Raw genomic sequence first — 72,000 nt, 5'->3', positions numbered from 1 at the left:
TTGTGCTTTAATATATAGACTACAGACCATGTCGCAATTTGATTTATTGTACAGCTTTACTTTCATGTGTTTTACGTGATCTGCGTTACTGTAGGCTAAATTCCATTTTCATGATAATGAAACTCCGGGATTCCCTCTGCATCACAGAAATCCTTCGACCTTAAATTATAAACGGGACATATCTTAATCTGCACGGAGGGATGGTGTTCCCGAACACGTTCTATGTGTTTCCTTCTTTTGCAGCCAATTTGCGTCCACAATTTTTGCAAAATGAATAGGCTATGCTCGAGCCTCGAGGACAACCACGCGTTCGTTTTTCTATATCCAAAGTATCCCCATACTTACCAGGGGTTCGCCTCACGTGTGTGTGTAAAGAATCTGTGTTGTCCGTCTCCATATTTTTTGTGTTTTTTTGCGTGTCTGTTCTCCCGCCCTTCAATCAATCAATGCTGAGCACGAGCGCGCGCGCTGTTTTACCCATAGTAGGCTAGTTCATTTTTTTAATGTTTTTTTTTTTTTTTTACTCAGTAACGGATATGTTTTTAAATGTAGCGAATTACAATACTTTAAACAAAACATACTTAAGTAAAAGTAAAATTACAGATTTTAAAAACTACTTAAAAAAGTAGAAATACACAAAAAAACTACTCAATTACAGTAACGCGAGTAAATGTAATTCGTTACTTTCCACCTCTGGAAAAAGGATACATATCTTTGAATAAAAGTTTGAATTTGGATCTGTTCCTGGTATACTGTATCTTGAGAGAGATAGGTGTGATAATTAAATATTGATCTTTTACTGAATTCAACAGCAATCAGTTCAATCAAGCGCATCACATGTGGATCCACAGGCACAAACGGCAGCTTCTTTAGGGTTATTAAAGGGTATTTTACCCTGCATTAGGGCATTTACACGACAACAACGTTTTGGGAGTCTGAAAACGCAAGATTTTGAAAACGGGTTTCAAAGTGCAAGGTTTTGAAAACTTTGCATTTACCATCTCCTTCCCAGCGGGCACCTTGACGTCAATTTAACATCAATATGACATCAACATTGATGTCAAAATTACGTCACGAAATAGGTCAAAAATGAAAGTCATATTGACGTCAGTGTAACAGAGGCCAGCTAGTAGTTGCTGTGCGAGTAAACCTCACTCCTCTGATCTCATAAGGCGCTCTAGCGACAGACGCTAGAGGCTGCAGTCTTTAGCCTCCTTGTTAGAGCGTCTGACTCTCATGCCAGAGACCCGGGTTCGAGACCCGCACGGAGCGGGGTGTGAAGGACCCGGGTGAGAGGGGTTACATTGGTGCCGTGACCCGGATGGGAGTGAGGTTTAGGGGGGTGAGTGTAACAGAGGCCAGCTAGTAGTTGCTGTGTGAGTAAACCTCACTCCTCTGATCTCATAAGGCGCTCTAGCGACAGACGCTAGAGGCTGCAGTCTTTAGCCTCCTTGTTAGAGCGTCTGACTCTCATGCCGGAGACCCGGGTTCGAGACCCGCACGGAGCGGGGTGTGAAGGACCCGGGTGAGAGGGGTTACATCAGAGTGTCGATGTCAATTTGATGTCAAGATTTTGACCTCTGCTGATGTCATTTTGCCAAACAAAAAGGTGAAATGCATGGCCGTACACTTATTACCAGCTTCACTTAAAACTAACCATATTTACTTTATTTAATTTCCCGTTTAATGAAATCATATTTTGGATTTTAAAGTCACCATGATGGTGGTTAGCGTTTGCTTTAGTTTTGCTCTTGACCCTTAACACTTAATTATAAAATTTTCTCTGTCTGCTCTAACTGTGTGTTTATAAAGCACATGTGTTGTAGCTAAAAAAGCCATGAGAAAATGAGATCAGGTGATGGCTTTTTATTTATGATGATGATATCATCATGTAAATGCCTGAATCTCTGATCTTATTCAGTGTTTAATGTTGTGATTATATAGGGCTTAATATTTAAAATTGTTTAATTCATAATAGAAGTCATTTGATTCCTCAGCATGTCTACAGTTCTCTTACGAGAGGTTCTCTCGTATTGCGTAAGCTTGCTTACGCTGCGGGAAAGTCTTCTTTTCTCGAGATACTGAAGCCAAAAATTATCCTTAATTTCATTTTTTGTCAACGCAGTGCAGCTGCGGGCAGCTGAGCTAGAGCGGCATACTGCGCGCTCATTGGCTGCCGCGCGGCAACTGCTTAAGCCTACCAGTGAGCCTGGCGTGACGTCACGCCCAATGAGGGCGCGCGCGCCCTAGCGCGTCACAGCCCGCCAGAATGGGCGGCGTCAGAGCATATATAAGGAAGGCTCGTAGGCTATATTCTCTGATTTCTGTCTTTTCAGCGAAGCACTCGCATCGCTGATCTCGGAGAGGAAGCCGTCGCCGTTGTCCTTCAAGGCCCAGCTAACGAGCCAGCTTAGGTCAGCCTGAGGAAGCCGGACGATCTTCGCCGCCTTCAGCCTGCCGTGCCAGCTCAGCTATCCGGCGAATATCCTTTGCAAGCTCTTTTGTGTGTGTTCTTGCTTCCGCAGCACTTTCTAAAAGAGCAGAGGCGTTGTTGCAAATGCCTCGCACCACGTGCGGCTCATGCCGCTCCGCGCTCAGCGACGGAGACCGCCATCTTCTCTGCGCTCTCTGCCTGGGCCGGGACCACGCAGCCGTCGCGCTTTCCACGGGCGGCTGCGCTTTCTGTGAAGAGCTGCCGATGTCGACCCTGCGGGCTCGACTCGCCCTCTTCGCGGAACCTGCTCCAACTGTCCTCGGGCCGCGTAAGAAGAAACGCCGCTCGCAGCGACCACCGGAGCCCGAGACTCGAGCCAAGGCCTCGCCGGAGCCTCTCCCGCGAGCCTCGCTCTCTCCTTCTCCGCCCCCGCTTCCCGACGCGCAGCCGACGGCTCACGCCCTCGATGCCGTCGCCTCAGGGGATGAAGCGGATGATGACGCGCTACTGGACACGTGCTCACTAATGGCGTCGGACAGCGAGGAATGGTCCGGTTCTGTCCGCTCCGCCTCCTCCACCAGAGCGTCCAGCAGGACTCACGCCAGTGTGGACGCCGAGCTTCTCCGCCTCCTCACGGCAGCAGTCGAACACCTGGGCCTCGAATGGTCCCCGCCAGCGGTGACTCCGCCCAACAGACTCGACGGGTGCTTCTTGCCCGCCAGTCGACGAGCTCCAGTGTCCAGGCCAGCGCCTTTTCTGCCGGAGCTTCACGAGGAGCTTACCAAATCCTGGGACGCTCCAGTTTCGGCCAGACTCCGTTCTCCGGCCTCATCTACTCTCTCTCGCGTAGACGGAGCCAAGGAGAAAGGGTATGACCGGATCCCACCGGTCGAACCAGCGGTTGCAGCGCATCTTTGCCCCCCATCCGCGAGATGGCGCTCAAAGACTGCCCTCCCGTCCAAGGCCTGCAGGACTACTTCGGCGTTTGCCAGCCGCGCTTTCTCCGCCGCTGGGCAAGCCGCCTCAGCCCTGCACACAATGGCGGTTTTACAAGTTTTTCAAGCCGACCTCCTCAGCCAGCTCGACGAGGGAAAACTTGATAAATCTGCTTTGACCGACCTGCGCAGTGCGACGGATCTCTCTCTTCGCACGACGAAAACAGCAGCCCAAGCGATCGGACGATCTATGGCTTCGCTGACTGTCATTGAGCGCCACCTCTGGCTAACGCTAGCCGACATGGGAGAGCAAGAGCGGTCCGTTTTTCTCAACGCCCCGCTCTCACCCGCCGGCCTCTTCGGCCCCGCGGTAAGTGGCCTCGTGGACAGCTTCTCGGAAGTTCAGAAGGCGTCACAGGCCATGAACCTCTTCCTGCCCCGCCGCTCGAGCTCCGCTGCAGGCCGCTCTAAAACTCAGCCTCCTGCACGCAGCCCCACGCGGCGCCCCTCCCGACCTCCAGCATCGCAGCAGCGTCAGCGCGGCCGACCCAGGTCCCGCTCCACCAGCCAACACAGGCCGCCACCCCCGCGGGGTCCCCGGCCTAGAGTTTCGCTGAAAACCGAGCCTGCGAAATCCTCCTAGCACTCGCAAGGAGGAAAAGACGGTTGAGTCCCGCCGCGGCCGGACCGCCGTCGAAGCTAACCTGTATCCCTCTGCCAGTCCCCTTGACAAAGGCTACTGCAGTAGTGTCCACCGCAGCCAACGAGCCAGTTTCTCAACTCTCTCGCCTGCACACAAACGCCGTTTTTACGGCGACCCAGATAAATCGAATAAAGAGTGTAAAATCTGGTCATCCGGCTCACGCCGTCAGTGCTATGAGTGTAGTAAACATGCCCACACCCCAGTGCTCATCACTACACACAAGCACAATCCCCCCTGTGTACCCCACAGAGTGCACTCACATAAAGCGCGCTACGGCCGCTCGAGTGTTAGCTGTAGGTCACGTGCCCACAACCCAGTGCTCACACCTACACAGTGCCCGCTCTGCCTCACACATTCGGGGACGAAAGCACTCCACCGCCGGCTGTGCGTTAATAAAGAGTCCTGTGCCCGCTATACAGCACGCACGCTCTCATGTACACACTCACGAGCCCGCCCCGCTTCCGCGCCGCGAGCCGTTGCTCAAAACGCTCTCTCACAGCGTCATTCAGCCGGCTGCCGCTATCAGCGAGCCCCCGTCTCCCCTCACTGTCACTGCGCGACTCGCGCACATACCGCCACAGGCTCCCCGTCCCGCGCTGTGCGGCGGGCGGGACCCGGAGGCTATCCGACCCCTAGCTATGAGTGCGAATGCATGGAAAGCTATTCCGGGAATGTCGGAATGGGTATTAAACACAGTGATAAAGGGCTATTCGCTTCAATTCGCTCGCCGCCCCCCGCGTTTTCGCGCCCGGGTCGAGACACAAGTGAAAGCAGATGCAGCCCATCTGCTTCACACAGAGATAGCGAATTTACTGCACAAAGGTGCCATAGAACGGGTTCACCCTCTGGCTGCCGAGGCAGGCTTATACAGCCGCTATTTCCTCGTACCCAAGAAGGGCGGAGCGCTCAGACCTATACTAGATCTGAGATATTTGAACAAAGCGCTCGTGAAACGACCGTTCAAAATGCTCACGACCGGTCAAATCCTCGCGCAGATTCGCCCGGGGGACTGGTTCATCTCTCTCGATCTGAAAGACGCGTATTTTCAGATTCAGATTATTCCCCGTCACAGGCCATTCTTGAGATTCGCCTTCGACGGTCAGGCATATCAGTACACCGTCCTGCCGTTCGGCTTGTCCCTGGCACCCCGTACTTTTACGAAGTGCATGGACGCGGCCCTCGCACCCCTGAGATCGAAAGGGATGCGAATTCTGAACTATCTGGACGATTGGCTCATTATAGCGCAGTCAACAGAGGAACTAGTTTCTCACAAGAAAGCGCTTCTCGGTCATTTGGAAAGCCTGGGTCTTTCCGTGAACTGGGACAAGAGCTCTCTAACCCCCAGCCAGTCTATCACTTTCCTGGGTATAGATCTGGATTCGGCGGCGATGACGGCCAGACTGTCAACACAGCGCGCGCGCCGTGTTCGGCACCTCGCCGCTTCCGTTCAGGTGGGAAAAGTTTTTCCCCTAAAAACCTTTCAGAGGCTTTTGGGCCATATGGCGTCAGCCGCAGCGGTCCTGCAGCTGGGTTTACTTCGAATGCGCCCGCTTCAGTGCTGGCTAAAGTCGGAAGTGTCCCGCAAAGCATGGATTTCGGGCCGTGCACCAGTCAGAGTGACTCAGCGCTGCGTCTCAGCCCTGCAGCCCTGGCTGGCGGCCGAATGGTTTCAGCGGGGAGTGTCGATGGGGGTCATCGCACACCGCAAAGTGGTCTCGACAGATGCGTCCAACATGGGTTGGGGAGCGACTCACGAGGGCAGTCCGATTTGCGGCCGGTGGTCGAATACGGAGAAAAGCCTTCACATAAACTGTCTAGAGATGCTGGCGGTCGAGAAAGCGCTGAAGCATTTTCTACCACTCCTACGGGGACACCATGTGCTAGTCCGCTCGGACAACATGTCAGTAGTGTCTTACGTGAACCGCCAGGGCGGAATCAGATCCAGAGCCCTGCGCGCTCTCACAGAGCGCCTCCTATCCTGGGCTCAGGGCCCGCTGCGCTCCCTAAGGGCAGCTCATGTACCCGGTCGCCTCAACGACGGCCCGGACAGACTGTCCAGGGACAACGTTCCCCCAGGGGAATGGTCTCTGCACCGCCAGACGGTCCAAGCGCTTTGGCATCGCTTTGGCAAAGCGGAGATCGACCTCTTCGCCGCGAGCGAGAACGCTCAGTGCCAGAGGTTTTTCTCGAAACACGAGGACGCGCTGGCCCAGACATGGCCCAGCGTTCCGCTGTATGCGTTCCCCCCGATCTCGATGCTGCCTCAAGTGCTAGCGAGGATCAGGGAGACGAACTGCGCAGCGCTCCTCATAGCCCCGCGCTGGGAAAACCAACCATGGTTTTCCGAGCTAATGAGGCTGACAGACACAGCCCCATGGCCGATCCCGGTGAGGAGAGATCTTCTCTCTCAAGCTCGAGGATCGATTCTGCATCCCCATCCAGAGCACTGGTCTCTGCATGCGTGGGAAATCAACGGATATTCGTTGATCTGCCAGAAGGGGTAATTAACACGATCACGCAGTCCAGAGCCCCCTCGACGAGGCGGCTCTATGCGTCTAAATGGTCAGTGTTTAACAAATGGTGTGTGGAAATGGGTTCTAATGCTCAGTCCTGTGGAGTCCCACAGGTATTGAACTTTCTCCAAGAGATGTTGGACGCGGGCAGGTCCCCCTCCACGCTCAAGGTTTACGTCGCGGCCATAGCAGCGTTCGCCGATTCGGCGCGCGGCCGCTCACTGGGCAGGGATGAACTCATCACCCGCTTTCTGCGAGGGGCCAGGAGGATGAACCCTCCCCGGCCCCCGTCAGTCCCTATTTGGGACCTGTCCCTGGTCCTAGAGTCCCTGAAAGTGCATCTGTTCGAGCCTTTGGACTCTGTGGAGTTGAAATACTTGACGCTTAAAACCGTTTTTCTGCTAGCTCTGGCTTCAGTCAAACGAGTGGGCGATTTGCATGCGCTGTCTGTCAGCGCGTCGTGCCTCGAGTTTGGACCTAACGACTCGTTAGCCATTCTCAAACCGAAGCACGGCTATGTCCCCAAAGTGTTAGGTACTCCCTTTAGGGCTCAAGTCATTACCCTATCGGCCCTGCCGTCATCCGGCAGTGAGGAGGGTGTCAACCGCCTTTGCCCGGTCAGGGCGTTAAGGTGTTATGTCACGCGCTCTGCAGCCTTCAGGCTCTCAGAGCAGCTTTTCGTTTCGTTTGGAGGGCGCGCTAAGGGTCGCGCCGCCTCGAAACAGACGCTATCCAGATGGATAGTGGACGCTATTGCGGCAGCATATGCGTCAAAAGACCTGCAATGTCCGTTGGGCATACGGGCTCATTCCACCAGAGGCATGGCCTCATCGTGGGCATGGTCCAGCGGGATTTCCATTCATGACATTTGTATGGCGGCGGGCTGGGCGTCCCCCTCCACTTTTGTTAGGTTTTATAACCTGGAAGTTCCCGCTCTGCAGGCAAAACTTCTGTCAGTCTAGTCGTGTTCATGTCCTGCCCATATGCGCAGGTTGTACTATTGACTAGCTTGTCTGTTGAGCTGCACGCTCAGGGTCAGTATACATAGACCGGCCTTGCCGTTCTTGCGTTCCCTAGATGTGCTTATGAACATGTGTTGGCCCGCACCGCTGGCCACCTGTTTTTCACCTCTATGCTCTTCATAGAGTCATATGTGATTGTTAGGCTCGCACGGCGTGGACAAGGGGTTCCCGCAGCGTAAGCAAGCTTACGCAATACGAGAGAACCTCTCGTAAGAGAACGATACTCGGTTACTCACGTAACCTCGGTTCTCTCTAGAGAGGGAACGAGTATTGCGTTCCCTGCCGTGCTTGAAGCCTGTAGCTCGTGTCGCTTCATTCGACAGAAAACAGAGAATATAGCCTACGAGCCTTCCTTATATATGCTCTGACGCCGCCCATTCTGGCGGGCTGTGACGCGCTAGGGCGCGCGCGCCCTCATTGGGCGTGACGTCACGCCAGGCTCACTGGTAGGCTTAAGCAGTTGCCGCGCGGCAGCCAATGAGCGCGCAGTATGCCGCTCTAGCTCAGCTGCCCGCAGCTGCACTGCGTTGACAAAAAATGAAATTAAGGATAATTTTTGGCTTCAGTATCTCGAGAAAAGAAGACTTTCCCGCAGCGTAAGCAAGCTTACGCAATACTCGTTCCCTCTCTAGAGAGAACCGAGGTTACGTGAGTAACCGAGTATCGTTTTATCAAACAATATACTTGTTTTTTTTTTTTTTTACTATTTAGTGCACAAAACCCTTTAGTCTATGGCAGTACTTAGACACACACAGACATCAAGAAATAGCATATGAATCTCAACAATGGTGACAATCAAACAAAATAACCAGATAATCAGATCAACTCCAGCTGCATAATTTATTAAAGCCGCAATGCATGCTGGGAGATATGGGTGAGTTTTGATTGGTGGTACCCAGCATGCACTGCAGCATGAAGCATTTCATTGATTGTCACCATTGTTGAGAGTCATACACTGATTCTTGATAGCTGAGTAATAATGTAGAGGAAAAAGTTTAATGGACTAAATATCTCTAAAATCATTAATATTATTTGATAAACAACATTGCTCACATACTGTCAAATTAAATGGCTTCTATTATAAACCTTCAAAAACACAAGTCCTATATAATTAGACTGTGAATTAGGTCAAGGATTCAGGCCACAACATGATGATATCATCATCCTCATCAATAAACAGAATACACCACCTGATCTCATGGCTTTTTTAGCTATAACAATTGTGCTTTATAAACACACAATTATAGCAGTCAGAGAAAATTTTATATTACCAAGGCATGGGTCAAGAGCACAACTAAAGCAAACGCTAACCACCATCATGGTGACTTTAAAATACAAAAATATTTATCTTTATTTATTTATTTATCTACCGGAAGTTAAATACAGTAAATCTGGTTAGTTTTAAGTGAAGCTGGTAATAAGTGTACGGCCATGCATTTCACATTTTTGTTTGGCAAAATGACATCAGCAGAGGTCAAAATCTTGACATCAAATTGACATCGATACTTTGACGTCAATATGACTTTCATTTTTGACCTATTTTTTGACGTCATTTTGACATCAAGGTGCCCGCTGGGTTATAAACAACAAAAACGTAAATTTGTGAAAACGGCATGCATATTAAGTGTTTGCGTAGTGTTTGTTTACAAAGTGACATCGCCAACTACTGAACCTGGCATGCATAATACAACCTTTTTAGTCATTATCACAAATCAGTGTGAACAGGGATCGTTTCGACATTGTTGTTGTCTGTTTTTTGTACAATGTTTTTGTGTAAACATACCCTTAGATTTCCCCCATTAGAATGTCTTATATATTCACATAGGCCTACAACTTTCAAATCTCACTCTACAACAGTTCCTCAATAAACCCAGCCAGCAATGCAACGCATTCTCATCCTTGGGTGTCATATACTGACTCTTTTGACATTTCGTCGACATCGAACGCACATGGCACCCTTTAGCGTCAATATGACACGCACAGAGCTTTGTTCGGTTATGGGTAGGTTTAGGTCTGGTGTAGGGTTACGGTTAGACCGCTAGGAGGCGCCTTCTGGCCCGTTTCTATCTGCGTCTCATATTAACGCTAAAGGGTGCCATGTGCGTTCGATGTCGACGAAATGTCAAAAGCGTCAATATATGATGCCCTAGGATGAGAATGGGCTGAGCAATGACATGTGGGGCCCAGATGAGGGCTTCATGGGCGGCAAATGTGGGCCCCATTATGGGCTTGCACCCGGGATCCACACTGGGGCAAGCCGTGGAAGCCCAGACGTACTAAAAGTGGGACCTATAAGGGTACTGCATGGGTCTTAATTGGGCAATTCATGTCAGACCCATTTGGGCCCCACATGTCATTGCTGGCTGGGAAAGCATCACATCCCGAAGATTTCATTTACAGTACATAAACTGTTGTTTGCTGTGATCATGATGTGCCATCATTGCCACACATGACCCAGCTCTGGCTGACAGGAGGCCAGCAGTGCCATCTTGAGGACACATTCGGGCCAAGATCACTTGTTATGTATAACACATCAGTGAACATCACAGGTTTAAGTGATTATAAAAAAAAATAAAAAAATAAAAAAAAAACTTCTGTCAGAAAATACTAGTAATCCACAGGCCCTTCACAAGTGTTGCATTATCAGATGAGATGAACAAAGACAGCTGGAAGACGATGAGAAGATTTGTTCTCTCAAAAGGAAACTGAGCGATAACAGTGGAAGAGATGTTATCTGTGAGAGTTTTGTATGCATCACCAGTTTAAGACCATCCCATTTCTTCATGATTGAATAACTCGAATATATGAAGTGATTATGTTTATGTAGGCTATGACCATTTTCAATAGGATAAATAACAAATGACCTAGGCTACTACTGCTTAACCAAATATTTTGCATCTGGCTGTCCCAGAAGAAAGATGACCAATCAATGTGATTTTCTGTGGTCGTGGTACCACCGAACTGGTAGTTCTACGTCGTACAGTGAGAGAGGTTCAAAGACAGTTTTTGTAATGGTCTTGCGACCTAAGGTGCGATCATTTACTGACAGTGTCAGAGATTTAGGATGATCATCTCAAAGTGTGTTCTACTGACTAGCCACATGAAATGGCGTACTGATCAATGCGACATGGCCCTAAAACTATTTACCTCAAGCTCCATTTGCAAATTTGGCCTATTTTCCCCAAGCAATGACCGCGCCAATATTCTCCTCTTTCACTTCCTCTTTTTTTCAGCGCACATAAAAAACATTCATCTGGCTCTAAGATGCATCTACTGATTTACAAATCAATTAGTTTTGCCCTAAATATGAAGGACCTGAATGAAGCACATTTCCTTGATCATGTTAACTCTGTTTTATGCTGGCACTGACATGACGAGTTTGTCCTATGTGAAACCACACATTTCTTAATTTATACTTGCATTTACTTGCATCTTTTAGCATCCGATTACTGAACATTTGAAGTGCTTTCTGTCTAATTGTCTGCAATATCATACTGACTGAATGAGAGCAATGCAGCAATATTTTCAATAAATGCTAAAGTGTTTTTGCGTCTTGTTGAATTTAATTTATTTCAATGAACTTTGAAAATGAACATTTTTATATATTGTTGTTGATAAAAATTCAAAATTCAAAAAATATTAGGCTTGTTTGATTTGACTCAATCTATTCTTCTTATATACTTAAAAAGGGTGGGAAGTTTTCCTCTATTTAATTAAGTTCACAAAATTATTTTTTTTAAATCAGCTTGTGAAATGTATGCAAGATTATGACTCATCTTAAGCAGAGAGAAACTCAGAGTTTGTCCTGCATGAAACCACAGGTCTTCAAAAGTGTTGCATTATCAGATGAGCCTGATGCTTCATGATTATTTTATCTCTGTATTGATCTCACAGTGACTCAAATATATTTCTGAATGTGAAAAATGTACTTTGTTGTCCCACCACAACTCTAAAGTAGAAGAAGGTTTTGGAAATGTTCCTTAATTGTGACTAATAAAATATTTCTTGAAGCCTTCCTGAAAAGTGCTGATTCCATGAGAGATGTTTATTATAGAAATAAATCAGAGAAATAAGACTGGGCCAAACTGTGAATTATCATTCATTGCATTTCAAATTGTAGTTGCTTCAATTTAACAAGTTTTTTTTAACAATTCTTTACAAGTTTTAACTCAGATGTTCAAACTGCAGAGAGAGAAAAACAATGTTTTCATTACCACTTTTGTCTGTGAAGCATTGTAATGATACACCTTACTAATATTTATCACTTTTATGGTATCTCAGGGGTCATTGACTGGTTACAGAGGACAGGACCTCTTTTTAAACTCAGTTTCAGGGTTCTGTCACTCCTGTTTATTCTTGGTTTTGGTGACAGAACTCTGCTATCGTCTCATCATGGTGAGTGTGCGGTTTCGAGCTCGCTCGGGCTGTGCGTTATTCTGTCCAATGAGTAATTTAGAGTGTGGAGCGGGGTGTTCAGATCCCGTCACTTCAGTCTAGTTTGGTTACGGCTTATGAGTGTTCTCATTGGCTGCGTGTTCGTAACTTGTTTTGTTTGAGCACATGACTTGTGATTGTTGTGATTAATTTTTTCTTTGTTCTGTTTAGTGCAGGGGTCTCCAAACTCGTTCCTGGAGGGCCTCTGTCCTGCAGAGTTAAGCTCCAAACCTGATAAACTCTCATGCCTGTATCTCTCTAGTAATCCTGAATTGATTGGTTGAGATGTGTTTGATTAGGGTCCCAGATAGCAAGCAACCATCGAAACAATGCTAAATCAGTGATACTGTGTCAATGTTAAATGCATTGAATTAACATCACTTTTGCACCTGCAATTAATGTTGAATTTTTATTTTTATTTTTAAAATTCATCCAAAATCAATGGTGATGGCATTGAATGTGATGCTGGTTCAACATCATGTTTGCACTCTCAGAAAATGAAACACAACAACTATAACATGAAATCAACTGGAAATAAAAGAAGACCATAAATCTCTCAAGATCTCAGCAGAAGGTCTTTTTGAGAATTAACAGAGGTCTAGATGTTGATGTTTTATAAAAAAAATGTTTGGTCGCCATTATGGTGATCAGTGTTTATTTTAGTTGGCCAGTTTGGCTCTTGGCTTTTTAAGTGAGTTTGTAGTCTTTGCAACAAAGATGATCAGGGGTCTATACCATGATGAACAAACACACCCAGGGTTACAAGATTAGTTTTGAGTTGACAAAACCAAACCAGTCCAACCAGGCTTTGTTGGTACTGTGATGCTGATCATCAACTTTCTCTGTCAACTCAGGCTTTGATTTTGAGGTGTGACATCAGCAGCGCGATTCACTACAGAATGTTACGAGATTGAAAAATCACAGCAAGAAGAAAATAGCTGTCTATGAAAGAGGACAACTAAAATAAAAAGCCTTGCTATATCAGTGCAAGTAAAAGTTGTGAAGTTATTTGATAAAGGTAGAGAAAATGTAACATTTAACCTCACATATAGTCATTTATAGCTTTATCTATTGGTTCTAAAGCGTATTTATGTGTCATTTTTAACTTTTGAAAAGTTTTGGACAATCTCACACAAATTTCTTTAGTTACAAATGATTTTTATCACATCAGTGGAGTTCATTACCTTCTTTTCTTATTACTTTTAAGTTCCAAAAGTGAATCAATTAATTCAAATTACAATGAATGCAATTGTTTAACTGCAGTCTTTGTCTGATATTAAAGCAGACAAATTGATCTGCTTTATCAATGCAGAAATGTCCTCCATGAACACCTGCAATTACTGATAAAGCACAAACCTAATAAAAGTCAAGGGTCAAGAGCCCAACTAAAGCAAACACTGATCTCCATGATGGTGACCTCAAACGAAACATTTTCAATAAGACATCAACATCTTAAGGGTATAGGCCGGGGACAATTGTAGGGGGTCAATCGGACACACCCTTGTGTTTATACTGTGCGAGTTTGTCATCAAATGTTCCAGTCTTGAGTTGCCCAGTCAAACTGCTGCTCATGTTTTCTCTCATGGGGTAGTTTTTTTTTTTTTTTTCATGTTATTATTAATAAAAAGCCCATCTTGAGTCTTCGCCTCATCCCTTTACCTCAACCCACACTCAGGGAAAGGTCTAGGATTTGGATTAGGGATGGATGGTATGTTTTCATTAACTATTCCAGGCAAATTCACCATCATGTACCATTATTACACATTCTGAACAGATCAGGTTGAAAAACATCTAAGACAAGTTTGACCAGTGTAAAACCACACATATAGACCAGATCTTCACAAGTGATAATCAGAAGATGTTAATCAGATGACCTAGATGCATAAAATTCACGCTATTAACACACACCATCAACAATATAAATAAGGCACCCTCCTCATCTCTTATTGTCTTCTGACTGTGGGACTGAATTTTCTGATCTTCTCCTCTCATCATTGCTGAACTTCTGAAAAATAACGCAAAGAAAACAGAATCTGACAAAAGAGACAACAGAATTGTCAGGTAAGTTTAGGGTTAAAGTAAAATGTCAATATAACACTTCCACCAGTGTAATAATAATCAGATTTAAGTGATTTTGTAAAAAAAAAAAAAAAAAACGTTGAATTTAAAACCATATTCTGAACAATTTTATTGTACATATTCCTTTCCATTATATTTCATGTCATAGATTCAGTATTTGTGAGACGCTGTTGTGTTTCTGTTTGTCTTTCATCATCTGTTCTTCACTAGATCTACTAGATCATCAGAGGGATTTGACTGAATCAAGATGCTGCTGATCATTGAAGCTCTTCTTCTCATTTTAGCTGCTCTAGGACAGGTAAGCTTGTGTTCTAGTATGAATATTACAGACATGAATACTGATCATGTGATCATTATGATTTCTGTTTCTGCAGGATCACAGAGCTGCTGCTGTTGAAGGACAGATATTTCCACTGGATATGGCACTGGATTCTGTTGATGATCAATATAACGGTTGTAGAGATAAAATGGCAGAACGTGTGGAGACAAAACTTCTAAAAAATGACCTCAATAACTTGAATATTTTTAAAACGGCTTGGGAAAAAGGAAAAGAGTTTGTCAAGACCCCCAAAAAAGGTTTGAATAAGACTCATGAAATTGCCATTTATGTGTACAGTGATGCTCTTGTATATAATCCCTTCAATCTTGACACTCGTCGTGATAAAAAACAGTACAAACAGAAGACATACAAATGGTATTCACTTTACTTTCTGTTAACAGATGCAGTACAGATTCTGAACAATTTAAACAAACAAACAAACAAACAAAACAAATGCTATACAACTTATCGTGGCACTACAGTTGAGTTTGATAAGAAAGTTCTGAACAAAGAGGTTCGTTTCGGCTCCTTTTCATCCTCCTCTCTTGATCGTAAGAAAGCAAAAGGTTTTGGAAAAGTATCTTGTTTTGAAATCTTCACTTGTGAAGGCGCTGATGTGTCAGAATATTCGAAACTTCGTCATGAGAAAGAGGTGCTGATTCCTCCATATGAGAAGTTTAAAGTCACTGCTGTCAGAACAAGAAGAGATCAGAAAGATCTCTGGTGTGAAAATGTGTTTGTGTTGAAAAGCTCTGGAATAAGAAGTGACTTGGACTGTGCTCTATTTAAGAAAAGAACCAAGACCAAAACAAAGTACTGAGAGTCATACTGAAATTACTGAACAAACTGATTTGAATTTATGATATATTCATGTACATCATCTCCAACATTATTTCCTCTTGGTTTAGTTCAATAATAATTTGTTAGAAAACACAATTTGTTTAATTTCAACTAAACTAAATAAAGTTATTTTAAGTGACCCAATTCAGTGTCCTCAGACTGATTTTATATGCATCTAATTTCTTAATTTATATTTATATATAATTATATATATATATATATATATATATATATATATATATATATATATATATATATATATATATATATATATATATATACATATATATATATATATATATATATATATATATATATTTGCATCATATTACTGAACAATTTTAGTGCTTTCTATCTAACAAACGTTCAGCGATAGCATATTGACTGCTAAATGATCTTCTGAGTGCAATGCATTTATGAAATGAGCAATAGCTGCTAAAACCTGTGAAATGACGAGTCTCTTCTTAAGTGTTCATCCCTTTACATTCAGTCTAAACTAATGTTGCTAGTACGTAAATAAAATAAAATAATTGAAAACTTTGATTAATTAAATTAGTGTAACAAAATGTCCATTTGTTTAAAGTCTTCTTATATGAACTTTAATTGTGTGGAAAAGCTTTCCTCAATTGAATAAACCCTTGTGCATCAATTCAAAACAGTTACTCAGAGGGCCTTATAAAGGGGAAACATGTCTGTGTCAAAACATGTCATGAAAGTTTGAAGTTTGTGAGTACAGACTTAAGTCTGGTCTCATTTTAAAGAAGACCCTGGATAAAATATTGTTGAAGATATTTTTTTATATAAAACATGAAACAAAACAAGTTATAGAGGTTTAAGTTATGAAAATAACTTATGAATATTATTTTACATAAAATATATTTTATAAAGCTCCTAGAAAAAAAGATTTTGTTTGAGCGCAATACCAGATTTTCCCCATTAGATGCCAGCAAAGCTGCAAAGCTTCCCTGTCCGTTTGTTAATTGTATTATCAAGGTAAATAAAGCCAGTGAATGTGCCTCATGCGTCCCTCCTGTATCTTCACCTGATACAATGATGACAATAAAGTACTTTAAATTGAGTGAAAAAATGAAGTACGGAGAAAAGTCATGCAGCTCACCTTACTGTCTGCATGCATAATAATAATTCTATTTTAACTATCTTTAGCCATTATTTCATTAATGATAATTGTTGGGCACCGTGTGCTGCTATGGATTTCACAGTTTTTCTTTTTTTCTTTTTCTACAGTGTATTTTAAAGGTGTTGTGTGTGATTTTTAGTGGCATTGTGGTGAGGTGACGAATTGCAACCAACAAAAGTTAGTCTGCGTCTCTTTTTCTGTTCTCTTCTTTCCTTCAGTGATTCTGCTTGTTAACAGGCTTATTAAAGGGTAAGTATTTTACACTTAAAGCCCTGTTTACAGATCGTTTCTGATTAAATAGAACGCTTAAGATTAAAATTTGGACACATGCTGCACAGCAAAAACTCCAGTGTTAAATTAACACTCCTGGGAGTGTATATGAGTCCACACTCAAAAGTGTAAAGTGTTAAAATATGAGTGTTAAATTAACACTCAAGAGTGTTAAAGTTAATGAGATAATTAAGTGATTAGTTTAGTGATGATTGAGCATTATTGAAGACACCTGATGTTAACAAGCAGAATCACTGAAGGAGGAAATCACTATTTGTAAGTTACCATTAAGGTGATGGGTGTTTGCTTTAGTTGGGCTCTTGACACTTATATGTTTACTTTAAATTTTGCTTGTCTGCTGTTATTGATTTATAACAGTCAGATGAACAAAGTGACAATGTGATCTGATGGTGTTGGTTATGTTTTGACATAATCATGTTGTGATCCGTATAATAAAACTTATTGAGATGGCTTAAATTGTTAATTACAGCAGCTCTGTGATTCTACAGCACATGATTTTCAGTATTTTTCATATAATACAAAAATATTTCTTAACCATTGTTCTGATCAAAAGACTTTCAAATGAATTTATTTAGAAACACAGACATCAATAATCAGCCTGTGAATCTCAACAATGGTGACAATAATAAAGCATGTTGCAGTGGCTGCCACCAATCACAACTCATTAATGGCTCCCATCATGCATTGCGGTATGAATAAATTATGATCTGAATTGTCTGTGTAATTTACTTTTCCTAATTGAATATTCTGCTCGTCACCATTGTTGAGATGCATAGACTGAATCTTGACGTCTGTGTGTGCCTAAAAGAAAGATTTTTGTTTGTTTTCAAAACAACTTTTAAGAAATCCTTTGTATTATATCTAAAATTCTGGATATTTATGCAGATTCACAGTTATGCTGTAATCAACAACATAAATCTAAGTCAGAAAAAAGGATCTTAATGAGTTCAGTGATCAATTTCAAATGATGATTGTCATAATATAACCAACACCATCAAATCCCTTTTTCTCTTTGTTCATCTGGCAGTTATAAGATACAACAGCCAAACAAAATCTAAAGTAAACATATAAGGGTCAAGAGCCCGACTAAAGCAAACACCCATCACCATAACGGTGGCTTACAATTTGTGATTTTCTCCTTCAGTGATTCGGCTTGTTAACATCAGGTGTCTTCAATAATGCTCAATCATCACTAAACTAATCACTTAATTATCTCATTAACTTTAACACTCTTGAGTGTTAATTTAACACTCATATTTTAACACTTTACACTCTTGAGTGTGGACTCATATACACTCCCAGGAGTGTTAATTTAACACTGGAGTTTTTGCTGTGTGCTGTCCCGAGAATTTTAGGTTTATTTCGCTTTCCCCAAAACCTCTAGAATATAGGTGCACTGGAACACTCCTTCCTAAAACACATTAAACTTTCGTTTACAAAGACGTGAAACTCACCGAGTGGTCAGGGGTGTCCACTGATATGCTCAACCAAAAATCGCTGCAAAAGATGCTTTCCAACAGGTGTTTTACCATTCGTTGTAAAACTGTGGATCTATTTTTCCAAACGTCTCACACCCGTAGATTCTTTCATTGAGAGCTTGAATAATAGACACTCCAGCCCAGTTGGTGGCGATAATGCACCTTTGCCGATTGCAAGCAAACCGCTGGCATTTCATTGAATACACAGAAGAAGCAGAAGAAGAAGCAGCGGAGTAATACCTTACCTCACACAGCACATTCAATACAAATCAATGGAGTTGGACAAAAACTACGATAAAACCTGTTGGAAAGCATCTTTTGCAGTGGAAGGTGCGAGCGCTAGAGAATAAATAAATAAATAAATAAAGAGCGCACGGATGGCACCCTAACAGGCTAGCAAATTACTAGCATGTTGTGTTTGCAATAACGATTTAGATTGAAGCTAGCGATGTCAGATCAATGTGTGATATTGATTAAGTTATATTTAGCAGTATAAATAATAAGAAACGACAGTAAATAAAGATTAAAACAGAAAAATACGAAGGTTACAGACGCAAACCAATGCAACGCAGCAGCAGCAGGGCAGACAATAGCAGTCTGTGTATCAACCTCATTCAGTGTATGAATCTCAACAATGGTGACAAACAGAATATTCAATTAGGTAAAGGAAATTACTAAGACAATTCTGATGATAATTTATTCATACTGCAATGCATGATGGGAGTCATTAATGAGTTTTGATTGGTGGCATCCAGAATGCACTGCAACATGCTTTATTATTGTCACCATTGTTGAGATTCACAGGCTGATTATTGATGTCAGTGTGTCTAAATAGAGTATTTAAAAAAAAAATTTGATCAGCTTAACTTTTAAGAAATATTTTGAATTATATTGAAAGTCATTTGCTGTAGAATTCCATGTTACTATATCAACAAGTTAGACATAACTTTTTAAATGGAAGTTGTGATTCAGATCAAAAAATGCTTGTCAAATCATAACCAACACCACCTGATCATCTTTTCTCTTTGTTCATCTGAGAGTTATCACTCAGATAGAACAGTCAAACTAAATCTAAAGTTGATGATTTAAGGGTCAAGAGCCCAACTAAAGCAAACACTGATCATCATAATGGTGTCTTAAAATATTTTCTCCTTCAGTGATTCTGCTTGTTAACATCAGGTGTCTTCAATAATGATCAATCATCACTCATTGAATCACGTAATTATCTCATTAACTTTAACTCTTGAGTGTTAATTTAACACTCATATTTTAACACTTTAACACTCTTGAGTCTGGAGCCATATAACTCCCAGGAATGTTCATTCAAAAATGGAGTTTTTTTTTTTTTTTTTTTTTTGCTGTGTACCACGATAAGTTTGACTACAGACATGATCCTGGATTCTTTTGAGAGGTAACACTTCACTAGCCTGACTACGTCAGACCTCTTACTTCCGCTCAATTTCATTTTGCTTCTGTACTCAGTCTGAGACAGCGTCATAGCTTTCCGTTTTCCTCCGGCCTCAAAACAGCCGGCCAATCAACGAACAGAGGGCGGGCTGAGAGCCGTGACGTAGACACGGATTGTACCGTTGATGCGTAGATTTACTTCACATCTGCAAAAGTCGTTCACAGCCATGTTCACTCCGGTATTTCGCTCGATGGTTTTGTTTTCGCATCATACATGTGTTTACAGTGGAAGTTAGATGCGGCTGAGCATGCGCATAACACACACCATAACCAAACGTTATGTGATTGGCTTACAGGTAACCAATGATTTTAAACTTCAGACAACCCCCCCCCCCCCCCCCCCCCCGCGGGAAAGAAAACGCTTTTCAATTATGCCATGCCACCCTCTGTCTACGAAGCAAAGCGAAGTAGCAGAGTTTGGTATTACCAGGCTAACACTTCACTCCTCAAGCCTCAGGAAATTTCACTTTTGTAATGTTGGCCAGACAGAATGTCTGTTACAGTTTATTGCACTGCACTGTTCAGGTCAGGTCTTTTCCCTCCAATGTCAGATAAAAGAGAAGATACAAATTAACCTTAACAAACAACCTTATATCATACAACTTTTAATCCATAATCTTTTCATTTGCATTTCCATTGGCTTTAATGTTCTTGTTACACTTCTGTGTCTGGTGGAATATAATTAATTCCCTGTGCCACAAATATCTTTGAAAATGTTTCGATACCCATATGCTTTTCGAAAAAGGGTCACACTTGGGCTGTTTGCATCAAAAGTGTGTTAAATAGATTTTAAATATTTTATTATAAACACTGTGCTATACTATAACAAGAGGTCAAGCATTGTTGTGGTAATCAGATACTTTTTAAAACACTTTGTGCACAAAACATTTTGAACTACTGCCATATTTAGAAACACTCAGAGACATCAAGAATCAGCATATGAATCTCACATATGAGATGCATCTGACACACACTGATCAGTGATAAACCTTGGGATGAGTTCTGTGACCCGCAAGCTATTTAATGATGGAGGTTATGTCATCGTCAATAAATAATCAACAGATCACCCCCAGCATTTCTCTCTGCTCTCTGCCTCTGGGGTGAGGGGGGAGTGGGGAGTGACAAAATGGTTGCATCTGTGGTTCTCTTACGAGAGTTCTCTCGTACTGCGTTTTGCTAAAAACGCTATGGGAAAAGTCTCTTTTCACGAAAACACTGAAGCAAAAAATTATCCTTTAATTTTCATATATGTAAAACGCGTTGCGGCAGCAGCAGACAGCTGAAGCAAGACGGCTTGTCTGCTCATTGGCTGCTCTGCGGCAACTGCATAAGCCTATCGAGCGCAGGCTGATGCAACATCAGGCCAATGAGGGCGCTTCGCGCCCTCCTCGCCACTTCCCGCCGAAACGGGCGTGGCTTATCCCTATAAAAGGAGCTCGAAAAGGCTGATTCACTCAATTTTGATCTCTTCAGCGGAGCGCACGCATCGCTGGATCACGGAAGCAAGCGTCGTCGAAGCAAGCACCTCAGCGGGACGAGCCCTCGAAGCTGCTGGCCAACGCCGCCTTCTACAGCCGTACCTACTGCGCTTTCCGACGCATTATATCCTTTACTGCTATTGCTCTGTTTTTCTGTGTGTGCGTGTGGTATTTCAGTAACACTCACCCCCTAAAAGAGCGGCGTCTTTCTCAAGATGCCTTCCTGCGGCTCGTGCAGAGCCCCACTCGCCGAGGGAGACAACCACCTCATCTGTGTTTCCTGCCTCGGTGAGGACCATGCAGCGCTCGCGCTCGCTGACGGCGGCTGCCCTCACTGCGAGCTTTTGCCGATGGTGGCTCTGAGGACCCGCCTGGCATCCTTCGCGAAGCCTGCATTCACCGCCGCGATGCCGCGCCGAAAGAAACGGCGCTCGCAGCGGATCCCGGAACCCGCTCCAGCCCGACTAAGCTCGCCGGTTCGCCCGCTAGCTTCACCGGCCTCGCTCGAATCACTCCCCGATGCTCAGCGCCCGCAGTCTGCCGCCGCTTCATCTGAGGGGGTCGTTTCAGAGGCCGCGTCGGGGGATAAGGATTCCTGTTCTCTCCTGGCTTCGGACAGCGAGGATTGGGCGGTCTCTGAGGATCCCGCGCCTCCTGCCCAAAAGCCCTCGGTGAGAGCCAGCATCGAGACGGAGCTCATGCGGATACTCGCGCTGGCCGCGGCGAGCCTCGGCCTCGAGTGGTCTGCACCGGAGCCCCCCTCTCGCACCCGGCTAGATGGTAGCTTCCTCCCCGGTGAGCGCTCTTCTCCGGAATCAAAGCCCGCTCCTTTTCTTCCTGAGTTACATGAAGAAGTTGCGAAGGCCTGGAACGCTCCCTACTCTGCGCGGACGCGCTCATCTGTGTCGCCTGCATTTTCCTCGCTGGATAATGCCAAAGACCGAGGCTACCTCTCTCTGCCGCCGGTGGAACAGGCGATAGCGACCCATCTTTGCCCGCCCTCTGCTGGACGGCGGACTAAACCGGTGTTGCCTTCGAAAGCCTGCCGCATGACGTCATCACTGCTCGTGAGAATATTCTCCTCCGCTGGGCAAGCAGCGTCAGCGCTACACACCATGGCTACCTTACAGATTTTCCAGGGAGATCTCCTCCGTAAGTTGGATGAGATGGGACCTGATGCTATCTGTTTGGCGGATCTAAGGAGTGCTTCGGATCTGGCGCTCCGAGCTACCAAGGCTGCCGCGCAAGCAATGGAACGGTGTATGGCTTCCGCCACTGTCGCTGAAAGGCACTTGTGGCTGACGCTCACGGAGATGGCCGATTCCGAGCGCACAGCGTTTCTCGACGCCCCGCTGTCTTCCGCTGGCCTCTTTGGTTCTTCTCTCTCCGAGTTCGTGGAGAGATTTACCGAAGCCCAGAAAGCGTCCCAAGCCTTCAAGCACTTCCTACCGAAGCGCTCTGGTTCTGCGGCGAGTCGTGGAAAACGGACCCCGCGGAGCTCTCAGCCTCAGCCCCCGCCTTCGGCCTCATCTTCGCAGCAGCCGCAACAGCGCAGCGCGAGACCCCGCTCTCGATCAACCGCCCGGCGCCCTACGCACGGGCCCCGACCGAGGATTGTGGTGAAGCCTGAGGTTCCGAAGAAGTCCTAGCACTGCTAGGAAAGCGCAGGTGTGTGAGTCCCGTTGCGGCCGGCCTCTCACCCAAGCGCCTCGCTGTTTCAGTCCCAAGATTCGCGGCTGTTCCAGTGTTATCTGCAAAGCGCAAGCCTGTTCTTCTGCCCGCTTGCCTGCACACAAAAGCCGTTTTTACGGCTACCCAGATATATCCCAAAATGAGTGTGATTTCTGGTGTCCCGGCCACGGCCGATGGTGCTATAAATGTATAAAATGCCCATCGTTACACACAAGCACAGCCCTACACTTAGGGCTCGCGCGAATAAAATCGACTCAGATCGATTGCGCTTCCAACATAGTAAAAGTGCCCACTGCCCAGTGCCCACAAACACTATGTCTATCAGATCACAGGCTCTCCGTAAAAGCGAGACCTGTGAGTGCGCGCGCTGCTCACACAGGCAGCACGCCCAAATCAGTAAATGTGCCCGCTCTCAGCCCACATCTACTTGCACACATGAGTCCCACGGGACTCTCGCAGCCCTCCCTCACTCAGCTAAGCACTGTTGTGGGGTCGAGGGTGAGCGTTCCGTCCGCTGTATCAAGCGCGCCCCCTGCCTCAAATGCCACAGGCGAATCGCCTACGTTTGCGAGTCCCGTAGCACCTCTGTCGCACGGCGAACAGAGCGAGCTCTGTATCCGGCCCTTAGCCAACCATGCAGAAGCATGGGCAGCGCTTCCAGGGGTTTCGGACTGGGTCTTAGGCATTATAAAGAGAGGCTTCTCGCTACAGTTTTTTCGACGCCCTCCACGCTTTACAGCGCGCGTCGAAACTTCGGTGCCGTTGAAAGTAGCACACCTACTTCGCGCCGAAATATCAAAACTGATAAGCAAAGGGGCGATAGAACGTGTTCCCCGTGCGCAAAGCGAACAGGGGATGTACAGCAGATACTTTCTAGTCCCCAAAAAGGACGGCGGTATCAGACCCATTCTGGATCTAAGACGGCTGAACAGAGTGTTAGTGAAACGCAGTTTCAAAATGCTCTCGACCAGCAAAATTCTCACGCAGGTTCGCCGAGAAGACTGGTTCATGTCGATAGATCTGAAGGACGCATATTTTCAAATACAAATAACGTCGCATCACAGGCGATACTTGAGATTCGCCTTCGAGGGTCGACAGCGCGCGTCGAAACTTCGGTGCCGTTGAAAGTAGCACACCTACTTCGCGCCGAAATATCAAAACTGATAAGCAAAGGGGCGATAGAACGTGTTCCCCGTGCGCAAAGCGAACAGGGGATGTACAGCAGATACTTTCTAGTCCCCAAAAAGGACGGCGGTATCAGACCCATTCTGGATCTAAGACGGCTGAACAGAGTGTTAGTGAAACGCAGTTTCAAAATGCTCTCGACCAGCAAAATTCTCACGCAGGTTCGCCGAGAAGACTGGTTCATGTCGATAGATCTGAAGGACGCATATTTTCAAATACAAATAACGTCGCATCACAGGCGATACTTGAGATTCGCCTTCGAGGGTCAGACATACCAGTATACAGTCCTGCCTTTCGGCTTGTCCCTGGCACCTCGTACGTTTACGAAGTGCATGGACGCAGCGCTCGCTCCTCTCAGAAACAGAGGCATGAGAGTGCTGAAATATTTGGACGACTGGTTAATCCTAGCCCAATCACGATCTCAGCTCATAGAGCACAGAGCCATTTTACTCGATCACCTCGAGAATCTTGGTATCACGGTCAATTGGGTGAAGAGTTCACTGATCCCCAGTCAAACGATTTCGTTTCTGGGGGTAGTTCTGGACTCACAATCTATGACAGCACAGCTGTCGCCGCAGCGCGTGCTGAGCATTCAGAGCGCGGCGAAGTCTTTCCGCTGCGGCGCTTTAACCCCGCTCAGGAAGTTTCAAAGGATGCTGGGTCTTATGGCCTCAGCATCATCAGTTCTCCGGCTGGGCTTGCTCCGCATGCGCCCGCTGCAGTTCTGGTTGAAAGCGCGGGTACCGCGCGGAGCATGGGTAACCGGTCGATTGCGCCTCAAGGTCAATCAGGACTGTGTCACAGCCCTGGTACCTTGGTTGGCGAACGACTGGTACCGGTCAGGTGTAAGCCTGGGGACTTCCTCGAAGGTGACGATGGTGTCGACAGACGCATCCACCTCGGGATGGGGAGCGCTGCTCGAGGGCAGACCGTGCTTCGGCCTATGGTCGGAACGAGAAACACATAAACTGCCTGGAAATGGTGGCAGTACACAACGCGCTGACGCGTTTTTGTCCCCACATCAAGGACCAACATGTCATAGTCCGTTCGGACAATGTGGCCGTGGTGTCCTATATAAATCGCCTAGGCGGTCTGAAATCAGCGTCCCTGTACAGGCTGGCGAAACGCCTCCTAATATGGGCTCAGCACAACTTACGCTCGCTGAGAGCAGTGCATGTGCCCGGACTTCTGAATGTGGGCCCGGACAGACTGTCCAGGAACAACATTCCCCCAGGAGAGTGGTCTCTACACCCACAAACAGTCCGGCTGTTGTGGGAGAGATTTGGCAGAGCGGAGGTGGACCTATTCGCGTCACACGAAAACGCTCACTGCCCCGTGTTCTTTTCAAAGACCAGCAGCGCGCTGTCCCGAACGTGGCCGCGCTGCCCGCTATACGCGTTTCCCCCCGTCTCACTCCTGCCACAGGTGCTGGAACGGATCAGGGAAACAAAATGCCCAATACTGCTTGTGGCACCGTTCTGGGAAAACCAGGCGTGGTTTCCGGCTCTGATGCAGTTAGCAGACATCGCTCCATGGCCAGTGCCGGTGAGGAGAGACCTCCTCTCGCAAGCCTTGGGCTCGATTTGGCACCCACACCCGGAGCTGTGGTCCCTTCATGTGTGGGCACTCAACGGATACCCGTTGGTCTCACAGGGGGAGTCTTGAATACCATCACTGAGGCTAGAGCGCCGTCGACCCGGCGGCTCTATGCTTCGAAGTGGTCGGTTTTCTCCAGCTGGTGTACGGCTCGGAGCTTTTCACCCCTCGAATGTGAGGTAACGGAGGTTCTCTCCTTCTTGCAAGAGCTGTTGGATAAGGGCAGATCCCCTTCCACGCTTAAAGTGTATGTGGCGGCTATCTCAGCGTTCTCTGGTTCAGCGCTAGGTCAGTCACTGGGAAGGAATGATTTAGTCATCCGCTTCCTCAGGGGAGCCAGGAGACTGAATCCGCCCAGACCTCCTTCAGTCCCTATTTGGGACCTTTCTACAGTCCTGGCGGCTATGAAAAGTGCCCCTTTTGAGCCTATTCAGTCTATCAGCCTCAAACACTTATCTTTTAAAACAGTGTTTTTGATGGCTCTCGCTTCAGTGAAGCCGTAGGCGACCTGCACGCGCTCTCTGTGAGCTCGACGTGCTTGGAGTTTGGTCCTAACGACTCTAAGGTCATACTCAAGCCTAAGCACGGCTATGTGCCGAAATCCCTCAACACGCCTTTTCGGGCTCAGGTTATTTCCCTGGCTGCCCTGCCGGCGTCGAGTGAGGAGGGGGACTCGAGTTTTCTTTGCCCAGTTAGGGCTTTAAGAACTTATATGTCCCGCTCTGCTGCCTTCAGACAGACAGAGCAGCTCTTTGTCTCGTTCAGCGGACGTTCCAAAGGGATGGCTGTTTCGAAACAGAGTCTATCCAGATGGATAGTTGACGCCATAGCGCTGGCTTATACTGCCAAAGGCATTCAATGCCCGTTGGGAGTTAGAGCGCACTCCACGAGAGGCGTTGCTTCCTCGTGGGCTTGGTCTAGCGGGATTCCCTTACAAGACATATGTATGGCGGCGGGCTGGGCCTCTCCGTCTACATTTATTAGGTTTTATAACCTGGAGGTTCCCGCCTTGCAGGCTAAGCTTTTGTCGGTGTAATCTACTTACAGGCGCTATGCGCTACCGACTTTACTGGGCAAAACTACGTAAGACCCACGTTTTCCCGCATTAGTGCAGGCTCCCTGCCCTGGCTATGTGATGTCGTATTCGTGTCTGTGGACATGTCTATATTAGGACGGAGGGAACCCCTTCCGTCTTTAGACTCTCCCCGTGAGGTAATGTAAGCCCACGGACGCTACAGTTTAGGGAATTTAGGCTTCCTCCCTTATTCCCTGACTCTGTGTGAGTCTATCCGGTGATTATGCACTGTATGCCTGAAGTAGCTTCCGGTGATCGGTGTTTTTTATCCCGGCACGCACGGCGTTTTGCAAGGGGTTCCCATAGCGTTTTTAGCAAAACGCAGTACGAGAGAACTCTCGTAAGAGAACGTACTCGGTTACTAACGTAACCTCGGTTCTCTCTAGAAGAGGGAACGAGTACTGCGTTCCCTGCCGTGCGTTTGGTTTGCTCTGGTTCGCTTCGGCGATCAAAATTGAGTGAATCAGCCTTTTCGAGCTCCTTTTACAGGGATAAGCCACGCCCGTTTCGGCGGGAAGTGGCGAGGAGGGCGCAAAGCGCCCTCATTGGCCTGATGTTGCATCAGCCTGCGCTCGATAGGCTTATGCAGTTGCCGCAGAGCAGCCAATGAGCAGACAAGCCGTCTTGCTTCAGCTGTCTGCTGCTGCCGCAACGCGTTTTACATATATGAAAATTAAAGGATAATTTTTTGCTTCAGTGTTTTCGTGAAAAGAGACTTTTCCCATAGCGTTTTTAGCAAAACGCAGTACTCGTTCCCTCTTCTAGAGAGAACCGAGGTTACGTTAGTAACCGAGTACGTTGCATCTGTTAACAAAATTGTCTGGTCTGAGTAGTTTTGTTAAGCATTATGAACAGCCATATAAACATTGTTTTATACGCTAGTTCTTGAACTCCTTTGACTAAAGACATGATCTTGGGTTCTTTTGAGAGGCACTTCACTCCTCAAGCCTCAGGAAAATTTATATTTTGTAATGTTGGCCAGACAGAATATCTGCTATGGTTTATTGCACTGCACTGTTCAGGTCAGGTCTTTTCCCTACAAGTGTCAGATAAGAGAGAATATACAAATGAACCTAAACGAACAACCTTATATCATACACTCTCAGAAAATAAAGTGCATAATTGTACCTTTATGGGTACAATGGCTTGTCACTGGGGCTGAACCCTCAAGGGTACAGCTTTTGTACCCTTAGCATAGAGTACATATTTGTACCCTTGTGATTTTTACCTTAAGAGACCAGTCTTGTACCTGTGGTGACAATTTTGTACCTTTATTTAACAGTACAAAAATGGACACTTCAAAAAGGGTACAAAATTAGCTTTGACAGGGCACACTCATTGACTAAAATTATATATATATATATATATATATATATATATATATATATATATATATATATATATATATATATATATATATATATATATAACACACGCTGAAGTAAAATCAGAATTTATTAAATCCTCTTCTTTTCCACATTTTACAACATTTCATTTTAAACACAATGTCTAACTGTGACATATAAATTATCATCAACAGTGTAAGTGTTATTTGCCTGAAAGTCCATTTCATGTCTTTTCATCTCGACGCCGGTTACTTCTATGCCTGCTTCTGATATTTTCTGAAGGACCTCCTTGGTTGAAAGCCCTGTAAGAACCATGAGTAACCGTGCTATGACTTCTTCTCCACCGATGGCCAAAAGAAGGAAAGACCGCAAACTGGACGTTCTTTTAAATGGAGATTCAAGCAGCCAATCAGGGCTGGCTCTACATACACTCTCAGAAAATAAAGTACATAATTGTACCTTTAGGGGTACAATGGCTTATCACGGGGGCTGTATCCTCAAGGGTACAATATTGTACCTTAACCTTTAAAAGAAATGGTATTTGACACATCTTTCCACCAATCAAAAGTAGTGAGCTGGCAGTCTTTGTTCCCGCTCTCCAGTAAATTAAGGATAATGTACTCAGGCAGGCTATGCAATTCAAAAATGTTTTTGATGAAATACACTATATAGTGAGAATCAGCCATTTGTGTGTTTATGTGTGTTGTTTTTCATTCACATAATCAATATAATAATCATAATTTCATCAGCTGGATAATTGTATTAATACCTGTTAATATATTAATGTATCAGCCCTGGCTGCTTTTAGGGCCTTTTTATAACTTGACATACTGTCTTTCCACGCGAGTCTAAAGACCTCTAAATTAGTTTGTTTCCATTTACGCTCTAAATTATGGGTTTCTCTCTTGATAACATGCGTAGCACTGTTGTACCATGGTGCTTTAGTTTTCTCTCTAACCTTTTTTAATCTAATGGGTGCAACAATATCTAATGTATAAGAGAAAATACATTAGAAAATGATGAACAGAGAAAATGGTGCTCATAGTGCTAGTCATTTCCTCTAGTTCATCTGTTTGTTTGGGTTCACTGAGCAGCTGAGACAGATCAGGTAAGCTATTTGAAAAATTATCTATGGTGGATGGAAGAATTGTTTTGCCTAATTGATAACGCGGCGCAGCATGATATTCTACAGGAGTACGTAATATGCAAGTTACCATGTAATGGTCAGTGACATCATCACTTTGCGGTATAATATCTATATCGGTTGGATTGGTTCCATGTGATATAATTAAATCTAGTGTATAGATAGATAATTTATTGTCCCTTAACGGGAAATTTGTTCCCACAGATTATCATACAGCACACGCAACTGGCATGTAACAGCAACAACAAAACACATGTAACAGCAACAACAAAAACACAAAAAGGGGAATGTTCAACTTTGTAGCCTATTAAGGATTGAAATTGCAGATGGTACAAAGCTCTTTTTGAAACGAGCCCTTCTCCATGTTAGGGTCCTGTATCTTCGCCCAGAGGGTAAGAGAGTGAAGTGGAAGTTGAGGGGGTAATCTGGGTCTGTTATTATTGTCCGGGCAAGGCAGGCTATTGCTCTGTCATTGAGTTCTGAGATGTTGGGTGTAGGGGAGTGTATTATTTTTGAAGCTATGTGTGTGATTTTATTCAGTTGTTTTTTGTTGGTGACTGACAGCATGGTGTAAAAACTGGTGGAGCAGTATAACAGAATGGGCTGGATAATACTTGTGTACAGTAGTAACAGAAGATGAGGGGCAATGTAAAGGGAACTTAGTTTTCGTAGAATATGCAGATGCTGTTGGGAGCATTTATGGATGTCCTTTATGTGATAGTCAAAAGTGAGCTTGTTATCCAGGGTGAGTCCAAGATATTTGAATTTCTCAACCTGGGGTGCGTTTCCCGAAAGCATCGTTGGCCAACTATGGTCGCAAGTTCATCGCAATGTCCATTGAACTCTATTGGTAACGACGGAACTTGTGACCATAGTTGGCCAACGATGCTTTCGGGAAACGCACCCCTGTTCTATTATGTTGCCATGAATGGAGATCCGACTGAGACTGGGTGCATTAAAGACCAGTTCTTTTGTTTTCTCAACATTGAGATGGAGAAAATTGTCTGTGCACCAGTGTGTAAAGTGTGATATCGTGTCATGGTAAGCAGCAATGCTAGTGTGATCGTTGAGGAGAGCCAGGATTGCAGTATCGTCTGAGTATTTGTAGTATGTTGTGATGGATGAAGGACTAATACAGTCATTAGTGTAGAGTGTTTAAAGAAAGGGAGATAGGACACAGCCTTGAGGAGCTCCAGTGTTGGTTATGGTGGTGCCCGATGTGACAGACCCTATCCTCACAGTCTGTGGCCTGTTGCTCAAGAAACTGTGAATCAGATGGATGTAATGAGGTGCAACGCTGAGTTTACGTAGTTTTTTAATCATCTGATGACGTTGAATTGTATTAAAAGCTGAGCTTAAGTCCACAAAAAGAACTGCAGCAGAATTACCAGATACTTCCAGGTGTTGAAGGAAGGAATGATCACCTTTATCGTATGATTAAGACGATGAGTGGGACCAGTGACGTTTTGCTTGACCCCAAAGGAGTTTAATAAATCTGTAAACACAGCCCTTAACGCATCATTTGTGTTATCTACGTGTATGTTAAAATCTCCAACAATTAATGCTTTATCGACATTGAGCAATAGATTTGAGAGAAAGTCTGCAAACTCTTTTAGGAAATCAGTGTAAGGCCCTGGAGGTCTATATACAGTATATGCTAGAGATAATAGGGATTTCTTTCTTACATCTATGAGCGTAATATTTAGCACAAGTACTTCAAACGAATTAAACCTGTGACCTGTTTTCTGAGTAACATTAAGAATATCTCTATAGATTGTTGCAGCACCGTAATAGCTCCTAGCATGCATTGCAGCATAAAGCATGTTACCATTGTTGAGACTCAAAAGCGAATTCTTGATTTTAGTGTGTGTCTCTACATTTTCTTTTATCATAATATATTCAGAAATTAAACAATTAATTGTTTTCAAAGACACCCCCTAACAAAAAAATTCAAGTGTCAAACTGCCAAACTAAAGGAAACGCCAGACATTTTCAATAAAACATAAACAAGAACATCTATAGATGAATGATAGAAATAAGGTCAAACTGGTTTGTAATAAGAGAGATTTCATGTTTTTTTTTTTTTTTTTTTTTTTCAGTTGATTTCATCTGGAAGTCAGTTGTAGTTCTTTTGTTTCTCTTTTCTTCAATTAATCTGCTTGTTATCATCAGGTGTCTTTAAAATAATCGACAATCATCACTCAATTAATAACTTAATAATCTCATTAACTCTAACACTGATTCAGTGTTACTTTTAACACCCTGCTGGTGGTTCCCATATAAACACTGAGGGGTGTTAATTTAACACCGGGGAATTTACTGTGTTTGATCTCACAGTGATCTCTCCATATGATAACTATATGTGAGGTCACAGTGAGTGAAAAGTGTAACCTCACAGTGCACTCAATGTTTGCTCAGATTATGGCCACAATGTGAGGTGACCCCAGCTAGAAATGTTATTGGATATGGACTCCAACATTGCTCAGACATCAAATTTTGGTTAAAAATGAAAATTGGGTTGACGTTTAAACATTTGTTCGACGTCAGGCTCCAACGTCATTAAACAACTCCAAAAACAGCATTACCAGCTTCACGTATTTCAAACCAGATCAACTACTGTCATATATGTACGAACGTCTTTATTGAGATTAACAGAGGTTTAGATGTTGTTGATTTATTGAAAATAATAGTCTGGTTCGGTGTCACCATTATGATGATCAGTGTTCGGTTTTAGTTGGGCAGTTTGACCCCTGATGGTATAATGTTAGTTTAAAACACAAAGGGCAAAAAAAAAAAAGCAAGGGACATTCTGATTAGATGATGTTGTTTACTTGATGATAAAGACATAATCATTAAATTGTGGTTTATATCACTAATGCTATCCAGAATTAGGGATGGGCGATATATCGCACAATATTGTTATGCGCATCTCGTCAGTAGGGCTGGGCGATTTAAATCGCGATATTGTTATGCGCATCTCGTCAGTAAAGCCGGTTCCTTGATTAGTAGTAAATCACCATCACCTGCTTTCAGATGGAGCAGCATTCACTACAAAGAGCCGTAGTTAACTGACAAGCTGAGCCAAATCACATCAATATTGCGGACGTATCGCCAGCGATATTTAATGCGATATGGCTCAGCTTGTCAGTTAACTACGGCTCTTTGTACACAGCAAAACCTCCAGTGTTAAATTAACACTCCTGGGAGTGTATGAGTCCACACTAGGGATGGGCGATATATCGCATGCGATTGTTATGCGCATCTCGTCAGTAAAGCCGGTTCCTTGATTAGTAGTAAATCGCCATCACCTGCTTTCAGATGGAGCGGCATTTACTACAAAGAGCCGTAGTTAACTGACAAGCTGAGCCAAATCACATCAATATCGCGGACGTATCGGCAGCAATAATTAATGCGATATGGCTCAGCTTGTCAGTTAACTACGGCTCTTTGTACACAGCAAAAACTCCAGTAAATTAACACTGCTGGGAGTGTATGAGTCCACACTCAAGAGTGTTAAAGTTAATGAGATAATTAAGTGATTAATTGAGTGATGATTGAACATTATTGAAGACACCTGATGTTAACAAGCAGAATCACTGAAGGAGGAAATCACAAATTGTAAGTTACCATTGTGGTGATGGGTGTTTGCTTTAGTTGGGCTCTAGACCATTATATGTTTACTTTAGATTTTGTTTGGTTGTTGTATCTGAATTGTAACTGCCAGTTGAACAAAGAAAAAAGTGATCTGTTGCTGTTGATTACATTATAACATTCATCATTTGAACTTGATCACTGAACTCATTAAGATCCTTCATTCTGACTTCGATTTATGTTGTTGGTTAGAGAATCTGTAGAAAATGGCCAGAATTTTTTATATAATTTAAAGGATTTCTTAAAAGTTGGTTCTTTTTAAAAATCGTTTTTTTAGGCACACACAGATGTCAAGATTCAGTCTATGCATCTCAACAATGGTGACGAGCAGAATATTCAATTAGGAAAAGTAAATTACATAGACAATTCAGATCATAATTTATTCATACTGCAATGCATGATGGGAGCCATTAATGAGTTGTGATTGGTGGCAGCCACTGCAACATGCTTTATTATTGTCACCATTGTTGAGATTCACAGGCTGATTATTGATTTCTGTGTTTTAAATGAATTTATCTAAATGTCTTTTGATCAGAACAATGTTTATTAAATATTTTGAATTATAAGTAAAGTACTGATAATCATAGGTTGATGAATCACTAATTTGCTGCTAACAAGTTAAACCAAACTATCTCAATAAGTTTGCTTTTTCAGATCACAGCATGATTATGTCATAACATAACCAACACTATAAAATAACATTTTACTTTGTTCATTTAGCTGTTATAAATCAATAACAGCAGACAAACAACAGTAAAAATTAAAGTAAACATATAATGGTCTAGAGCCCAACTAAAGCAAACACCCATCACCACAATGGTAACTTACAATTTGTGATTTTCTCCTTCAGTGATTCTGCTTGTTAACATCAGGTGTCTTCAATAATGCTCCATAGTCACTTAATTAATCACTTAATTATCTCATTAACTTTAACACTCTTTAGTGTGGACTCATATACACTCCCAGCCCCAGGAGTGTTAATTTAACACCGCTCCATCTGAAAGCAGGTGAAGGTGATTTACTACTAATCAAGGAACCGGCTTTACTGATGAGATGCGCATAACAATCGCATGCGATATATCGCCCATCCCTAGTCCACACTCAAGAGTGTTTAAGTTAATGAGATAATTAAGTGATTAATTTAGTGATGATTGAACATTATTGAAGACACCTGATGTTAACAAGTAGAATCGCTGAAGGAGAAAATTGCAAATTGTAAGTTACCATTATTGTGATGGGTAGTTGCTTTAGTTGGGCTCTGACCCTTTTATGTGTACTTTATATTTTGTTTGGCTGTTGTATCTGAGTTAAAACTGCCAGTTGAACAAAGAATAAAAAGTGATCTGATTGTGTTGGCTACATTATGACAATCATCAATTGAACTTGTTCACTGAACTCATTAAATTTCTGATTTCGATTTATATTGTTGGTTACTGCATAACTGTGAATCTGAAGAAATGGCCAGAATTTTTGATATATTATAAAGGATTTCTTTAAAGTTGTTTAAAAAAAAATCATTATTTTAGGCACACGCAGATGTCAAGATTCAGTCTATGCATCTCAACAATGGTGACGAGCAAAATATTCAATGAGGAAAAGTAAATTACATAGACAATTCAGATCATAATTTATTCATACCGCAATGCATGATGGGAGCCATTAATGAGTTGTGATTGGTGGCAGCCACTGCAACATGCTTTATTATTGTCACCATTGTTGAGATTCACAGGCTGATTATTGATGTCTGTGTTTTAATTGAATATGTCTGAATGTCTTTTTTATCAGAACAATGTTTATTAAATATTTTGAATTATTAGTAAAGTACTGATAATCATAGGCTGAAGAATCACAAAACTGCTGCTAACAAGTTAAACCAAACTATCTCAATATGTTTCATTTTTCGGATCACAGCATGATTATGTCAAAACATAACCAACACTATAAGATAACATTTTACTTTGTTCAGTTAACTGTTATAAATCAATAACAGCAGACAAACAACAGTAAATATAAAAGTAAACATATAATGGTCAAGAGCCCAACTAAAGCAAACACCCATCACCTTAATGTTAACTTACAATTTGAGATTTTCTCCTTCAGTGATTCTGCTTGTTAACATCAGGTGTCTTCAATAATGCTCAATCATCACTAAATTAATCACTTAATTATCTCCTCAGCCCTAAATGCCGCTTCATCTGAAAGCAGGTGATGGTGATTTACTACTAATCAAGGAACCGGCTTTACTGACGAGATGCGCATGACAATATCGCGATTTAAATCGCCCAGCCCTACTCGTCAGTAAAGCCGGTTCCCTTGATTAGTAGTAAATCACCTTCACCTGCTTTCAGATGAAGCGGTGTTAAATTAACACTCCTGGGGCTGGGAGTGTATATGAGTCCACACTCAAGAGTGTTAAAGTTAATGAGATAATTAAGTGATTAATTAAGTGACTATTGAGCATTATTGAAGACACCTAATGTTAACAAGCAGAATCACTGAAGGAGAAAATCACAAATTGTAAGTTACCATTAAGGTGATGGGTGTTTGCTTTAGTTGGGCTCTAGACCATTATATGTTTACTTTAATTTTTACTGTTGTTTATAACAGTCAAATGAACAAAGTAAAATGTGATCTGATAGTGTTGGTTATATTATGTCATAATCATTCAGTGATCTGAAAAAGAAAATTTATTGAGATAGTTTGGTTTAACTTGTTAGCAGCACTTTTGTGATTCTTCAGCCTATGATTATTAGTACTTTACTTATAATTCAAACTATTTAATAAACATTGTTCTGATTAATAAATGTTTAGATTACTTCATTTAAAACACAGACATCAATAATCAGCCTGTGAATCTCAACAATGGTGACAATAATAAAGCATGTTGCAGTGGCTGCCACCAATCACAACTCATTAATGGCTCCCATCATGCATTGCGGTATGAATAAATTATGATCTGAATTGTCTATGTAATTTACTTTTCCTAATTGAATATTCTGCTCGTCACCATTGTTGAGATGCATAGACTGAATCTTGACTTCTGTGTGTGCCTAATGGAATGATTTTTATTAAAAAACAACTTTTACGAAATCCTTTATATTAAAAATTCTGGGCATTTATGCAGCTTCACAGTTATGCTTTAACCAATAACATAAATCAAAGTCAGAAAGAAAGATCTTAATGAGTTCAGTGATCAAGTTCAAATGGTGAATGTGTTATAATATAACCATCATCATCAGACAACTTTTTCTTTGTTCAACTGGCAGTTATAATTCAGATACAACAGCCAAAATAAAATCTAAAGTAAATATATAATGGTCTAGAGCCCAACTAAAGCAAACACCCATCACCTTAATGGTAACTTACAATTTGTGATTTTCTCCATCAGTGATTCTGCTTGTTAACATCAGGTGTCTTCAATAATGTTCAATCATCACTAAATGAATCACTTAATTATCTCATTAACTTAAACACTCTTGAGTGTGGACTCATACACTCCCAGGAGTGTTAATTTAACGCTGGAGTTTTTGCTATGTACAAAGAGCCGTAGTTAACTGACAAGCTGAGCCATATCGCATTAATTATTGCTGCCGATACATCCGAGATATTAATGCGATATGGCTCAGCTTGTCAGTTAACTACGGCTCTTTGTAGTAAATGCTGCTCCATCTGAAAGCAGGTGATGGTGATTTACTACTAATCAAGGAACCGGCTTTACTGATGAGATGCGCATAACAATATCGTGCGATATATCGCCCATCCCTATCCAGAATCCAATCTTTTGAAACATGATCATTTTGTAGTTTTATTATATCAAACCTGTAATTCTGCATTGCCCACTAAAATTTTTGAACTCCAGCATCTATTAGACATAGGGCTGGGCGATTTAAATCGCGATATTGTTATGCGCATCTCGTCAGTAAAGCCGGTTCCTTGATTAGTTGTAAATCACCATCACCTGCTTTCAGATGAAGCTGCATTTAGGGCTAAGGAGATAATTAAGTGATTAATTTAGTGATGATTGAGCATTAAATGATGCTCATTAAATGATTAATTTAATGATGATTGAACAGCAGCTTAGTGATACTTCAGCCAATGATTATCAGTATTTTACTTATAATTCTTAATATTTAATAAACATTGTTCTGATCAATAGATAATCAGATAACTTCATTAAAAACACAGACATTAATAATCAGCCAGTGAATCTCAACAATGGTGACAATAATAAAGCATTTTGCAGGGGCTGCCACCAATCACAACTCATTAATGGCTCCCATCATGCATTGCGGTATGAATAAATTATGATCTGAATTGTTTATGTAATTTACTTTTCCTAATTGAATATTCTGCTCCTCACCATTGTTGAGATGCATAGACTGAATCTTGACATTTGTGTGTGCCTAAAATATTTTTTTTTAAACAACTTTTAAGAAATCCTTTATATTATATAAAAAATTCTGGGCATTTATGCAGATTCACTAACCAACAACATAAATCGAAGTCAGAAAGAAGGATTTTAATGAGTTCAGTGATCAAGTTCAAATGATAATTGTCATAACATAACCAACACCATCAGATCACCTTTTTTTTGTTCAAATGATGATTATAATTCAGAAACAACAAACAAACAAAATCTAAAGTTAATAATGTAATGGTCAAGAGTCCAACTAAAGCAACCATTGATCGTCATAACGGTAACTTACAATTTGAGAGATTTTCTCCTTTAGTGATTCTACTTGTTAACATCAGGTGTCTTCAATAATGTTCAATCATCACTAAATTAATCACTTAATTATCTCATTAACTTAAACACTCTTGAGTGTGGACTCATACACTCCCAGGAGTGTTAATTTAACACTGGAGTTTTTGCTGTGTACAAAGAGCCGTAGTTAACTGACAAGCTGAGCCATATCGCAGTAAGTATCGCTGGCGATACGTCCGCGATATTAATGCGATATGACTCAGCTTGTCAGTTAACTACAGTTCTTTGTAGTAAATGCCGCTTCATCTGAAAGCAGGTGAGGCCGATTTACTACTAATCAAGGAACCGGCTTTACTGACGAGATGCTCATAACAATGGCTGTTTCTCAATTCCAAGAACGCAGAGAACGGACTTGTGTTCTCGTGGAGACCAGTCTTGCCAAGCTTCCTTGGAAGAACGAACTCGGAACCGGCCGCAATGAATTCTGGGACACCAGGCGAGTACTAGCTCAAGTCTGCATTCGATAAATCCTCGGTATCAAGAACACATCCGGGTTCTTTCATGTGTCCTCTGTTCTTGCGTTCTTGAGAATTGAGTCTGAACTTCGATGGTTAATAATGACGTAAAACGAGAACACAAGGACGCAATTGAGAAACACCCAATGTGAAGCGATATATCGCCCAGCCCTACTCAGATTGTATTGCGGCATGAGTCACCATTACACTCTCAGAAAAAAAGGTACAAAAGCTAATTTTTTCTGAGAGTGTATTGAGATTCATACGCTGATTCTTCAATGTTTTATATTTTTAAGGCATTTTGCTGCTCAATCCATCAGATTAAAACATTGCTGGATAATCACAGGACTATTAACAATCAATAATGTGAAATAAATAACATAATATCCAAACAAAGAATAGTGTCTTAGTGAATCAAGCACTATGATGATCATATTTTTTTCATTGTCAAGTAGCCAACATCATCTGAACATGATTTATCTTGCAGATCATGCCATAACAAACACAGTTACAGCAGCATGAATAAATGTATTAAAAATATGTAGAGTCAAACTGCACAACTAAATCAAAACTGATCACAATGATGGTGACTTCAAATGAAACATTTTTAACCAAACATTAACATCTAAAACTCTGTAGACAGGCAGAAATAAAGTCAATAGTATTAAGTGATTTAAAAAAAAAAAAAAGTATTATTATTCCAATCAAAATTCAACGTCTTCCCATCGTTGGAGCCTTACATCAAACAAATGTTGGATTTAGACGTCAACCCGACTTTCATTATCAACCAAATGTCAGACCGACACTGGAGTCTACATTCTGTACCTGCTGGTAAGGTAGTTTAGAAAGGGGTAACAAAGAAATTGCTGGACTTTCTATTGATGCTTTTCATTTATATACATTCCTTACTGCAGTTACCCATCATACAGAATGAGAACAATGAGAAATTGTACTGCCTCATGTGAAGATGGCTCATTTGGTAATTTCTTATCTCACACACACGTGGCGTTTCAGAACTCACACACATACATGCATAGCCTACATCCGAAATAAAAGCCAACTTTCCCTTCTGATCTTCTCCTCTCGTCATTGAGCTCCTGAAACAACGAAAACAAGTTAATTTGGGGTTAAAGTTTAATATAACTGTCATCTTTGAACAGCATCGGTTCGATTTTGACATTATTTTGCTATTTGGCTGAAAATAACAGATTTAAAAATCTATTATGTGGTGAGGTGCTATTGCAGTGACAGGTTTAATATTTGTGAGATGCTGTTTTGTTTGTCAATGTTTTTCATCATCTGTTATTCACTAGATCTACTAGATCATCTGAGGGATTTTACTAAATCAAGATGCTGTTGATCCAATATCTTATCATATTAGCTGCTCTAGGACAGGTAAGCTTGTGTTCTTGTATGAATATTACACACATGAATACTGATGATGTGATCATTATGATTCCTGTTGCTGCAGGATCACAGAGCTGCTGTTGAAGAACAGAAATATCCATTGGATATGGCACTGAATTCTGTTGATGATCAATATATAGACTGTAGAGAGGACATGGCAAAACGAGTGGAGACAGAACTTCTAAAGAAGGAACTTGGTAACAAAGATATATTTAGTGATACTTGGCACGACGGTGAAAAGAATGCCAAGAAAGCAGAGGATAACTTGCTACAGATTCATTCAGTCGCCATTTATGTGTACACTAACAAAGACTCTAAAGTATATAGTGATTTCAATAATGCTGTTTGTAGTGATAAACAAAAATTCAAAGACAAGACATTCAAATGGTATTCACTTCACTTTCTGGTAACAGATGCGATAAAGATTCTGAAGAAAACAAAAAATGTATGCTATACAACTTATCGTGGCACTGAACGAGAGTTTGATCTGAAAAGTGATGTTCGTTTTGGCTCCTTTTTATCTTCCTCTCTTGATCATACAGTAGCACAAGGTTTTGGAACTAAATCTTGTTTTGAAATCAAAACTTGTGAAAGTGCTGATGTGATCAAATACTCCAAGTATCCTGAACAGAAAGAGGTGCTGATTCCTCCATATGAGATGTTTAAAGTCACTGATGTCAAGACAAAAAAAGAGGATAAAGAACTCTGGTGTGACACTGTGTACACCTTGGAGACCATTGGAAAAATAAGTTACCTGAACTGTGGTGTTGATGCAGAACAGTTCAGGGTCAAACTTTAAATCTTCACTCATTGTGTCTCCTCAAATCAAAAGTCGCTTCCATAATAATTATACACAGCAAAAACTCAAGTGTTAAATTAACACTCCTGGGAGTGTATATGAGTCCACACTCAAAAGTGTAAAGTGTTAAAATATGAGTGTTAAATTAACACTCAAGAGTGTTAAAGTTAATGAGATAATTAAGTGATTAGTTTAGTGATGATTGAGCATTATTGAAGACACCTGATGTTAACAAGCAGAATCACTGAAGGAGGAAATCACTATTTGTAAGTTACCATTAAGGTGATGGGTGTTTGCTTTAGTTGGGCTCTTGACACTTATATGTTTACTTTAAATTTTGCTTGTCTGCTGTTATTGATTTATAACAGTCAGATGAACAAAGAGACAATGTGATCTGATGGTGTTGGTTATGTTTTGACATAATCATGTTGTGATCTGTAAAACAAAACTTATTGAGATGGCTTAAATTGTTAATTACAGCAGCTCTGTGATTCTACAGCACATGATTTTCAGTATTTTTCATATAATCCAAAAATATTTCTTAACCATTGTTCTGATCAAAAGACTTTTAAATGAATTTATTTAGAAACACAGACATCAATAATCAGCCTGTGAATCTCAACAATGGTGACAATAATAAAGCATGTTGCAGTGGCTGCCACCAATCACAACTCATTAATGGCTCCCATCATGCATTGCGGTATGAATAAATTATGATCTGAATTGTCTGTGTAATTTACTTTTCCTAATTGAATATTCTGCTCGTCACCATTGTTGAGATGCATAGACTGAATCTTGACGTCTGTGTGTGCCTAAAAGAAAGATTTTTGTTTGTTTTCAAAACAACTTTTTCAAGAAATCCTTTGTATTATATCTAAAATTCTGGATATTTATGCAGATTCACAGTTATGCTGTAATCAACAACATAAATCTAAGTCAGAAAAAAGGATCTTAATGAGTTCAGTGATCAATTTCAAATGATGATTGTCATAATATAACCAACACCATCAAATCCCTTTTTCCCTTTGTTCATCGGGCAGTTATAAGATACAACAGCCAAACAAAATCTAAAGTAAACATATAAGGGTCAAGAGCCCGACTAAAGCAAACACCCATCACCATAACGGTGGCTTACAATTTGTGATTTTCTCCTTCAGTGATTCGGCTTGTTAACATCAGGTGTCTTCAATAATGATCAATCATTACTAAATTAATCACTTAATTAGCTCATTAACTTAAACACTCTTGAGTGTGGACTCATACACTCCCAGGAGTGTTAATTTAACACTGGAGGTTTTGCTGTGTACAAAGAGCCGTAGTTAACTGACAAGCTGAGCCATATCGCATTAAATATCGCTGGCGATACGTCCGCGATATTGATGTGATTTGGCTCAGCTTGTCAGTTAACTACGGCTCTTTGTAGTGAATGCTGCTCCATCTGAAAGCAGGTGATGGTGATTTACTACTAATCAAGGAACCGGCTTTACTGACGAGATGCGCATAACAATATCGCGATTTAAATCGCCCAGCCCTACTACATATTACTCTAAGCTAATATATTCAGAGATTTGACTATCATATCAGATCATCATATGATGACTTTAACATCACCAATGAATGACCAAGATCATCTGACATTTTGTCCTGCATTTATTACCATAACATATGTATATCAAATATACGGTAAAGACATCAAGAGACATCTGAAGTTAAAATTTTAAGGGTCATGAGCCCAACTAAAGCAGACACTGATCTCAATCGTGGTGACATCAAATTTACTTTAAAGTTTTTTACACTTTATTTAAATTAGCATATTTTACTTTAAGTTTATGGTTTTTGTTTGGCAGCCGCAGCTTCCAGTCATTTGACCCTTTTTTATGATTTTTTTTTTTTACAATGAAGGTATATGGTCGTGATTATTCAGGAAATAGCTGTAAAATAACAGTGTTTTCAATTTATTAAATTTAGGATGTTTTACAGTTTTTTGGGGGTCTGACAGTTTTCTGGGGGTTTTGTTACTGTTTAATTACAGATTATATTTGTAATTTTACATACATTTTTATGTAATTTAAGAAAACAGAAAAAATACTATATGAAAAATACAATCAATTTTCTGTATAAAAAATGTGAATTACTGGAATTTGTCATTAATGTCACAATACCCAAAATAACAGCTGAATTTTTATTTTACAGATATTATTTGTAATTTTACACTGTTTTGAGTACAATTTAAAATTAAAGAAAATGATCATCAAGAAATCTATCTGAGCCACTTAGTTCGCTTATGACCCTGATTAGGCTCTGGAACATTGCATCGATTTGGCATTACAACTAAGTGGATCTGACACATTTCTTTTGTTTCAGTCTACTGTATTGCATCTGTTAACAAAATTGTCTGGTCTGAGTAGTTTTGTTAAGCATTATGAACAGCCATACAAACATTGTTTTATACGCTAGTTCTTGAACTCCTTTGACTAAAGACATGATCTTGGACTCTTTCGAGAGGTAACACTTCACTCCTCAAACCTCAGGAAAATTTATATTTTGTAATGTTGGCCAGACAGAATGTCTGTTACGGTTTATTGCACTGCACTGTTCAGGTCAGGTCTTTTCCCTACAAGTGTCAGATAAGAGAGAATATACAAATGAACCTAAACGAACAACCTTATATCATACACTCTCAGAAAATAAAGTGCATAATTGTACCTTTATGGGTACAATGGCTTGTCACTGGGGCTGTACCCTCAAGGGTACAGCTTTTGTACCCTTAGCATAGAGTACATATTTGTACCCTTGTGATTTGTACCTTAAGAGACCAGTCTTGTACCTTTATTTAACAGTACAACAATGGACCCTTCAAAAAGGGTACAAAATTGTCTTTGACAGGGTACACTCATTGACTAAAATGATATGTATCGTATATATCGATATACCTATATATGCACATATATATATATATATATATATATATATATATATATATATATATATATATATATATATATATATATATATATATATATATATATATATATATAAAACACACACTGAAGTAAAATCAGAATTTATTAAATCAGCTTCATTTTCACATTTTACAACATTTCATTTTAAACACAATGTCTAACTGTGACATGTAAATTATCATCAACTGATTAAGTGTCATTTGCCTGAAAGTCCATTTCATGTCCTTTCATCTCGACGCCGGTTACTTCTATGCCTGCTTCTGATATTTTCTGAAGGACCTCCTCGGTTGAAAGCCCTGTAAGAACCATGAGTAACCGTGCTATGACTTCTTCTCCACTGATGGCCAAAACAAAGAAAGACCGCAAACTGGACGTTCTTTTAAATGGAGATTCAAGCAGCCAATCAGGGCTGGCTCTACATACACTCTCAGAAAATAAAGTACATAATTGTACCTTTAGGGCAGGGGTATCCAAACTCAGTCCTGGAGGGCCACTGTCCTGCAGAGTTTAGCTCCAACCGCAATTAAACACACCTGAACCAGATAATCAAGGTCTGACGTTGACGTGTAAACTCCAAAAACAGCATTACCAGCTTCACTTATTTCAAACCAGATTTACTTCTGTCATATATGTATGATAGTCCTTATTGAGATTAACAGAGGTTTAGATGTTGTTGATTTATTGAAAATAATATTTTGGTTTGATGTCACCATTATGACAATCCGTGTTTGCTTTAGTTGGACAGTTTGACTCTTGATGGTTTGGTTTAAAAAAAAAAGGAAAAAAAAAAAGGCAAGGGACATTCTGATTAGATGATGTTGTCTACTTGATGATAATGACATAATCATTAAATTGTGGTCTATTTCACTAATGCTATCCAGAATCCAATCTTTTGATACATGATCATTTTGTAGTTTTATCATATCGAACTTATAATTATGCATTGCCCACTAAAATTTTTGAATTTCCAGCATTTATTAGACACAAAAATCAATAATCTGCATATGAATTTCAGCAATGGTGACATTCTTAATGCCGCAATGCATTCTGGGAGCCATGGATGAGTTTTGTATGATGCACTCAGAATGTATTGCGGCTTAAAGCATGCCACCGTTATTGAGATTCATACGCTGATACTTCAATGTCTGCTTATATCTTTAGGGCATTTTGCTGCTCAATCCATCAGATTAAAACATTGCTGGATAATAACAGGACTATTAACAATCAATAATGTGAAATAAATAACATAATATGCAAACAAAGAATAGTGTCTTAGTGAATCAAGCACTATGATGATCATATTTTTTTCATTGTCAAGTAGCCAACATCATCTGAACATGATTTATCTTGCAGATCATGCCATAACAAACACAGTTACAGCAGCATGAATAAATGTATTAAAAATATGTAGAGTCAAACTGCACAACTAAATCAAAACTGATCACAATGATGGTGACTTCAAATGAAACATTTATAACCAAACATTAACATCTAAAACTCTGTAGACAGGCAGAAATAAAGTCAATAGTATTAAGTGATTTTTATTTTTATTTTTTATTTTTTATTTTTTTTCCAATCAAAATTCAACGTCTGCCCATCATTGGAGCCTTACATCAAACAAATGTTGGATTTAGACGTCAACCCGACTTTCATTATCAACCAAAATCAAACGTCAGACCGACACTGGAGTCTACATTCTGTACCTGCTGGTAAGGTAGTTTAGAAAGTGTTAACAAAGAAATTGCTGGACTTTCTATTGATGCTTTTCATTTATATACATTCCTTACTGCAGTTACCCATCATACAGAATGAGAACAATGAGAAATTGTACTGCCTCATGTGAAGATGGCTCATTTGGTAATTTCTTATCTCACACACACGTGGCGTTTCAGAACTCACACACATACATGCATAGCCTACATCCGATATAAAAAGCCAACTTTCCCATGTCTTACTTTGAAGATCGCTGTTGTCGTCTGGCCATGAGCAACTATTTCTTCTGATCCTCTCCTCTCGTCATTGAGCTCCTGAAACAACGAAAACAAGGTAATTTGGGGTTAAAGTTTAATATAACTGTCATCTGTGAATATCACCCAGCCAGCAATGACATGTGGGGCCCAGATGAGAGCTTCATGGGCGGCAAATGTGATCCACATTGGGGCAAGCCGTGGAAGCCCAGACGTACTAAAAGTGGGACCTGTAAGGGTACTGCATGGGTCTTAATTGGGCAATTCATGTCAGAACCACTTGGGCCCATGTCATTGGTGGCTGGGTGGTGACTAGCGTGACTTGAAATGTAATGAGTTACAATTACACTAAAAAATAAAATCGTAAAAAAACGGTCAATGACTGTCAGCTGCGGCTGCCAAACAAAAAAATGTAAAAATAAAGTAAGATATCCTAATTTAAATAAGTGCAAAATACTTTTACAGAAATCTTCATAAATCTTTTTTAACAGAAACATACAGTTATTTCACATTTATTTTCAGATTTTTATTTTTTCTGAAAAAACATGCAGTTGATTATATGCATGATTTGCTGTGACTATACAGTATGTCACTGCATCAGCAACTACACACTTACTGTCTGTTAAATAAAGCAACATGCAGCATTTCATCAATGTTTGCTGCTCATTCTGAACTGAAGCTCAGGCTCTACTCTTCAACACAATGGTGACACACGAAACACAACATACAGAAACACTTTAAACCCCAACAGAACATTAAACACTACCAGATCTCTCAGGATCTCAGCATCTTCACTTATTACAATCCAGACTTTATTTCTTTCATACTAATATTCTTATTGAGAATTAACAGATGTTTAGAAGTTTAAGTTTTATTGAAAAGAATAAAGTTTGATGTCATCATGATGGAGATCAGTGTTTGCTTTAGTTGGGCTCTTGAACTTTAAGTGCACTCTAAAAATGCTGGGTTGTTTAAACCCAGCTTTGGGTCAAACATGGAAAAACCCACATGGTGGGTTAAAAATGTAATGTAAAAAGTTAACCCAATGGCTGGGTTTGTCCATATTTGACCCAAAGTTGGGTTAAAACAACCCAGCATTTTTTAGAGCGTATCATCGTGATTTTGACATGATTTTGCTATTTGGCTGAAACAGATTTATAAATCTATTATGTGGTGAGGTGCTATTGCAGTGACAGGTTTAATATTTGTGAGATGCTGTTTTGTTTGTCATCTGTTATTCACTAGATCTACTAGATCATCTGAGGGATTTTTCTAAATCAAGATGGTGTTGATCCAATATCTTCTCATATTAGCTGCTCTAGGACAGGTAAGCTTTATTTCTAGTATGAGTATTACAGACATGAATACTGATGATGTGATCATTATGATTACTGTTGCTGCAGGATCACAGAGCTGCTGCTGTTGAACTAAAGAAATATCCATTGGATATGGCACTGAATTCTGTTGATGATCAATATATAGACTGTAGAGAGGACATGGCAAAACGGGTGGAGACAGAACTTCTAAAGAAGGAACGTGATAACAAAGATGAATTTAGTGACACTTGGCACGACGGTGAAAAGAATGCCAAGAAAGCAGAGGATAACTTGCTACAGATTCATTCAGTCGCCATTTATGTGTACACTAACAAAGACTCTAAAGTATATCGTGATTTCAATAATGCTGTTCGTAGTGAGAAACAAAAATACAAAGACAGTACATTCAAATGGTATTCACTTCACTTTCTGGTAACAGATGCAATACAGATTCTGAAGAAAACACAAAGCAAATGCTATTCAACTTATCGTGGTACTACAGTTGAGTTTGATAAGGATGTTCTGAATAAAGAGGTTCGGTTCGGCTCATTTACATCCTCCTCTCTTGAGCGTAAGGTAGCAAATGATTTTGGACCGAAATCTTGTTTTGAAATCTACACTTGTGAAGGCGCTGATGTGTTCAAATACTCAAAGTATCCCGATGAGAAAGAGGTGCTGATTCCTCCATATGAGAAGTTTAAAGTCACTGATGTCAAGACAAAAAAAGCGAATACAGAACTCTGGTGTGACACTGTGTTCACATTGGAGACCATTGGAGAAATAAGTTACTTGAACTGTGGTTTATTTATGGTAAAATAAATAAAACAATACACAGCAAAAACTCCAGTGTTAAATTAACACTCCTGGGAGTGTATATGAGTCCACACTCAAGAGTGTAAAGTGTTAAAATATGAGTGTTGAATTAACACTCAAGAGTGTTAAAGTTAATGAGATAATTAAGTGATTAATTTAGTGATGATTGATCATTATTGAAGACACCTGATGTTAACAAGCAGAATCACTGAAGGAGAAAATCACAAATTGTAAGCCACCGATATGGGGATCAGTGTTTGCTTTAGTTGGACTCTTGACCCTTATATTATTAACTTCAGATTTTGTTTGGCTGTTGTATCTGAGTTATAACTGCCAGATGAACAAAGGTAAAAAAGTGATCTGATGGTGTGGGTTATATTCTGACAATCATCATTTGAACTTGATCACTGAAATCATTAAGATCGTTATTTCTGACGTAGATTTATGTTGTTGATCACAGCATAACTGTGATTCTGCATAAATATCCAGAATTGTAGATATAATACAAAGGATTTCTTAAAAGTTGTTTAGAAAAAATAATTAATAATTCATTCTTTTAGGCACACACAGACGTCAAGGTTCAGTCTATGCATCTCAACAATGGTGACGAGCAGAATATTCAATTAGGAAAAGTAAATTACATAGACAATTCAGATCATAATTTATTCATACCGCAATGCATGATGGGAGCCATTAATGAGTTGTGATTGGTGGCAGCCACTGCAACATGCTTTATTATTGTCACCATTGTTGAGATTCACAGGATGATTATTGCAGTGTTAATTTTGACAGCAAATTCTGATTTAGTCTTAGTCTTTTGAATAACACCCCATTTAGTTTTAGTCACATTTTAATCATCTGAAATCTTTTAGTCTTAGTCTAGTTTTAGTCGACTAAATATCATAAGAGTTTTAGTCTTAGTCTAGTTTTGTTTTAGTAGAACAAATATTAGCAGATTTTAGTCGACTAAATCTAGTCGACAGTTCTGCCGTGCAAAGGCAAAAGACCGTAACTTCGTTTTTGGTCGAAAATGAGTTATTTATATTTTTGGCACATTCAAGACCTCCTTTATCATGTGGATAAGTATCTTGAATCAATTCCGTTGTTTTTTCGAGAAAATAATGATTTGTCTTAACAGTAACTTCCGAAAGCCCATGAGAAACCAAGGCAGAGCACCGTAACATCAGTTACCGCTCTTTGGCTTTGTTTTGGAACGCTCAAATTACGAGTTACGGTGCTCTGCCTTTGTTCAGCCGCGTGTCAATATGAAGTTACGGTGCCGGTGTTCAATCAAATAATGCTACCTACCAGATTGTACGGTTATCTGCCTTTGTTTTAATGTCCATTCAAATTAAAATTACGGTGTAGCCTGTGTACTTTGTACAGCTGCCATCAGTCGCTCTAACTTCTGATGTCCTCAGAGCTTTGTCCTGCACAATTGCGGTCAGAACATTAGTATGGTCTGAACCCGCTCCATCAACAAACGTGAGATATCGATCGCGAAGGATTATGCAGAGTTGACAGAAAAACGTTACACATTGCCGTATCAGATGAATACAACCAGGAATTAAAGCTTGGCAAACTAGCTGGCAGAGTGCCAAAACTTCGCCTTCAGCCCCGCCCTAAACGCGGTCGAGTCAACGCTGGACTAATAGGAGGTATTTTGTCATGTCAAATGTATTAATAATGCCATCAGAATGCAACCAAAGCACAGGATAGCATTAAGTAGATGGCTATAAATAATTGTAAATCATACAAAATAAATGCCATGATCACTAGATTTTATACAGGTGTTACTATAATGATTTTGTTAATGGTGATCAGCAACTAAATATTGATAATGTGGAAGTTACTGCCTTTTGCCTTGGCATGACTTCTCACTTTTTGCTGACAATACAAAGGCAGAGTACAGTAACTTTAAAATAGTGGTCAAAAGTCAAGTTTGAGCTCAAATTTTTTTTATGTATATAATTTCCATTACTTAAACATCTATTTGCCAGATTTCCAGTGTCCTACCTATAATTAATTTGGCGGGACAACTAAAAATCTTTAAAGTCATTTTTCTCAGTTCCACACTCCTGCGACTTAAGGTCTTTTGCCTTTGTAGGGCAGTGTTGACCTGACTAAATGTTTCCATCAGTCTGTTATGGAATGGTATTAAGGTTTGAATATGCAATAGGGCCTACATACACAGATTTAACGGCTGTAATACAAAACATCAGAGGTGGAAAGTCCAGGGGTCAGAAAGTAAAAGTCCTGCCATATATTTATTCCACCCATGAACTCACACAGCAAAACTCCCGTGTTAAATGAACTCTCCTGGGAGTTTATTTGGCTCCACACTCAAGAGTGTTAAAGTTAATGAGATAATTTAGTGATTGATTGAGTGATGATTGAACATTATTGAAGACACATGATGTTAACAAGCAGAATCACCAAAGGAGAAAATCTCTTTTTTCAAGTTGCCATTATGGTGATTAGCGTTTGCTTTAGTTGGGCTCTTGACACTTAAACTGCTAACATTAAATGTTGTTTGGCTGTTGTATCTGAGTTATAACTCTCAGATGAACAAAGAGAAAAGCTGAACAGGTGGTGTTGGTTATGATTTGACATGATCATTGTTTTATCTGAATCACTGAACTCATTTAGAGCCTAATCTCTGACTTAAATGAATATTGATCATTACAGCATCACAGTGGTTCTACAGAATAAGATCCAGATTTTTCAATTTAATCCAAATGATTTCTTAAAAGTTGTTCTGATATAAATAAAATAAATGAATATTTCATTAAGGCACACACAGACATCAAGAATGAGTGTATGAATCTCAACAATGGTGACAAAAAGAATATTCAATTAGGGAAAGGAAATTACTAAGACAATTCAGATCATAATTTATTCATACCGCAATGCATGATGGGAGCCATGAATGAGTTTTGATTGGTGGCACCCAGAATGCACTGCAACATGCTTTATTATTGTCACCATTGTTGAGAATCACAGGCTGATTATTGATGTCTGTGTGTCCAAATACAATACTTCTTTAAAGTCTTTTGATCAGAACAACTTTAAGAAAGCTTTTTGATTATATAAAAAATGCTGAAAATAGTATACTGTAGAATCACAGGCTTCTGTAATCAACAAGGCAAACCTAACTCTCTAAATGAGTTTTGTGAGTCAGATCAAATGATGATTATGTCAAAACATAACCAACACCACCTGATTAGCTTTTCTTGATGTTCATCTGAGAGTTATAACTCAGATACATCAGCCAAATAAAATCTAAAGTTAACAGTGTAAGTGTCAAGAGCCCAACTAAAGCCAACTCTAATCACCATAATGGCAACTTGAAAAAAGAGATTTTTTCCTTTAGCGATTCTGCTTGTTAACATCAGGTGTCTTCAATAATGCTCAATCATCACTCAATCAATCACTAAATTATCACATTAACTTTAACACTCTTGAGTGTGGAGCCAAATAAACTCCCAGGAGAGTTCATTTAACACGGGAGTTTTTGCTGTGTGAGTTCATGGGTGGAGTAAAAATATGGCAGGACTTTTACTTTCTGACCCCTGGACTTTCCACCTCTGCAAAACATGTATTTTATTTTATTCTTAATGTCAAAAACACTGACTGTAGCTTTTTCACAAAAGATAATCTCACATCAGTGTTAATTTTGACAGCAAATTTTGATTTAAAATATAATGGGTTTAAATTAAAATCTATTCATTTAGAATTGCTCTAAAATTTACAAACCCATATACTCCCGGAGAAAACATTAACCTGCTAATATGAATGATTTTAAAGTTTGAACGTGCAATACAGATACAGATTTAACTACTGTAACTTAAAAAATGTCTTAAAATTAAATAAAACCACTTTTCCTAAACACAGTCTTCTTTTCAATGAATGATAACCTATAGCCTATGAATTCTTTATAACTTGCATACATCATTCTCTATTCTTTAAAACAGACATATTTATTTGTATGAATTAAATATAATTAATCCTCATTTTAATGCTATTAACGAGCAGTGAATGCTTTTCTCTTTTTCTTTTGTTGCTTGATCAATATTAAGGACACAGACCGCATTAGGTTTATTACCCACTGTCACTTTAAGACATTGGATCATTTCAGTCCAATGACATGCAGATCCAACTGCACTGATGCACATAATACATTCACAACTGTTTAAGACATAACCCACATTATTTACGTGAATACTCTCCAAAACGGACATTTAACGAAGACATAATGTTGTGTGTATTTGTCGATTTAGACACGAAAGAGAGCTCAATTCCATACTCGCGCGCTGGTGTCTGTGAATGGCTGCACGCTTCGGGTCGGGTGTGTGCGCACAGAAAACTGTACCGATTATATAGCTCTTTTTTGCGTCGTCACTCTTATTCAGATCTACATGTCTGCTCTACTCATTCTCCCAGACGTTTACATGTTTTAACGTTTGATGAGACATGCAGCGCATGTCAACCCGTGTGCCGCTGGGAAGATCAGCACGTCACAGTACAAATGTGCGCATCTACCACAAATGCAGGACATCAGTTCTGACTGGATCCCTTCCCAAATCGTCACTATCTAACATTTTCGTCTAGTTTTTATTCGTTGACGAAAATGTCAATAGATTTTCATCATAGTTTTTGTCATTCAAAACTAGTTTTTATTTAGTTATCGTCTCGTTTTCGTCTGTGAAAAAATATCGTTGACGAAAATAATGACGAAAATTATTCGTCAACGAAATTAACACTGGATTATTGATGTCTGTGTTTCTAAATAAATTCATTTGAAAGTGTTTTGATCAGAACAATGTTTATTAAACATTTTGGATTATATGAAAAATACTGAAAATCATATGTAGAACACAGAGCTGCTGTAGTTACCAAGTTAAACCAAACTATCTCAATAAGTTTTGTTTTTCGGATTACAACATGACATGTCAAAACTTAACCAACACCGTCAAATCACATTGCCTCTTTTTTCATCTGACTGCTATAAATCAATAACAGCAGACAAGCAAATTTTAAAGTAAACATATAAGGGTCAAGAGCCCAACTAAAACAAACACTGATCACCATAATGGTAACTTACAATTTGAGATTTTCTCCTTCAGTGATTCTGCTTGTTAACATCAGGTGTCTTCAATAATGCTCAATCATCACTCAATTAATCACTTAATTATCTCATTAACTTAAACACTCTTGAGTGTTAATTTAACACTCATATTTTAACACTTTAAACTCTTGAGTGTGGACTCATATACACTCCCAGGAGTGTTAATTTAACACTGGAGTTTTTGCTGTGTACATTCAAATAAATAAATTAAATCTTAATTCATGAAAAATTAAAGATTAGCGGGTGTTTTTGGCAGCCAATCACATCTTGTCTCTTTTTCAATGTCTTTTTCAAATGCTGATTTCACGTGTTATTAAAGGGGTCATATAATGCCATTTTTGTACAAGCTAATATGATTCTTTAGGGTCTAAATTAAAAGTTTGTAATATACTTTAATTAAAAATTCTCATTAGTATTGTAGGAAAACAAAAATTTTACCTGGTCAAAAACAGCTCTGTTTTCAGCACGCCGTTTCAGTGCATGTGTCTTTAAATGATAATGAGCTTTGCTCACCCCGTCCCTCTGTTCTGTGGGTACACCGCTTGTAACACAGTAACAGAATAACTATAATGCGGTGTTCATTATAAACGGGGGATTATGAATTATATTGAGAAGGTCGTACATAGAAAACATGCCGTAATGTACCCTGAGTGTAATCCTTAGACGCATTCATCGTGAAGCCTGCAGCAAGGCTTGCAAATTTCGCAAAGATTAATATAAATACTAATATAAAGGTTAATAAAACATTACACTCACATCTTCTGGAGGTTCAGCAGGAACACGTTGGTACCGATCCATTTTTTCTCATTTGTAAAGCTGTCTGGTGTGAAATGATTCGCGCAAACATGAAAGCACAGACAATCGTGGGGAATCCCCGTGAGGGAATCCCCGCATCAATCCTTTGGGCATATCGCTTCAAAAACAAAACTCAGCCACTGCATCTTCAGCGGCTCGGATTTAGGAACATCCAAATGACTGCTGTGTTCCTTATTACATCTAAGAACTGAACACAACAATTGCTTAGACACCATTCTGCTCCAGCATATCAACAATGGCGGACTACTATGATGACAGCTGTCACAGCTCGCTCAGGGCGGGTCTTGTGTTGAAACACGGCTGTCAATCACAATCGCGGGAGGGGCGTTGGATATTATGACGTCACAATATCGAACGGCTTGATTTCAGAGAGGGTCAAACATATAAGGAGATTAAAACAAAACCACTGGATGGATTTTTATCATGATAGGATGGTTGTGTACAGGCACTGCCAACAGACATTTCAGTGCAATCAACTTGTAAAAGTGCATGTACCATTATATGACCCCTTTAATAACCAGATTAACTTTATTTCTGTCAGACTCTATTGAGAATTAACAGGTTTTGGTGTTAGCGATTCATTGTATGTTACATTTAAAGTCACCAGAATCGTGATTAGTGTCAGCTTTATTTGGGCTCTTGACCCTTGACTCTTTAACATTAGTTTTCTCTGATTGCTGTAAATGTGTATTTATTGTTAAGGGGTAGTTGATTATGATCTGACTTTTCTAACTTTAGTTAGTGTGTAAAGTTTCTTTTTGAACATAAACAACATCTGCAAAGTTACAACGTTCAAAGCAAAGAGAGATATTTGCTTTTACAGAAATCACATTTTAAGGACTACAACAAACGGCTGATAGAGACTACACGACATTCCTCCCGGGTTAGTGACATCACAAACCCTAAAATTTACATAAACCCCGCCCGGAACACGATTTATAGAATATCATGACAGAATATGCTAATCAATGACTTGAAGATAACTACACATAAGCTAAAGCTAAAGAAATTCATCAACTAACCGTTCAGAAATGTCCTGTTGCTTCTACTTCTTGCCACTTCGGTCTCTCCATCATTGTCTGAGTCCGGTTTGAACATAAAAGGCTAAAAGATTTAGAAATTTTCAGCGGATGTCTGTGTGAGTGCAAGCTGTTGTAGCTCCGCCCCCTGTGCCAGGAGCAACAGCTCATTTGCATTTAAATAGACAGACACAAAATGGTGTGTTTTTGCTCACCCTCAAAAGTGACAATTTTAACATGCTATAAAAAAATATCTGTGGGGTATTTGGAGCTGAAACTTCACACACACACTCTGGGGACATCAAAGACATGTGAAAAGGGCATTATACCACCCCTTTATTGTAACACATTTGAAACAGCAGAAATAATCATGAGAGAAATATGATTGTTATAATCATGGACATGTAGGATTGTTAAGCTCAGCAAGAGTTTAATATTTGAAAGTTAAGTGTAATGTATAGAAAATGATTTTAAAAAGATTAGTATATTGCAATTGGCTTAAAATAAAATTTTAAATACACAGTTCATATAAAACCTTACAGACCATGGTATCAAACAGACATCAAGAATCAGCACATGAATCTCAACAATGGTGACAAACGAAAAGCTTCATGCCGCAATGCATGCTGGGTGCCACCAAAGTACAAATCTCATCCATGACTCCCAGCATGCATTGCGGCATGAAGCTTTTCGTTTGTCACCATTGTTGAGATTCATGTGCTGATTCTTGATGTCTGTGTTTGACTAATTTCTGCCGCAGATTAAAATTTTCAGAAAACATTTTTTTTTATTCTGCTCTGCTGGATAGCATAATGTAGTGTCACAAGATCGTTATAACTAACAGCACATAAATAAATTAAATGTGCATCATCCATATACTCAAAACCTTCTGACATCAAGAAACATCTGATCATATTAAAGGGTCAAGAGCTCAAATAAAGGAGCCATGAATCACGATTCTGGTGAATTCAAATAAAACATTCAATGAAACATCAACATCTAAACCTCAGTTAATTCTCAATAAGAGCTTGTCTGTGTAGATTCATGATGTCTAAACCATCCAAATGTTCAAACAAACTCTTTATTAAACGTAACTGGACTACATATACACAAGTTAACAACAATATGTTTCAGTTTTCATCCAAACACTCAGTTGTAAAAACACAGGAAGTAACTCTAGCAAATACACACCAACTACAGTCACATGTGACACATATCTGACACAAGTTGTGTAACTATAACACATTAGTGTGTAAAAGGTTTCAACACACTTCTGTGTAAGAGGAATAACACATTAGTTGTGTTAAAGGTAATACAAAATGTGTAGTCCTTATAAACACAGAGATGTGTTAAGAATCGACACAGGTTGTGTGTTAAATTTGACACAACATGTGTTGTCCCTGAGCACACACACTACATGTGTTAAAATCTACACATCATGTGTTGTCCCTGAGCACACACACTACATGTGTTAAAATCTACACAACATGTGTTAAAATCTACACAACATGTGTTGTCCCTGAGCACACTCACTACATGTGTTAAAATCTACACAACGTGTCATTTTTAACACATCTCTTTTTACAGGTTGTGTTGTTTTCAACTCATCATTTTGAGTGCCGACACTCACCATCACTGTGAATGGTATGCAGTGTTTGCTATGTTCTCCAATAAACAGGCCAGTGAAAATACAAGTAATTTATATACAATAATTTGTCAGTTGCTACATTTTAATTAAATTCAAAGTGCAACTCTGTGAACTGTTATCTCTTCATGAACGTTTGTCAAAAGCAGCATTATCAGTTAGGGGTTGAAGTGTGAATAACTGAATAATGTCCAGTACAGTGAGTCTGTCCAGTCATTGAGCTTGAAATATTGTCTTGTACTTTGTGTGCACATGCATTCTGTTCTCGACTATTGATTAAACGGTTAATATTTTTGCATCTGGCCCTTTCTCTTTATTTTTTTTAAATGACAATTTGTGTGTTAAAATGACTTACACATTTATTGTGTTAAATTTGACACAACATGTGTTGTCCCTGAGCACACTCATGTGTTAAAACTGACACAACATGTGTCATTTTTAACACATCTCTTTTTAGAGTGAAGAGGATACATATCTTTGAATAAAAGTTTGAATTTGGATCTGTTCCTGGTATACTGTATCTTGAGAGAGATAGGTGTGATAATTAAATATTGATCTTTTACTGAATTCAACAGCAATCAGTTCAATCAAGCGCATCACATGTGGATCCACAGGCACAAACAGCAGCTTCTTTAGGGTTATTAAAGGGTATTTTACCCTGCATTAGGGCATTTACAACGACAACAACGTTTTGGGAGCCTGAAAACGCAAGATTTTGAAAACGGGTTTCAAAGTGCAAGGTTTTGAAAACTTTGCATTTACCATCTCCTTATAAACAACAAAAACGTTAATTTGTGAAAACGGCATGCGTGTTAAGTGTTTGCGTAGTGTTTCTTTACAAAGTGACATCGCCAACTACTGAACCTGGCATGCATAATACAACCTTTTTAGTCATTATCGCAGATCCGTGTGAACAGGGGTCGTTTCGACAATGTTGTTGTCTGTTTTTAGTACATTGTTTTTTTGTAAACATACCCTTAGATTTCCCACATTAGAATGTCATAAATATTCACATTCAACTTTCAAATCTCACTCTACAACAGTTCCCTTTCGTGGTCACTCCGAGTTACGTCGGGTGACGACGATTGGGGTTCGCTTAGAAAGCCTCTCACCTTCGAGTATATAAAACGAGCCAATGGCAATGAAATGCCATGGGTCTGCGGAATTTGCATAGCGTATCTCCGCCCACCGCAGGGGGTATATAAGGAAGTACGCTGCAATATGCAGATATGTTTTCGCTTCGGAGCCAAGTTCAGTACTTCACTCCACAAGCCTTTTGAGTGTCATCTCAAATCTCTTCGAGACGAGCGGCTCTTCAGTGTGTTTGTGTGATGGCGCTTTCCAGCGAGATCGCATTTCCTGCTGCTGATTTGTGCAGTAATCTGCCGACAGTGAGTGTGTTTCTCCCTGGGCGCTTCAGCACTCTGCTGAGCTTTTCCACTCTCTAAAAGAGCTGCACGCGGCACGTCTTTTTCAAGACGGTTCGCCTGTGTATTTTCTGGATGTGTGTGCGCACTGTGCGGTCATCTGCCTAACGGTCGCGAGCGCTGTTTTGCATGTTGGGCTTAATCACGCTTGGCAGCGCTCGTTGATGAGTCATGTTTTCATTGCAAAAAAAAAGAAACTAAAAAAAAAAAAAAAAGAAAAAGAAGGGAACATGACCATCGCGATGTTTATAGATCAAGACTCAATGATCTCCATGTGAGTAGAGTCCCCTCTGCCACACCCCAATTTATCTCTTCCTCGAGAAGAGATACTTTGGCTGGTGGCCAGGGTGATCTGAGGGTTTGGTGTGGCACAACAACCGACGAGTCAATTCCTCGGGCCACACCCCCCTCCACATCGCAGACCATGCACTCACAGCATCACAAGGTGGGCTTGATTCCTCTGGAAATGAAGTTTCGACTGCGTTGCCTCCCACGGGAGTGCCATCGTTGCCGGGACCGATCCAGAGCTGTCAGCCATGCTTTCCCGGGCAGCTGAAAGCATCGGCTGGAGTGGCCCCGCCCTCCCCCCGAGCGCTGTAAGCTTCTCCCGGACGTGCATCAGGACGCCTGCGCTGCGCGAGACTCCACGTGACTTTCGCGGCTCGCGGGTGTCCTCCGCCTTCGCTGCTTTCGATCGCATGGTGATCATGGTCTGTATGTTCCCCGTCACTATCGTGGCACGGTCATGCAGTACTGTGTGTCGCCTGCGCCTTCGATGCAGTGCTGTCCCGGGAGTTCTGTCGAACCGGCCGCAGTGGAACGCTAGTCCTTCCCTGGCCAACCCTGGCAGAACGCGGAAAATTTTAACCACGCCCCTATGCTGGGACGCTATGCCTCCCATGCCCGGCCTGGTTGTTCCGCCACGCACACTACTGACCTCGCTCTCGGGCGACATCGGTACCTGCGTGATCCCGGGTCAGGTGATGTCCACTATGTGGTCCAGACATGGGCTTAGCCAGGTTGATGTGGTAGGGTCTGAGAATTAATTTTCTCAGCTCCCCCATGTCCCAGGCTGAGCTCTTTGGCGGTGTGGCTTCGGCCACCCGAAGCAGACTCAGGTTCTGTACCGATGGTCATCCATCCGTGCGGTCTCCTTAGTCTTCTTCCCGCCAAGGCCCCCTCCATGCGGCTGCTCCCCTCGGGCCTTCACCAGCTCTGAGTAGGAGGAAGTCGCAGGAGGGTGGCGCTGCCCGTCTCCGCCCCTTAGACTGCCACGTCAGTCTAAGCAGCACCCTTGAGGCGGGCAGCCTGGTCGGCGGTGTGGTTGAGGACTGCGCCCAACAGTCTTCGATCACTCCAGAAGCGGACTGAGGCTATGCACTGACGGTCATCCGTTGGTGTGGTCTGCTTAGTCCGCTTCCCGCCGACGCCACCTCCATGCGGCTCCTTCCCTCGAGCCTTCACCGGTCCGAGCACGAGGAGGTCGCTGGAGGCTGGCACCGCCTGTCTCTGCCCCTTAGCCGGCTAACACCTGGCTAAGCAGCACTCCTGAGATGGGCAGCTTGGAGTTAGGGCTCAGTTCTTTGGGGAGTTGGGAGCAGGACCACTCCTTCCCCCAGTGGAGGGCTGGGGGAGAATCTTGTTCTAAAGAACTGATGCTCTTTCTCTGAGCTTTAAGAGGCAGTGGATGACAGCACGCGCCGCCCACGGGCCACGCTCCTCTCATCCCCCCTCTGTCGCCAGACCCCTGCCAGAGCACGCCCCCGTGGGACGCGCGCCCTCCCCTGGCCTCCTCTGGCAGGATGCGGTTTATGACCGTGCCCCCGCACAGGGCCGCTATGCCACCCTCGCCGGTACGTCTGTGGTTCGTATGACCCCGCTGGTGCACTTTCTGGAGGCCTGGTTAGAGCTTCCCAGACTGTCCCGCTGGGTCGCGAGAACCATTAGATTCGGCTACGCGATTCAGTTCACGATATCTCCTCCCCGCTTCAGGGGAGTCCGCTTCACTATGGTCGGGGGCAATGCCCCTGTCATGAGAGCGGAGGTCGCCACCCTACTGGCGAAGGGTGCGATCGAGATTGTCCCTCCAGCCGAGATGAAGTCCGGCTTCTACAGCCCCTACTTCATTGTACCCAAGAAGTCCGGTGGGTTACGGCCAATCCTCGACCTGCGCGTCTTGAACCGCTCCCTTCACAGGCTGCCGTTCAAGATGTTAACGGCCAAACACATCCTCCAGTGTGTACAGCCGCAGGATTGGTTTGCAGCGATCGACCTGAAGGACGCCTACTTCCATGTCTCCATTTTACCTCGACACAGACCGTTTCTACGGTTTGCTTTCGAGGGGCAGGCATACCAGTACGCGGTTCTCCCTTTCGGGCTAGCCCTGTCTCCTCGCGTCTTTACGAAGGTCGTCGAGGCAGCCCTTGTTCCCCTCCGGGAACACGGGGTTCGCATCCTGAACTATCTCGACGACTGGCTAATCCTAGCTCACTCTCGAGGCCAGGTTTGCGAACACAGGGACCTAGTGCTCCGGCACTTAGCTCGTCTGGGCCTTCGGGTCAACTGGGAGAAGAGCAAACTCTGCCCCGTGCAGAGGATCTCTTTTCTCGGTATGGAGATCGACTCGGTCGCCATGTGCGCGCAGCTTACGAGCGAGCGCGCGCAGTCACTGCTGACTTGTCTTCGCCAATTCGAGGGCAAGAGTGCGGTTCCACTGAAACTATTTCAGAGGCTCCTGGGGCATATGGCATCCGCAGCCGCAGTAACGCCGCTGGGATTGCTTCATATGAGACCGCTTCAGCTTTGGCTTCGCGATCGAGTCCTGAGGTGGGCATGGCAACACGGCACGCTCCAAGTCCCAGTGACTCCAGCCTGCCGTCAGACCTTCACCCCGTGGACGAACCTCAATTTTCTACGGGCCGGAGTGCCCTTAGAGCGAGTTTCCCGGCATGTTGTTGTATCAACAGATGCCTCCACCACGGGCTGGGGCGCCATGTGCAATGGTCATGCTGCCGCGGGCTCCTGGACAGGACCCCAGCGCCTTTGGCATGTCAATTGTCTCGAGTTGCTGGCTGTACGTCTCGCCCTGCACCGCTTCCATGCGCTGCTCAGGGGTCAGCACGTACTAGTCCGATCAGACAATACCGCAACAGTAGCGTACATCAACCAACAAGGTGGTCTACGCTCCCGCCGTATGTCGCAACTCGCTCGCCACCTCCTCATATGGAGTCAGAAGCATCTGAGGTCGCTTCGAGCCATTTATATCCCGGGACACCTGAACCAGGCGGCCGACGAGCTGTCTCGAGTTCGGCCTCTCGCTGGAGAATGGCGGCTCCATCCCCAGACGGTCCAGCTGATTTGGGATCAGTTCGGCGACGCACAGGTAGACCTGTTTGCCTCCCACGACTCGTCCCATTGCGACCTGTTTTATTCCCTGACCGAGGGCACGCTCGGCACGGATGCACTGGCGCACAGCTGACCGCGGGGCCTACGCAAGTATGCGTTTCCCCCAGTGAGCCTCCTTGCGCAGACCTTGCGCAAGATCAGGGAGGACGAGGAGCAGGTCATTTTGGTTGCCCCGTATTGGCACAACCGGACCTGGTTCTCCGAACTAGTACTCCTCGCGACAGCACCTCCCTGGCCAATTCCTCTGAGGAAGGACCTCCTTTCTCGGGGACGGGGCACCTTATGGCACCCTCGTCCCGATCTTTGGAACCTCCACGTGTGGCTCCTGGACGGGACGAGGCAGGTTTGAGTACCCTACCACCTGCGGTGGTGGCTACCATCACTTCCGCTAGAGCATCGTCCACGAGACATGCCTATGCGTTGAAGTGGAACCTCTTCGTCAACTGGTGTTCTTCTAAACATCAAGAACCCACGAAATGCCCGATCAGTGTCGTGCTTTCCTTCCTGCAAGAAGGGTTGGAGCGAAGGCTGTCTCCCTCCACCCTGAAAGTGTATGTTGCCGCCATTGCCGCACATCACGAAGCAGTCGATGGTAAGTCTTTGGGGAAGCACGATCTGATCGTCAGGTTCCTGAGGGGAGCGAGGAGACTAAATCCTCCTCGTCCTCCCCTCGTACCCTCTTGGGACCTCTCAGTGGTTCTAACTGCCCTGCAGAGTGCTCCATTTGAGCCTTTGCAATCAGTGGAGCTTAAGTTCCTGTCTATGTAGACAGCGCTCCTGGTTGCATTGGCCTCCAGCAAGAGGGTAGGGGACCTGCAGGCATTTTCGGTTGACGAAGCGTGCCTGGAATTCGGGCCGGCTAACTCTCACGTGATCCTGAGACCCCGGCTTGGATACGTGCCCAAGGTTCCTACCACACCCTTTCGAGAACAGGTAGTGAACCTGCAAGCGCTGCCCTTGGAGGAGGCAGACCCAGCCTTGGCACTGCTCTGTCCAGTACGCGCCCTTCGTGCTTACGTAGACAGAACGCGGTGTTTCAGGACCTCAGACCAGCTCTTTGTCTGTTATGGTGGGAAGCTGAAGGGAAAGGCTCTCTCAAAGCAAAGGTTATCTCACTGGATAGTGGATACCATTGCTTTGGCATACCAGCAGCAAGGTCGTCAATGCCCCCTTGGTGTGAAAGCCCACTCCACTCGTAGTGTGGCTTCTTCTTGGGCTCTAGCGCATGGCACCTCGCTAACAGACATTTGTAGAGCTGCAGGCTGGGCGACACCCAACACATTCGAGAGATTCTATAATCTCCGACTAGAGCCAGTTTCTTCTCATGTACTCGCTTCAACCAGCCGGTACTAGATTCTGCTCAGGTGTCTTCGCTTGCTCGCCATTCCTCTCCACGGACGGGATACGTGCGATCATCTTCTCAGGTGAGTCTGATAAGCTCTGAGTTCCTCCAGCACTGGTTACGTCAACGCCTGAGTTATGCCAATCTGCCATAACACAGCTCTTGCGCTTGACTAGGTGCCTCCATGTGCATGGTCCCCCCTTTGGGCGACCCCCACATGTGTATTCCACTGTAAGTCTCTTTTGAGCGTGTGTCTTTCCCTTGGCAAGCCACCTTGCCACCCCTGGGGTTTAAATATTCCACCTGCGGCTGGACACCTCAGTGATACCCCATATGCATCCCTCTGGGTCATATGTGTCTCTCAAGTCCCCCCCTTAATGGTTGGGCATAATTGCATATTTCTCCTGAGATATGCTTCCCAGTGTACGTTGGTATTCCTGTGTTAAGTAGGACTCTTTCGTTCGTGCTATTCTCACAACAGGGAGCTCAGACTTACGCAGGGCACTGGATGACAGCCGAGGTGGCGTGATTAGACTGGAACCCCAATCGTCGTCATCCGACGTAACACGGAGTGACCACGAAAGGGAACGTCTCGGTTACGGATGTAACCCTCGTTCCCTGAGTAGGGAACGGAGACGTTACGTCTTCCTGCCACTTCCGCTGTATCGCTGAAAAACGCCTGAGTTCAGTCTCGGCTCCTCAGCGAAGACATATCTGCATATTGCAGCGTACTTCCTTATATACCCCCTGCGGTGGGCGGAGATACGCTATGCAAATTCCGCAGACCCATGGCATTTCATTGCCATTGGCTCGTTTTATATACTCGAAGGTGAGAGGCTTTCTAAGCGAACCCCAATCGTCGTCATCCGACGTAACGTCTCCGTTCCCTACTCAGGGAACGAGGGTTACATCCGTAACCGAGACGTTCTTCACTCAAAGCATCACATCCCGAAGATTTGGATTTCAGCACAAAAATAAACTGTTGTTTGCTGTGATCATGATGTGCCATCATTGCCACACATGACCCAGCTCTGGCTGACAGGAGGCCAGCAGTGCCATCTTGAGGACACATTTGGGCCAAGATCACTTGTTATGTATTGTACTGTAATGTAGTTGTAATGTAGTGTATTGTACAAATCAGTGAACATCACAGGTTTAAGTGATTATAAACAAATAAAAAAAAATAAAAAAACATCTGTCAGAAAATACTAGTAATCAACAGGCCCTTCACAAGTGTTGTAAAACGATGAGAAGATTTGTTCTCTCAAAAGGGCAAGAAACTGAGCGATAACAGTGGAAGAGATGTTATCTGCGAGAATTTTGCATGCATCACCAGTTTAAGACCATCCCATTTCTTCATGATTGAATAACTCGAATATATGAAGTGATTATGTTTATGTAGGCTATGACCATTTTCAATAGGATAAATAACAAATGACCTAGGCTACTATACTGCTTCACCAAATATTTTGCATCTGGCTGTCCCAGAAGAAAGATGACCAATCAATGTGATTTTCTGTGGTCGTGGTACAACCTAACTGGTAGTTCTACATCGTCTATTGGCCTATTTTCCCCAAGCAGTGACCGGGCCCATATTCTCCTCTTTCACTTCCTCTTTTTTTCAGCGCACATAAAAAACATTCATCTGGCTCTAAGATGCATCTACTGATTTACAAATCATTTAGTTTTGCCCTAAATATGAAGGACCTGAATGAAGCACATTTCCTTGATCATGTTAACTCTGTTTTATGCTGGCACTGACATGACGAGATTGTCCTATGTGAAACCACACATTTCTTAATTTATACTTGCATTTACTTGCATCTTTTAGCATCAGATTACTGAACATTTGTAGTGCTTTCTGTCTAATTGTCTGCAATATCATACTGACTGAATGAGAGCAATGCAGCAATATTTCCAATAAATGCTAAAGTGTTTTTGCATCTTGTTGAATTTAATTTATTTCAATGAACTTTGAAAATGGAAATTTTTATATATTTTTGTTGATATATATATATATTTTTATCTGAGTGATGTTGGAGTGTTTGTGGTTTTCATTGTGCAGAAGAGTGACGCTTGTGGTTTTGTTGTGTTTGGCTTTACTAACACCATGACGCTTTATGAAATGAGCAATAGCTGCTAAAACCTGTGAAATGACGAGTCTCTTCTTAAGTGTTCATCCCTTTACATTCAGACAAAAATTATGTTGAAAATTAAAAAGATTTTAAGTAAATAACTGAGAAATTACATTTCTTTCAAAAAATATTAGGCTATGTGTTTGAGTCGACTCAATCTATTCTTCTTATATACTTAAAAAGGGTGGGAAGTTTTCCTCTATTTAATTAAGTTCACAAATTTTTTTTTTAAATCAGCTTGTGAAATGTATGCAAGATTATGACTCATCTTAAGCAGAGAGAAACTTCAAAAAAAAAGGTCTTCAAAAGTGTTGCATTATCAGATGAGCCTGATGCTTCATGATTATTTTATCTCTGTATTGATCTCACAGTGACTCAAATATATTTCTGAATGTGAAAAATGTACTTTGTTGTCCCACCACAACTCTAAAGTAGAAGAAGGTTTTGGAAATGTTCCTTGTGACTAATAAAATATTTCTTGAAGCCTTCCTGAAAAGTGCTGATTCCATGAGAGATGTTTATTATAGAAATAAATCAGAGAAATAAGACTGGGCCAAACTGTGAATTATCATTCATCATTCTAGTTGCTTTAACTTAATTATAACATTTAATAGTTTGATTAATTCTGAATGAAAATCAGTTTTTACAAGTTTTAACTCAGATGTTCAAACTGCAGAGAGAGAAAAACAATGTTTTCACCAACATTTTTGTCTGTGAAGCATTGTAATGATACACCTTACTAATATTTATCACTTTTATGGTAGGCTATCTCAGATTGAGTTCATTGACTGGTTACAGAGGACAGGAAGAACTTCATATGAGTTGAGTATAATGCATATATTTACTTATATAACTTTCTTATTTTTATTTTTTTAAACTCAGTTTCAAGGTTCTGTCACTCCTGTTTATTCTTGGTTTTGGTGACAGAACTCTGCTACACAGCAAAATCCCCAGAGTAAAATTAACTCTGTTCAGAGAACATTTGGTCCCTCTCTACAGAGAGTTAAAATAACTCTGAAACAGAGTAAAAGTTAATGAGATAATTAAGTGATTAATTAAGTGATGATTGGGCATTAATGATGAACACCTGGTGTTAACAAATTCTCAGCAGAGGAGGATTCAACAACTCCATAAACAGCATTACCAGCTTCACTTATTACTAACCAGACTGACTTTATTTCTGTCACACGTCTACAGAAGTTCGTATTGAGAATTGAGGTTTAGATGTTGACGATTTATTGAAAATGTATGATCACCATTATCGTGATGAATGTTTCCTTTAGTTGGGCAGTTTGACTCTAGCTTATATTTTTGAGTGTTTATGGTTTTTGTAACAGCTTTTACCAAAACATGTAATTTGTTGCAAAGAATGCCAGATGCAAAGATGTTCAGGTGATCTAGTTTTCAACAACAAAAAGTAGAATGATGCGCTTATATCATCACTGTCCAAAAGTGGTCATTTGATGTTAATAGATTATGTTCACTAACAATACTCTCTTGCCACAAATTGGACATTTTGAATTTTTTTAAATACATAATAGGGGATTTTTTTTTTCTAAGACACAGACATCAAGAATCAGCTTATGAATCTCAACAATGGTAACATGTTTCATGCCGCAATGCATCCTGGGAGCCATGAGTTTTATACTATTGTGGCTCCCAGCATGCATTGCAGCATGAAGCATGTCACCATTGTTGAGATTCATAAGCTGATTATTGAAGTCTTTGTTTAAAAAAGAAAAACCCTGTTATGTATTTTAAAAATTCAAAATGTCCAATCTGTAGCAAGATAGTATTGTTAGTGAATATAATCTATTAACATCAAATGACCACTTTTGGACAGTGACGATATAAGCGCATTTTTTTTACTATCTGCTGTTAAACACTATATCACCTGTTCATCTTTGTTTTTGGTTTTCTTTGTAACAAATTACATGTTTTGTTAAAAGCTGTTACAAAAACCACAAACTCGCAAGAAGAGTCAAACTGCCCAACTGAAGGAAACACTCATCACTATAATGGTAATCATACATTTTCAATAAATCATCAACATCTAAACCTCTGTTAATTCTTAATAAGACCTTCTGTAGATGTCTGACAGAAATAAAGTCAGTCTGGGGTGCGTTTCCCGAAAGCATCGTTGGCCAACTATGGTCGCAAGTTCCGTCGTTACCAATAGAGTTCAATGGACATTGCGATGAACTTGCGACCATAGTTGGCCAACGATGCTTTCGGGAAACGCACCCCTGGTTAGTAATAAGTGAAGCTGGTAATGCTGTTTATGGAGTTGTTGAATCCTCCTCTGCTGAGAACTTGTTAACAGCAGATGTTCATCATTAATGCCCAATCATCACTTAATTAATCACTTAAGTATCTCATTAACTTTAACTCTGATTCAGAGTTATTTTAACTCTCTGTAGAGAGGGACCAAATGTTCTCTGAACAGAGTTAATTTTACTCTGGGGATTTTGCTGTGTATCGTCTCATCTTGGTGAGCGTGCGGTTTCGAGCTCGCTCGGGCTGTGCGTTATTCTGTCCAATGAGTTGTTTAGTGTGTGGAGCGGGGTGTTCAGATCCCGTCACTTCCGTCTAGTTTGGTTTCGGCTTATGAGTGTTCTCATTGGCTGCGTGTTCGTAACTTGTTTTGTTTGAGCACATGACTTGTGATTGTGATTAATTTTTTCTTTGTTCTGTTTAGTGCAGGGGTCTCCAAACTCGGTCCTGGAGGGCCTCTGTCCTGCAGAGTTTAGCTCCAACCCTGATAAACTCTCATGCCTGTATCTCTCTAGTAATCCTGAAGACATTGACTACATTTACATGCAGCAAATAACCCGTTCAAAACCGGAATATTAGCAATAACCCGGTCGCGCACGGCCATGTAAACACCGGCATAAACCCGAATAAGCTCATATCCAGGTTTTTAAAAACCTGAATATGATCCCTGGAGTACCCCCTTTCTAACCCGAATATTTGGTCATGTAAACGCGTATCGGTAGCCTAGAAATCTCGATGCACCCTAGCGGCACCAAAATGTATTTTGCAGCCAGGGCAGTCTAGCAACTCTCCATTGACTTTCGAGCTGCAAAAACCTAAATTGGGTCAGGCCAATCACGTCGCGTATAGAGTAGGCGGGTGGGCTTAACATAATGACGACATAGTTGTGACGGTTCCCTGCCACTTGAAAACAAAGAATGGCGGCTGCTGCTGGTGAACAGTCTTTCGAATCGGCTTTGGCCGCGACTCTGGAGGACTTGGAGTTAAGTTTTTCTTTGAGAAAAGAGCATAGAACGGCACTTAAGTCATTCTTTAAAAAGGAAGATGTGTTCGTAGATTTGCTGGCCAGATATGGCAAAAGTTGAATCTATCAACTAACTCCGCTGTTGGGAAAACACTCTGGTTGGTTAAGCCAGAGAATGTCTAATAAGGCTGGTTAACTCTGGTTAAGCACTGTCCTATTGCGCGCAGAGGGAATTTGAAAGACAGCCGTTTATCCCGCCCCTCGGATTGAGCCGTGTCTATGGTGAGTTGCCAGACCCAACATCTTGATGTAGGTCTGGCTTGCCAGGCTAGCGTATCGGCATATCCCCATCAAAAGGAACATTGACTACGTTTACAAGCTGTCAATATTCGGGTTATGGTCGGGTTAAGGTCACTATTTGGGTTTCTGAAACATTTGGAATAACCCGTTTACATGCGTGAGCAGAGAGAGTTACTCCTGTACATGGAATTTGTAATCAATTGGCAATATTGTAGCGTTTGCGACTCGGGGTAAATTTGAATTAGCTCAAGAATATAGGGAATTTTGGAAATATTAATAATTATGACTCATGGTCATAATTCATAAGTCGCATGTACATTTATTTTATCAATTATAGAGATTAACTGGTTCTGTAACTGATCTAATCGTTATTCGTCCAGCGAATAAAGGTGAGATTATCACAGTTAAGAAGGGTTATCTCTTTACAAACTCCAAGAAAGTTTGATCTCCTGGCCACGGACATCAAACCCTTCTGAGTTTATTAATTAAAACTACTGAATGTAGTCTAATATCGAGCTTGTAGCTTAAGATCTTTTTAGATTCATTGACTTAAAAAGTGGATGTTTCAAACACAGAGGCAGTGAAAAGTATTTATGAATTTTAATAAATGCAAAACTATGATTATATGATCTACGAACATAAACGTACGTAAAAATGCACACAATAAACAAACAACATATAACCAAACAATAACATAAGTGATCAGAATGAAATGAAAGAAAGAAAAAAAAAGGGAAAAAGAGAAGAGAAGAGGAAGAAGGGTAACTTAATTCGCAGACCTAAGAGAGAGAGAGACCAGGAAATCAACTTTTAGGTTGATAGATAGTACTTGCGAGCTGTTGTACTCTTTCAGTGCGATGCTGGAAAAGGGGACGCGCGCGTGCGCGTGTCCGGCTGGTTTGCGTCTGGCTTCGTCTTCTGGGTCGTTTCGCAAGACGATGTAAAGGCTTACTTGAATTTAAGTTACCGCGAAAATTAGGTTCGTCTCCCGGGACGGGGAGAGTTTTCAGAAATCTTGGTTTCTAAGGCAGCAGGCTTTTACATGGCGCGGGGGTTTGTGTCCCAGAGGCCACGGCGAGGCCTGTTCAGCTGGTTGCCATGGAGCTGCGCTACACGTGGATGAGGTCCGGGATGAGAGCGACCGGAGAAGAGAGGAAGTAGAATCAGCAGGGTCGAAGAAAGAAGAGAGAGTAAGAGAGTGGGGGTCTCTTCCTTTTAACAGACAATCTGTTTACGCCTTGTTTTGTGACATAGCGAATCAAAACTTCTGATCTGTAGCGGGAAGACGTCTTTTTTGTGTAAAGAGCAACACGCCCCCTTGTGTCATATGTCTTCTGAGCGAAATAATTAATATTTCCTCTTAAGATTATACATACAGAATAATACATCTTACGATAATACTATGTGCGGGACTGGTTGAATTAAAACAGGACGGTCAGACAGATACCAAGAATTACAGGTAGATATTGGACACACATAACATTACGTTCATATGCCTCATTACACACAAATAAAGCTTGATTAAACACACAATAAAATTGTCAGTGTTTCCGTTATGGCAAACGACGACACTTTGAGAAACATAGGAATACATATCAAACATCTTAGGGAGTTTTCTCTGAAGAGTTTCATGTATGTTAAGGTGTTGGAATGTTGGCTTTACAAGAGGAACTGGATGAGATGCCGTCTTGAGGTCATAAAGTTTTATGGTCTGGGGGAGGATTACAACAGGACACGACTGAGGAATTCCTTTCAAGGAACATAAGTCTATAGGATTCCAACCTATATTCTAGCAAACCACACTTCTATTATTAATCAAAGTTAATCACAAATACATATCAGAAGGTATACACTCAAGAGCCATATCTCTACCTGAAATTGTACTCAAAGGAGGTTTTGTGTGTGTGGGGGTGAGTGTGTGTGTGTGTGTGTGTGTGCGTGGGTCATGAGGTTGTAAAGTCACAAAACTCTTCCGTGACTCTATTGTCCCTCTGGGGGAATCATTAACCAGTCAGTACAAAATATGATGTGTTCGGAGATCACATGATGCACTTAATTACAAGCAGATGTCGTTGTGGCTACAATATCCCGATGTAAACGGCGACGCACAGTTAGCATCTGGACATACGGACAACCTTAAGACGCAATATGCGTCATTTCCGATTCTTCTTCCTGTATCCAAAGACAACAACAACAGCAGCAGCACACGGATAATGAATAGTTCGGGGCAGATAGTGATCGCCTTTGTTCGCGCTTTCCTCCTCGCTCCAAAAGTGTGGTGCTGTCCTGCGTCTCGTCATGTTTACCTTTACTTCTTGATTACTTCCGGTATACTGCACGCGGGTTTTTGTATGCGCCGTCTCTACTCAAAAGACCAAGATTCCTTGCGAATAGAACATGCGAACCCTCCAGGACCCAGAAAACCCCTCAGATCCCAGAGAATTAAGGATTAAGAAATAAAGTAGTTAGGGAGTTACACAAAGCAAAAACAACCTTCTTTATGAAATTGATGGCTGAATCAGGAGGGAAAAGTTCAGAACTTTGGAAACACCTAAATATTTTAACTAATCGAGTGCCTAAACAACAAAAAATAATAGCGGAATTAAATATAGATGGAATCGTCAGTAATGAAAGGACTGAAATTGCAAACCAATTTAATAGATTCTTTATCCAATCACCTGAGGAATTGGCTGACAATTTTCAACCAGTACAATTAAAACACATATTGAGAGACCAAACAACATCTTTTTGTATAAAAGAGGTAGACCAGAGTGAAACTGCTGAAGTTTTTAGACACTTACGGCAATCTAAGGCCAAGGATAACTTTGGCTTGGATACAGCTTTTATAAAAAAAACACAGTTCTCTCCTCTTAATGCCAGTTCCACATGTATTAAATTTATCCATAAGAGCAAATGAATTCCCTCAGCAATGGAAAACGGCTATTATAACTCCAGTCTTTAAGTCTGGAGCATCTGACCAGGTCTCGAATCATAGACCAATTTCAATTTTACCTGCACTCTCAAAGGTTCTTGAAAAAACAGTTGCCAAACAACTTGTTGATTATCTTGAAAGTAATCATCTTCTACATGCCAAGCAATTTGGGTTTAGCACGGTACTCAACAGAGTTGGCAAACTGTACCTCACTGAAATGATAAAACAGTCATTAGATGAAGGTAATGTAGTGGGAGCAGTATTTCTGTACTTGAAAAAAGCCTTTGATACTGTGTACCACGAAATTCTTTTAAATAAATTAGAAAATTGTAACTTGTCACATGATGCAATAACTTGGTTAAGATCATATCTAGAACACAGGCAGCAGTGCGTTAACATAAATTCCACTCAGTCATCTATTCAAACTTGTCGAATCGGAATTCCACAAGGTTCAATTTTAGGCCCTTTACTTTTTAGTTTATATATAAATGATCTTCCAGACAGTTGCAAAAGGGTAAAATGCCAAATGTATGCAGATGACACAATTATATATGTCTCAGCAAAAACCCCTCAGATTGCAGCTGAGATGCTTTCAAAAGAACTGGATGGTGTATCACAGTGGCTCTGAAATAATCATCTGACCCTGAACTATGATAAGACAGTCTCTATGTGCTTTTCAATAAAACGAAAGGTCAATGAAAATTTTAGAATAAAGATTGACGAGAAGGAGATCGATGAGGTACATGAATTTAAATTTCTAGGGGTTACTTTAGATTCTCATCTCAAGTTTGATAGTCATGTAAAGAGAGTGTGCAGAACTGTCAAGACAAATTTAAACTGCTTCCGATTAATAAGACAATATATACCCATTAAAGGGATAGTTCACTTTGAAATTAATTTTTGATATGTTTTAGCTTACCTCAAGGGCATCCAAGATGTAGGTGTCTTTTTTTCCCGCAGTAGTTTCAATTTTGATATTTTTAGGTCAAACCGTTCTTGTCTGTCAGTCATATAATGCAGGTCGATGGACACTGTCTAAAAACACAAGCACAGAGTCCAAATTAAAACAATTCCCCATCATAAGTACACATTGATGGCCTAAGACACGAAACGAGCGGTTTGTGTGAGAAAACAAACAGTATTTATATCGTTGTTATCTCTTGAAAACAGCACATGTCCAAATGATCTGACGGCGCGGGCGGGTATAGATATATACATAGATGTCGCCTTGGCTACTGCAGTTCATTGGAACGAAACCGTAGCCAAGCGACATCTAGTGTATCTATACCCACCCGCGAGCGGGTATAG

The 72,000-nt window shown here is 41.5% G+C and overlaps 3 protein-coding genes across 3 annotated transcripts; all 3 read left to right on the top strand.

The window, feature by feature from the left end:
* Positions 1-14,367: 14,367 nt before the first annotated feature.
* Positions 14,368-21,423, top strand: LOC308695761 (ecto-ADP-ribosyltransferase 5-like; the record flags this gene model as incomplete). Its single annotated transcript, XM_081373959.1, has 3 exons — positions 14,368-14,418; positions 14,495-15,252; positions 21,309-21,423. 3 exons carry the CDS (start codon positions 14,368-14,370, stop codon positions 21,421-21,423), a joined length of 924 nt encoding a protein of 307 aa, XP_081230085.1.
* A 17,967-nt stretch (positions 21,424-39,390) lies between these two features.
* On the top strand, positions 39,391-40,246 carry LOC308695751 (ecto-ADP-ribosyltransferase 5-like; the record flags this gene model as incomplete). Its single annotated transcript, XM_081373947.1, has 2 exons — positions 39,391-39,435; positions 39,512-40,246. 2 exons carry the CDS (start codon positions 39,391-39,393, stop codon positions 40,244-40,246), a joined length of 780 nt encoding a protein of 259 aa, XP_081230073.1.
* A 6,212-nt stretch (positions 40,247-46,458) lies between these two features.
* LOC308695746 (NAD(P)(+)--arginine ADP-ribosyltransferase 1-like) lies at positions 46,459-58,711 on the top strand (the record flags this gene model as incomplete). The annotated part of the gene is made up of 3 exons (XM_081373934.1): positions 46,459-46,503; positions 46,580-47,302; positions 58,499-58,711. 3 exons carry the CDS (start codon positions 46,459-46,461, stop codon positions 58,709-58,711), a joined length of 981 nt encoding a protein of 326 aa, XP_081230060.1.
* Between the last annotated feature and the right edge of the window lie 13,289 nt (positions 58,712-72,000).

The sequence above is a fragment of the Scardinius erythrophthalmus genome (genome assembly GCF_964197995.2).
Source record: "Scardinius erythrophthalmus genome assembly, chromosome: 1".
Taxonomy (NCBI): Eukaryota; Metazoa; Chordata; class Actinopteri; order Cypriniformes; family Leuciscidae; genus Scardinius; species Scardinius erythrophthalmus.
The sequence above is the reverse complement of the archived record's forward strand: the minus strand, read 5'-3'. Positions and strand labels throughout refer to the sequence as shown.